Source organism: Phascolarctos cinereus, unplaced genomic scaffold (assembly GCF_003287225.1).
Source record: "Phascolarctos cinereus isolate Bilbo 61053 unplaced genomic scaffold, phaCin_HiC Scaffold_2;HRSCAF=192, whole genome shotgun sequence".
In the NCBI taxonomy this organism is placed as follows: domain Eukaryota; kingdom Metazoa; phylum Chordata; class Mammalia; order Diprotodontia; family Phascolarctidae; genus Phascolarctos; species Phascolarctos cinereus.
Genome location: NW_027555625.1, coordinates 170,162,222 through 170,234,310, shown reverse-complemented (window position 1 = coordinate 170,234,310; position 72,089 = coordinate 170,162,222). Strand labels below are relative to the sequence as shown.

The 72,089-nt window shown below is 37.9% G+C and overlaps 1 protein-coding gene across 1 annotated transcript; it reads left to right on the top strand.

Moving 5' to 3' along the window:
- Positions 1–28,775: 28,775 nt before the first annotated feature.
- Positions 28,776–54,856, top strand: LAMP5 (lysosomal associated membrane protein family member 5). The gene is made up of 7 exons (XM_020985848.2): positions 28,776–29,189; positions 29,663–29,788; positions 30,284–30,456; positions 31,040–31,171; positions 31,478–31,583; positions 34,077–34,265; positions 53,932–54,856. Exons 2-7 carry the CDS (start codon positions 29,725–29,727, stop codon positions 54,108–54,110), a joined length of 843 nt encoding a protein of 280 aa, XP_020841507.1. The 5' UTR covers positions 28,776–29,189; positions 29,663–29,724; the 3' UTR covers positions 54,111–54,856.
- Positions 54,857–72,089: the final 17,233 nt, after the last annotated feature.

Below are 72,089 nucleotides of genomic sequence, written 5' to 3'. Positions count from 1 at the left end.
CCCTTCTTCCCCTCTGCTGTTGTCTATAAGAGGCACAGTGATCAGGATCACACTCCACAAAGCTGCTTCTCACCTCAAATGTCTCAACTGCATTCAGGGCAGGCAGGCTTGGCTTTTAAAATGTTTCCAAGGGCATAGAAATCTTTGGCCATCCAATGGCCAGCTGCCTTTCTAATTCTATTGGGGGAAAATTCTTTTTTTTTTTTATTGTTGTTGTTCAGGTCTTGTCAAGGATACTGGAGGGGTTTGCCATTTCTTTCTTCACTTCATTTTACAAATGAGGAACTGAGGCAAACAGGGTTAAGTGACTTGCCCAGCTGCCTGCCCTAAATTCCTTTTACATTTCACAAAGAGTAAACAGGGGAGACACATCTTTCACTTTATTTTCATACATTAATGTAATAAATTGTTACTTCTGGGATAACCTTTATTTTTTGCGATCATATCAACTAAGCATGGAGGTGAAAACCAAATCCCCCTATCTCACTCCTCCAACTTATTACATATATAAAGTACTTTGCAACCCTAAAGTTCTAAATACATTTCAGTTATTGTTAGTATTTCCACTGAATGAACATGTCATTAAATATTAGTTTTGTCAAGACTGGGCATATTCCTTATTCCTCAGTCCCACTTTGAGACAATTCCTTTGCCACTATCTCTCAGCAACCTGTCTTTTGAGTTATATAATACTTATTTCAAATTCAGCAGTCATCTATTATTTTCCCAGGGAAGTTAGGTGGTACAGTGGCTAGACTGCTGGGCCTGGAGTCAGGAAGACTCATCTTCCTGAGTACAAATCTGGCCTCAGACACTTACTAGCTGTGTAACCCTAGGAAAGTCACTTAACTCTATTTGCCTCAGTTTTCTCATCTGTAAAATGAGCTGGAGAAGGAAATCAGTATCTTTGCTAAGAAACTCCAAATGGAGTCATGAAGAGTCAAACACTCCTGAAAAACAAATTATCGTCCCATTTATTTCCATGTTTTTTTTTTTCTATGTCCATGCTTTTCTAAGGAATTCAGTGTTTGATTCACTTCATTCCACTCTATTTTAATTCTGGTCAACATGGTTAAATACAATAAAATGCATGTTGCTGTCCCATCAAACATGTTCTTCCACCTCCTTGGTAATCATAAATTACAAAATCACAGAATTTATGGTAATTTGTAATGATGACACTGGCCACATTGTTACGGCAATCAAATGAGATGAGGCATATGCAGTGCCCTCTCTGGGCCACCTGCAAATTGCAAAGGACCTCAGAACAAAAACGCCCTCTACAAAATACCCAACAAGTGGTCATTTTTCAGAAGATTTCTAAAAATGGAATAATCTATAATCTCCATTTAGGGACAGATGCCTGTAATTATGAAAAAAAAAAGTTGCCTTTTTTAAAGCCTAAATTTGCTTTTTAAAAAATAGTTCTACTAGTAATTCTGCTGAGAGTATTCAGAACAAATATAATCAACATGTCCATATGCCAGCCTTTCAAATACTTCATAAAATCACAGAACTCGAGAAGTAAAAGTGATTTCAGCAGCCATCTAACAGAACTCATACACATAAGTAATTCCCACTATAATATACTTGACACATATTCTTGTCCATATTATGCTTAAATACTTCCAAGTTTTAGGAAGCCACCTCCTTTCTAGACAACCCATTCCACTTAGAGATAGCCCTGTTAGGAAGTTGTTGGGGTGGTTTTTTTTTCCTAACATCAAATCTAAATTTTTCTTCTTTGGTACTTCCACATACTGCTCCTACTTCTTTCCTCTGGTGCTAAAGGAGCAAGTGTATTTCCCCATCTACATGACAGCCCCATTCAAATGTTCTATTTTTCTTATAAAACCCTCCTAGTTCCTTTGAATAGTCCTACAATGGTATAAATTTGGCAATTTCCAATTTGCCTTCTTCTCCAGTTTATGAACATGTTTCTCAAAATGTAGTGCCCCCAACTCAACATAGTACTCCAAATATGGTATGGACAGACCAGAGCAAAATGGAACTATCAAATCCTTGGTCCTTGCCTCTCAAATTCTCATAATGCAGCCTAGGATCACAGCTTTCTTTGTGGTACAGCACATTGTTGACCTGTGTGGAGCTTTCTCTGCACTAAAGCCCTCCAGGCCTTTTTTTTCAGATGAACAATCTAGTCAGGTCTCCCTGACAGGGTATGGGACCTTAACCCCTAAAAGACCCTGGGCTTTCCCACATGGCCCAGTCCCTGGTGTTTGCCTGAGGTATCCAGCCCATCCCAGTATAATTCTTTATAATTCTTTTAACTTCCATGTGTCATTGTGTCCCTCAAAGTCCGCACCTGACCCACCCCAGGCTACTTGCTGCTCTTTAATCCCATCCAGATCTTCCTACAGTCTTTCTGAATAAAAATATCAATCTTATCTTAATCAAATGGACAGATTCTTAAAATCTGGCCCACTTGTATTGGCATCACAAATAGGGCAGACTCACTAGGAGTCTCACCCACCCAACTGGTGTCTTAATAAACTCCTTACTTGAACTGAAAGAAGGTTGAGTGGTTGAATTCTTTTGAGGCAGATCCCCGCCCTATCCCCTTGCATTTTGGGGTATTTAGCTCCCCTAGACTGCAAAATCTCCATCATTTTTAAGGTGATTTTTGAACCCAAGTTCAAGTTCAAATTAGCCCCATTTAAATTGATCTTATTAGAAATGTTTTATTAGCGTGTTCAAAGCCACAACTAGTAATGTTCATGCTAATGGCAATGATGCCTAGGGCAGAAGAAATAAGAAATTTGAAAAGAGTTGCAGAGGTTTGTCTGAGGGCAACCAGGAACATATCATTTGTTAATTCTACCTCGCCAACATCTCTCACATCCATCCCCTTCTCAAGGGTTTGCTGAGGAGCATGGCATGACAGTAGTTAAAAATAATTTTTCTTAGTCCATCCCAAGTAGCAGATAAGACTGAGGAAGACAACTGACAAGAAGCTAATAGAGTTCATGAGTTGGACTAGCTGGGTGTAGTTATACCTCTGACTCATAAAAGAGCTAAAATAGTCTTGAAGATGAGAGCTAAGAGAGCTGTGACCACTTTCTAGAAGAGTGAAAATATCCTTGTTTCTGATCCAGAGGACTTTGGTTCAAATCCCTCCTCAGACCTCAGTTTCATCAGCTGTAAAGTAAGAGACAGGGGAAGGTGTTGGACTAGATGACCTCAGAGTCATTTACAACTCTCCATCTATGAGCCCTTCAGGGAAGTGGCAAATTAGTGATGGCCATTCTTAGAAAAATCAACAGATGGCAGTAACTAAGCATACAATTAACAGACCATAATGGTTGCTCAGTAGATGTATATTTTCCTTGCATCAGCCACAGAGAAAAGAGCCTAGCAGTTGCCACCAATAATTCCCAGGTCAAAATAGAAAGTAGCAAGCAAATCAGTAAGGAAAGAAAAAATTAATAAAAGACAAAAATCTACCTAGTAAACAACATTACCAAACCAGTAGATGGCAATAGCAAGTGATAGCTTTAGAAGGAAGAGGAGGTTCAGCCAGGATGTAGGCCTAGGAGTTGCAGAGGTTACCCATGTTCATTATCTCTCCACTGAAGTTGTGAGACTGTAGAAGAGTTTGCCAGGTATTCCTATAGGTAGAGATTTTCCTTCTTAATATCTGACTATTCTCTTAGAGTTAAATTTGCTTTGAATTACGTCCTTTGGTTTTGGTCTGCTATAAGATCAAGGGTTTGTTAGTTATTCTGTGTGTGTGTGTGTGTGTGTGTGTGTGTGTGTATATATATATACATATATATATATATATACACATATATATATGTGTATATATATGTATATGTATATATATGTAGGTATGTATGCACACATACATATGCATACATATACATACATATATGTATATGTACATATGCTTATCTCTTGAATCCAGGGTAGTTTTCAACCCACATCAGTGGGGACAGTGGGCTATGTGATTAGCTCCACAAACCCAGTGAAGAGAGTGAAAGTAGAGCCAACTCTAACAAATTAAAGAGTCTTACAACCTCACTACTATTGCAAATTGAACTGAGCCTTGAAGTAAAATTAGGAGTTCCAAGCCACAGAGGTAAAGAGAGAAAGCATTCTAGTCAACAGGGACAGCCTGTGCAAAGGTAAAGACCCAGCAGTGTCCATGGCAACAAAAATTTACTTCTTTAATTATAAGAGGATTCATAAAGACAATACTTTAAAACTACTTAAGGGGCAGCTAGGTGGTGTGTGAATAGAGCTCTGGCCTTGGAGCCAGGATGACCTGCGTTCAAGTCCAGCCTCATACACTTAACACTTACTAGCTGTGTGACCCTGGGCAAGTCACTTAACCCTGATTGTCTCACCAAAAAGCAAAAAACAAAAACAAAAAACCAAACTACTTAAGTTTAGGGGGCAGCTAGATGGCACAATGTATAGAGCATTGGCCCTGGAGTCAGGAAGACCTGAGTTCAAATCTAGCCTCAGACACTTGACACTTACTAGCTCTGTGACCTTGGGTAAGTCACTTAACCCCATTGCCTACCAAAAAAAGGGGGAGGGGGAAACTACTTAAGTTTATAGTCAATGGAATAACATAGAGAAAAATGCAAAGTTTAAGACTATTATTCTTTCATTTATTCAACAACATTTAATTAAGCACCTACTGCAGTCCCCCACTCCCCCTTGGCCTTATGATATGCTATTCCCCATCTCTGGTTTACTCATTTCATCAGCTTTCTATTCTTCAATTCCTGAGCTGTAGAGCATTACTAGAGGTAGAAAAATAACACAAGAGTATTTGTACTTATAAGGCCTAGCATCAACTAGGCCTTGTTGTTAGTGAACTTCCCATAGCATTTACTCCACAACTTCTCTTCTGTTCTCCAGTTTCACCCCACTGTACCCTGCCTCCCCTTCCTCATTCATCCCCACTCAATTTTTTTCCCCAACTCACCAAGATGAAAATAATCTATCATAGGCTCCACCTCACCTCAACATCTCTCCATTGCCATTCTTCTCTCCCTCTAGTTTCTGGCCAGTCTCTGCTCTTGTCACACCATGATCATTTCCATTTCATGCTTTCATTGGTTTCACTTGGTGACTCCCCTTCAAGGACCCAACTTAAACTCTACCTCCTAAATGAAGTCCCCTTCAGCTATTACAAAGCTTATGGAATTCTTTCCATCCTTCTAGAGCATTTAAAGATGAAAAATGACCACATAGCTTAATTTTTAATTTGATACTACCTTTTATTACTTAGAGAGGCAACATGGCATAGTAAAATGAATATTGGGCTTGGAGAAAGTAAGCAGAAACCTGGGTTCATATCCCACCTTTGAAACTGGCTAGCCAGGTGACTCTGGGCAAATTCCTAAGCCTCAGTTTTTCATCTAGGCCTATGGATTAAAATACTTCCTATCATCTACGGTTATTGTGAGAAGGTACTTTACAATCTCTTTCTCTCTCTCTCTCTCTCTCTCTCTCTCTCTCTCTCTCTCTCTCTCTCTCTCTCTCTCTCTCTCTCTCTCTCTCTCTCTCTCTCTCTCTCATATATTTTTTCCATAGTACCCCAATTCACACTCCCTCACCCCCACCCCCAAATCACTTATTGGTTTTGCCTCTTCAACACTCTCTCAAACCATCCTCTTCTATTCACACCACAACAACCCTAGTTCAGACCATCATCACTTCTTGTATAACTACTTAGTAGCTTTCTAATTGGCTCTAAAGAATCCAGTCTCTCCCCTCTCCACTTAGTTGACAAATTGATATTCCTAAAGCCCAGGCCTCTCCCTCTCCTACTCCAAAAGCTTCATCGATTCCCCTAGTGCCTTGAGGGTAAAATACAAGCAGCTCTGCCATTTTAAGCCTTTCACAATCTGATTTCAATCTATTTTTTTTCCAGACTAATTTCATATCATTCACCGTCAGGTGGTTTGTTTGTTTGTTTGTTTGTTTGTTTGTTTTACTTCAGCCATACTAGCCTGCTATCTTTTCTCCAAATTGAACATTCTCTTTTGTACTTTTCTGTCTATGCAGAGTCTGTCCCCCCCCACCTGAAATTCTCTCCCTTTTCCCTCAGCCTTGAAATTCCTATTTCCCTTCACAGCTCAGCTCAAGTTCTACCAACTTTAAAAGGCCTTTCCAAATTCCTCTAGTGATTCTCCTTTACCATAGATTTTTTAAAATTTTATTTTATTTTTAATTTATGAAATAAAACAAGCATTTTTATAACATAGTAAAATTTTAAAAAGATGATTGCACATGAAGCTGCAAATCTATTAAATTGCTTATACCTTTTGAACCAGCAATACCACTCCTAGGTCTATTTCTAAAGATGATTAGGGAAAAAAGAAAAGAACCTATGTGTTCTAAAATGTTTATAGCAGCTCTCTTTGTGGGGGCAAAGAACTGGAAACTGCAGGGATGCCCATCAATTGGGGAATGGCTGAAGAAGTTGTGATATATGACTGATTTTAGAAAAACATGGAAAGACTCACATGAAATAATGAAAAGTGAAATGAGCAGAACCAAGAGAACATTGTATACAGCAATAAGAATATTGTTTCAAGAATAACTTTGAGCAAATAAGTAATTTTGACTGTTACAAATACCCAAAATAACTATAAAAGACATATGAAGAAAGACACTATCTGCATTTAGAGAAAGAACTGATAAATGAAAGTATATGTAGAATAATTTTACATATATATGTATGTGTGTATGCATGTATGTATATATATTTATATGTATGTGTGTGTATACACACACACACACACACATACACATGTACACATATATATACCTGTTTGTGTCTTATGGTAGCCATCTGTAGGGTGGAATAGCAGGTTGTATATAATACATTTACAGTTTCATGTGCAATTATCTTTTTTATTATACTGTTATAGAAATGCTTGTTTTATTCCATAAATTTAAAAAAAATTAAAATCTGTTATGTACAACTTGCTATTCCTTTTAGATATGTAATAAAGTTATCATGTAAATTTCTTTTTTTCCCTTTTTTTCTCTCCCCCCGCCCTAAAGATTTACCATCTATTTTAAAATTACTTTGTATTTACTTATCTGTGAACATAATGTATCTCTCACTACAATATTAGCTATGCAAGGTCAAGGATTATCTCACATTTTGTATTTGTATACCCAGATCCTAGTACAATGCATGGAATCTAGCAGGTGCTTAATAAATGTTTGTTGATTAAATGAAAATTATTTCACATTTTAAAATTAGTAGGCATTTATTAGGAACCTACTAAGTGCTAGGCACTATGTTAGATGTTAGTGATATAAATATAATGTGTGAAACAAATTTTAATTCACAAGGAGCTAACTCCACTCTCCATTTATACTATGGGTTCCTAGAAGTCAAGGTTCAGGTCACATGCTTCTATATGCCCCATAATGCGAAGACTGTGATAAATAAATAGCAAATCCCCTGGGGAGGGAGGGGAAATATGTGTGTGAATACATACATATATGTGTGTATATATACATACATAGATACATACATATATAGATATACATATATGTGATATATGTGTGTGGATATACACACACACGTTTTTTTTTTCTAATTCGTGCAGAGCATAATAGGAAATGCTTCTGGACAAATTCAGAGTAGGGAACATACTCTATCAGTGTCCATAGAGAGGTTGCCATTTAGTTGGAAAGTTAAGACATATATATTAATTCCTGCTAAACCACAATCATTCCAGAAAGATTGCATCCACACACACAAAAGTCTTTTCCCTTACTACAAAGACTGAACTCAATAATTTTAAGGCATCATATAGACATAACTTTCAGCTAAAACCTGAAGGTTAATTGCCAATATCTCAGTTTGCCTCCTCATCTTAAATATTGTCCCTGAAATATCTTTTAATATATAATTGTTCCTACATTGACTAGATTTCAATAAGAAAGTTCTAATTGAAACATTCCCTTTCTGGGATATTTATTCACTAATTATTCAGGAGAATAACCTAGACACCATTATACCAAAGCAGAGAATGTCAGAATAATAATAAAATAAAATACCCAGTAAGCTTTTCTTAATATTTTCATTTTGAGTTGCATGGGGTTATAAACATAGAAACTGACAATTTCAAAAGTCTGTATAGTCCTTAAAATAAGAAGCACCAAGTGTCATGGCATAGTAGATAAAACTCCAGCTTTGGGATCAGGAAAACTATTATTCAAATCCTTTAGTCTTCTATCTGATACGTACTGATTGTGTGAGCTTGGACAAGTCACTTGACTTCTTCCCCAGGCAACTATCTAAGACTATGTAACTTACAGAATATTTGCCAGTTGAGGATCTGTAGTAGCAGAGAAAGTTTCCTGACCAAGAGTTCTCTATATTGATGAAATATAGAGGAGACAGACAGAGATAGAGAAGAGAAGACAGAGACAGAGGCAAAGAAAGAAACAGAGACAAATGGAAAGAGAGAGAGAGAGAGAGAGACAGAGACAAAGACACAGACAGAGAGAGATAGAGGTGGGAAAGTAAGAGAGAGAGAGGGAGACAGAGAGAGACAAAGAGAAGAGAGAAGGAGAGAGGCAGGGGAGAGAAAGATACAATGGGATGGGAGAAAGGAAGAAGGAGAGACAAAGGCAGAGAAAAGAGGAGGAAGGAAGGGGGAAGGAGAGAGAAGGGGAGAGAGAAAGCGAGAGACAGAGACACAAAAACAGAGAGAGAGAGAGAATACATATACACATTTTAAAGACACACACACACACACATACACAAACACACACACACACAAATACAGAGCTAGGTCTTGATTATTATGAATATTTAATCCCCTGAAGTGGTCACGTTATTTGAATTTGTACTGCATATTTCCATTGGGTTGAAACCAATGACCATATTTTACATAATTATAACCACAAATAGTATGAATTTGAATATATATGACCACTTCACAGGATTCATTATTCACACTAAGGGGGCCCTTGCTGTATATGCCAAATACCATTGCTTCTGTCATACCAAAGAAAATCACTGATTGACAATAAGGAAGAACTCGGGTTGGGAGTGTTGGGATAGAAGGTAGCTCATTGTGATGTATGCCTAATATAAGACTCAGAAACAATTGTCCCTGCTTCTAGTCTCTTCTCCCCTCAATTCATCCTGCCCATTGTTGCTAGATTAGTCTTCCATGACATATATTGGTTTTTATCATGTCACCATCCTGCTTAAAAAAAAAAAATCTTCCATGACTCCCATCTACCTACCCCAAAAGCCTGGTATTCAAGGCTCTCCACCATTTGGTCCCATCTTGCCTTTCCAGTATTATCTGCTACAGTAATAGATAAGAATGCCTCCTATCCTATTGATTGAATTCTACATTTAAACTAACTAGAAACATTAATAAATGCTTATTTCTTAAAGTGTCCAGGTAGGAAATGGGAAAATAGTTTTCCCCAGGGTATAAACTAACATGAAAGGATAGCATTCAGAGAGGTAGAATTTCATTTGACTCTGTAATTATTAAGCAGGGAACGTTGGGCTACATTAGTCAAACTACAAGGAACATGGATTTGCTTGGCTGCCATCTTAGGTACACATCAAGGTGGGAGAAATTAGAGACTTTTAAACTGATTGCTAGTTTGTCAATGTCCTTTTGGGGTATGACGTGCTGGTCTCAAACTGAGAGGGTTGCCCTAATTTTTTAAGACCTATCTCTACATTCGTCTTTACTCTTTTCTGACTGGTTATGATGAATGAGTCTCTTCAGTTCTGAATTGTAGATAGAACATTGGTGGAGGAGCCAGTGAAGACAAAGGAGTTCCCAAGCCTTTTTCCATGCTCCACTAATATGAGAGGATCTCTGGCTCTACAGGATAAAGAGCTGGCTTGAATACGGGGCCCAGATAGTTAGTTTGGTTTGGTACATGTTTACTTTAGGCCAAGACACTGAAGTTTAAAAAAAAAAAAAAAGCTAGTAGTTTCATCACCTCCTAGACTCGACCAATGTAGACTACCTTCCATTTCCCAAACACTGAGCTTTTCTGCCTTCAAAACTTTACTCTGCCTGGAAGATTCCTTCTCTTCTTCCTTCCCCCACTTCATATTTAGCTATCAAAAAGATATGAGAGGGACAGCTTGGTAGTGCAGTGGACAGAGCACCGGCCCTGGAGCCAGGAGGACCTGAGTTCAATTCCAGCCTCAGTCATAGGACACTTACTAGCTGTGTGACCCTGGGCAAGTCACTTAACCCCATTGCCTAGCCAAAAAAAAAAAAAAGATTTTAGAAAGGCAATCCTTCAAGGCTAGGCACTGTGCTAAACACTGAAGGTACAAGCAAGCTGGACAAATACTAATAAAAGTAAGCCCTCAAGGATCTTATATTCTAATGGGAGAAGGCAACTAAAATAAAGGATAGATGGAAGGGGATCAGTGTCTAGGTGGCTCAGTGGAGTCAGGAACAGCTGAGTTTAAATCCAGTTTCAAACTGTTACTAGTTGTGTGGCTCTGAAGAAGTCACTTATCCACTATCTGTCTCCATTTCCTCAACTATAAGATGAAGATAATAATAGAACCTACCTCCCAGAGCTGTTGTGAGGATTAAATGCGATGTTTCTAAAGAACTTAGCACAGGACTTGTCAAATAGTAGCTGCTTAATAAATGTTTATTAAAAATTAAAAGGGGGTATATGGGAGATATGTACATGGGCAAATTATGGGAGCATGAAATAGTTTATGGATTTATGGATAAGGGAAGATTTTTATGACCAAACAAGAGATAGCATTATGAGATATAAAATAGACAATTTTGATTATATAATTTTTTTTAAAAAAAAGTTGCACACACACAAAAACAATGCAGATAACATTAGAAAGAAAGCAGAAAGCTGGGGGGGGAATTTTTTTACAGCAAGTGTCTCAGATAAAAACCATTATTTCTCAAACATATAGAGAACTGAGCCAAATATATAAAAATACAAAGTCATTCCCCAACTGATAAATGGTCAAAGGATATGAACAGACAGTTTTCTGGCAAAAAAAAATCAAAGCTATCTATAGTCATGTGAAAATATGCTCTAAATCATTATTGCTTAGAGAAATGAAAATTGAAACATTCTAAAATATCACCTCACACCTATAAGACTGGCTAATATGACAAAAAAGGAAAATGACAAATATTGGAGGGGATGTGGGAAAAATGGGACACTAATAACACTGTTGTTGGAGCTTTCCACTGATCCAGCCATTCTGTAGAGCAATTTGAAACTATGCCCAAGGGGCTACAAAACTGGCCATACCTTTTGACCCAGCAATACCACTACTAGGTCTATATCCCAAAGAGATTTTTTTTTAAAAGGTAAAAGGACCTATTTGTACAAAAATATTTATAGCAGGTCTTTTTGTGGTGGCAAAAAAAAATTGGAAATTGAGGGGATGTTCATCATTTGGAGAATGACTAAACAAGTTGTGGTATATAAATGTGATGGGATATTGTGCTATAAGAAATGATAAGCAGGATAATTTCAGAAAAACCTAGAAAGACTTATGTGAACTGATGCAAAATGAAATAAACAAAACCAGGAGAACATTGTACATAGTAACAGCAATATTGTACGATAATCAACTGTGAATGATTTAGTTATTCTTACTAATACAATTCCAATTCCAAAGGAATCATGATGGAAAATTCTATCCACTTCCAGAGAAAGAACTGATAAAGTCTGAATAGAGATCAAAAGCATACTATTTTCGCCTTTTTCATGTTTTTTTTGGGGGGGGTTCCATATTTCTTTTGCAACATGACTAACATGGAAATGTTTTGCATAGTTGTACATGTACACATGTATAACATATATCAACTTGCTTACCATCTCAGGAAAGGAGTAGTATAGAGAGGGAGAGGAATTAGAACTCAAAAATTTTTTTTAAAGAATGTTAAAAAAAAAAAGAAAGAAAGAAAGAAAAAAAAGGGGGCAGCTAGGTAGCACAGTGGATAGAGCACTGGCCCTGAAGTCAGGAAGACCTGAGTTCAAATCTAGCCTCAGACCAAACACTTGACACTTAACTAGCTGTGTGACCCTGGGCAAGTCACTTCACCCCAATTGCCTAAAAAAAAAGAGAGAGAAAAGAAAAAAGAAAAAGAAAAAAAAGAAAGAAGAATGTTAAGAATTGTTTTTACATGCAATTGGGAAAAATATAAATTATAAAAAAGAAGAAGAGAGAGGAAAGTGGAGATACCTAATGTTGATGGCCTTTTAAAGGAAGTTAGCCATAAAGGGCAGAAGAGTTCTAGGATGAGGTAGCAGGGATAGAAGGATCAGGTGAGAGTTTTTGGAGAATGGGGGAAACATGGGCATATTTGTAGGCAGTAGAGGAGGAGTCAGTAAACAGGGAGAAATTGAAAATAAGCAATGAAGTGGGCAAATGACAGAAAGGGCAATCTATGGGAGAAACCAGGATAGAATGGAGTCACTTGAGCAGGTAGAGGGGTTAACCTCAGTAAGTAGCCTTAGTAAAGAGTTGTCATGTGAGACTGGAGTGAAGGAGGAGATAGTGAAAGAAGGTGCCTGAGTGCTATAAAATGAGGAAGAGACACTGTTGTTTATTTTGTATTTGCATATCTAGCACCTAGCACAATGTTTGACACATAGTAAGCTCTTAATACATACTTTTTCATTTGTACATTCATTCATTCCATCTCTCAAATCTGTGCTTTTGAACTGGCTGCTCCCCATGCCTGGAACATATTCATTTCTCATCTCTGTTGCTTAGAATCCCTAGTTTCTTTCAAGACTAAACTGAAAGGTCACCTTGAAGTCTTTCCTGATTCTCATAGCTGCTAGTGCCTTCCTCCCCAAAACTGCCATGCACCTATATTATACATACACATATGTATGTATGTGTGTATGTATGTATATATAGATGAATGAAAGCTCCTTGAGGGCAAAAGATGTTTCATTTTTGTCTTTCCCTAGGGCACAGCTCCTGGCACATAGTAGGTGCTTACTATCATTGAATTAATTGATTGATTAAAACAACTAAAAGAAGACCTGTAGTATATTGGGTAGATACTTTCTGAAAGACTTATGGGAGGCCATGAAAAAGAGACACAGAAGATGAGAGAGTATGGATGAGCTACCGTCAGAGAACACCCACATTTGTGAGATGGATCATGTTGTTAATGTTTGTGATACAGAATGGTATAAAAACCAACCTTCATAGTTCAATGAACTCAAAAAGGACAGAAGAGCTCACATCTGGGTTATAAACAATTTCTGCTTATTAGTTATCCCTCATCACACCTAACCCAGACCATTAAAGTGATTTCTAAGTATTTTTCCTGTTTTCCCCGTACTATTTCTAATCCATTGTCTACATCAGTGGTGCCAAATTCAAAGAGAAACAGATCCCTGTGGGCAGCATATTGACCTATAGAACCACAAATTAACATTATCTATGTTGTATTGTATTTTTATCTATTTTTGTTAAACTTCCCCCAATTACATTTCAATCTTGTTTGGCTAAACTGAGAGTTTCATGACTGAGATTTTGGCACCTCTGCTCTGCACTAATGCCTGAAGAGTCTTCCCAGTGTACCACTACAATCATGCTACTCTTCTATTCAAAATCTTCAGTGGCTCCCCATTGCCTAAAAGACAAAATATCAACTCCTGATTCTGGCATTCAAGGTACTCCACAATCTGTTTCAGAAGCATGCATCTAGCCTTCCCTGCCCTAAGGCCCCTTCCAACTCTGAGGTTCTGTGTTCCAACCAAGTTTAACTATTCCCATTCTGTCTGTTCTGCCTCTGTCTTTATTCATGCTGTGTCTTTGTCTGGAATCTGCGAATCTCACCGTCTCTATGTGTTGATATTGCTGTTTTCCATCAAAGGATAACTCATGTTATCTCCTCCACCTCCAGTGGTACCTCCTATATAAAGCCTTCCCTGAGACCACCTCAACCTTAGATGAAAGTGCTTTCCCTTTCCTCAAATTCCTCATAGCATTTTCTCTGTTAACTTGGTCCTTCTCACACTTTCCCTTCCAGCATCTCAATGTATATACCTGTTTGTCTGCCCCATTCTGCTATAAGCTCCCTGAGAGCAAGGCCAGAATCTTTTTTGTACCTCAGCACCAGTGCCTTGCATGTAGTTGGCACTTGATAGGCATTTATTGATTTGAATTAAATTGGATACAAGAAGAAACAGATTCTGAGGAGTCTGCAGACGTACCTGTGTTGAACCTAGATCTAGTGAACCTCTCATGGCAAAAGCTGCGTCTAGTCTAGGGCCAATCCTGGAAGCTAGCTATGCATCCGAGTAAACAACCACAGGTAGGCCATCCCAATTCAAATGGACATTCCCCAATATGGTTCAGGGGACCAAAGAAGTATCCCAAAACTATCCAGTGTGGGGCAGGAGTGTCCATGATTTGATAGCAGCTCTTAGCTGTGATCTGGCCTAGAAATGGTTTTATTAACTTAAAGCTACTTAGCTTACATGGCTTCCATGATAGCCTGACAATGGAGATAGAGTAGACTAGCGATCCTCCATGGTAGGAAAAGGACTGGACCAGAAGTCAAGAAACCTTTATTCTTATCTTTGACCTATCACTAACTAGGTATGTGATCTAAGGTGAGTCAGTTATACTCTCTGAGCCTCAGTTTCCTTATTTGTAAGGGAGTTGGACAATAAATTATCTATAAGACGCTTTTGAGCTCTCACAGTCAATGATTCTTAGTCAGCCTGACAACAGCCTATAAACATTTCTATTCAGCTTTAGCTTTATCTACATTTCGTACAGACATACTTCTTCTCTCTGTTCCACCTTCCTAAGTTATTGATTGATTTCTTTTGGTACCGTGGCACACGGATGAGGGCTTATTTTCACAAGCCAAGTTGACCACACTGACTGTCAGCAGAAGTGCTCAACTTAAATGTGTTATCCATATCACAATTTTTTTTTAGAAAGTTAAAAGCTCTTCACTGTTCCACAACACTCTACACTCTCTCCTATCTCTTCACCTCAGTTCTTCGATACTTCTTGCTAGCACTATCTTTGTTTCTCTGCCTTTCCAAATACTAACTATCCTTCAAAGCCTAGAACAAGTACCATGATGTATACCAAAGATTGTGATAACTCAGTTTATCATTGCATCATAAGAGCTCACAATTTGTGAGTTTTAGAAGTGACTTTACCATTTACAAACCATTTTCTTTATGATAACCCTGGAAAGTGGTAGATAGTGTGACTATTATTGTCTCTATTTTACAGAGAAGAAAACTGGATCTCAGAAAGGTTGAAGGGATTTACAACAAGTAGCGGTCAGGACTAGAGCCCAAGTCTTCCAAATCCATATTCAGGGTTCTTTCCACCATAGTATAATGGAAAGAACAATGTATTTGAAATCAGAAGACTGATGTGGTTTTGCTACTTACTGCCTATGGCTTTGGGTAACTTCCTCTCTCTGTGTCTCAGTTTCCTCATCTGTAAAATGATGAGATTGGACTAGATAATTTCTATATCTCTTCAAGTTTTCCTAAATACTTTCACCATGCCAACTGTCTCATACTGTTATATAATCATTCTGTGTGGAAATGGGTGCCACCTTACAGACCCAATTAGACTCTGAGCTCCCTAAAGTCAAGGACCAGATTTAATACTTCTTTTATTGTTCCTTTTGCTCCTACAATATAATGTTGAATACAAAGTGCATACTAAAAATATATTCAATTGAATGACATTATCAGTATATGCAAAGCATTATGCTACATGTTAGAAATATAAAGACATAAGCAAAACATTTTCTGCCTTCACCTAGGAAAATTCCATATCACTGGTAGAAATTTTGCATAATCTTGGTCAAAAGTTTTGAACTTTCATAGAGCACCGGCCCTGAAGTCAGGAGGACCTGAGTTCAAATCTGAAAGACCAAACACTTGACACTTACTAGCTGTGTGACCCTGGGCAAGTCACTTAACCCCAATTGCCTAAAAAAAAAAGTATTGAACTTTCAATATAAGCTGGCACTAGTGTCTGCTGAAAATAATTGGATGTCCTAAGAATCAAACCTAGTATACATCAGTACCCTTGAGATCTGTTTTTATGAAGGTTTCCATCAGGTTCTATTCCAAATTTCATTTTCATTCAAGAGATAGGGTTAACAGTAGTTATGTTGCTACTTACCTCAGACTATTTGGCTGTGAGAATTATGTCCCTCATGAATTTCTTTTCATACAGTTTTGCTCTTTAATCACAATGGATAATTAAATTCCAAATGCCCAGCTTCCAAATTATGTTAGGCTGTACCTCCTATGGAAAAAAGATAAGCCTTCTTAAGTAATAGTGTTATCTGAAAGTCACATTCATTGGTACTAAACTTTGTAAGAAGATGAGATCATAAAATAGTAATCCAAAGCACAAGGATATAGGATTATCTGGGGCAAAAGTATGGAACATATACACATCATCTCTTTAATCCACTCCCAGTAGACATAACCCCATTAAACTGCCCTGCACCTTTTGTGAAATGGGAAAACCAAAGCAACAATGATACCAATGTAATAACAGAATTAAAGTTATGGCATTCTCCTTAGCATGTGGTATTGGGTACAATGCATAAATCCACTGCATTAATAGATAATTAGTAAAGGGGCTTATGGTTCCATTTTAAAGGCATGGAAGGCTGTTGTAAAACAGCCCTCAATAACACAACTCTCTATACCTTTATAATATAACCTCAAACTCATCATATCTAATGATATGACTCACAAACTTCCTTCCCTCCCCCCATCCTATTACCCCCATATCCGGTGTCTGAAACAACAATACCATAACAACAATGGTTGTTTGGACCATTCCTAAGAAAGTGATGGGAATGAATTTTGGGGTATAGATCCTACCTGTTTCCCTTCTGTTTACTAGTTCTGAAATTTGCATCAGAGATTTCGCTGACACCAGAGCTGCTGGGTAGCCTGGTTGGCAAAGACTGCCAAAGATAAGTTGAAAGAGGGCTGTAACTTGTACCTGGGGCAAATTCAATTGGTCTAGTCAAGGTGGAGGTGGAGAGGCAAGCTTGGGGAAAATGCTAAGGTATGTGATGCTTCAGAAGAAAGCTACGTTTTAGCAAACACCAGAAGGAATCTCAGAGGATACATCTGAAGATTTTAGGACCAAAGAATCGTAGATTTTTGGGATGGAAAGAGCTTTAGACATCAACCACTTCATCTACAGGAGGAAAGTAAGGCTGAGAGATTAAGTAACTTGTTCAAAGGTCATACAAATTCCAAAGATTTGAATCTATGCTGACTCAGATTCAGAGATCTTTCTGTTGCCTCCCTACAGAGAAGGAATCTCTGGTCACAGGAAAAAGGGAAGGCAGAGAAGGTGAGTGACCGAGAGAGTTAAGTCTATGTTTATTGTTGGGAGGGGGTGGCCACCCACTATTGACATAGCCAGTGGCAAGCCACATTCTACTTGCCTTGGCTAGTGTTGGGGCAGGACAGCTGCATCAGGAAAAAGTCCTAGTCATCCCTACTAACTCCTTCTCAAGGTTACAGGATCAAACTCTCCAAATAGCTTGAGGGGAATGTGTGTGGGAGTACATTAGCACATCCGTGGAATTGAGTGGGCACCAGGTGGTATGGCAGATCCAAAGTTATGCGTGAAATGGAACTTTATGGGGTGACAGCTTTCAAAACCTGGGTTGTTCCTCTTACCTGCATGAATTCACTACACAGTGTGGTTGGGAAATGCATAAACAAGCCCAGTGGAAGACCTTGTTATTGTGCCAGATGTGTGAGCTAGTTTTGTCCAAGGCAATACTGATTTTTTCCCTGCACTTCCCATCTCTATAAAACAAGAGGGAAATGGGGTCACATACCCCTTCGGTTTTGATCTAGACTGCTAAGGATTCTAGGACCCATGTAATTAAAACATGGGGAAGAGAAAGGTGGTCCCTGAAAGTGGGAGGGGAACTGAGGCCCTAGGGAAGTTTTTTTTGTTTGTTTCCTTTTGTTTTGTTTTGTTTAGTGGAGAAAAGAAAAAAGAGAACAGATAGTTCAATGACTTGCTCGAGGCCACACTGCTAATACTTATGAGATATAGGCCTCCCTTTCCTCAGTTTCCTGTAAACTGAAGGAAAAATTTGCTCTCCACAACTTATGAGGAAATATTTTGTGAACTTCAAAGTGTTCTGTAAATATGAGACACTATAAGAGACCGGGAAGAAATTAAGGAGAGAGCAAAAAACAGTAACTGTGACCAATATGTAAAAACAATAATAGATGAAGCTGCCCTGCCTCCTCCCAGGTTCTCTGCGCCCCTCCACCATTCATTCTCCCAGCCCACTCGCAGCCTCTCCCTCCAGACAGAACCAGCTCAACTCCCACAGCCTGCAGTTCCTTTCCAGCCTCCCGGCCCCTCCTCACCTCTGCCCTCCAAAAGGGAAACTGCAAGCTCCTCTCTTACTCCTTTCTTCTTCCCCTTCCCCCTCCCCCCTTCCCCACTCCGGCTAAGACCCTGCTTTCCTGGTGGGTCACTTGTATGTTTACTGCTTTGTAGTTTTGATCTTGGGCTGATTACCCCTTGGCTTTGGTGTGCGTGACCTCTAACAGCCACCAGGCCTAGCCTTTAACGTCAAGGCTGATGAGACCCAGAGTAATTTTTTTGTGTGCGTGTGTAATGTGCCAAAACCAGCCACAGCCTAGTTTTATCTCTTTGTTTAAGCTAATTGCCTGGCATTTCCGCCACCTACTCTGTATCAAAGCATCCTAACCCTTCACCTTAGGTCCCCAAGCCCCTGCTCCAAACCCCCTCCGCAGATCGGTCCAGTTCCGAGCTAGCCCGATCAGGCAGCCCTCTGCGTTTCAGCTAGCTAGGGTGGGAGTTACACTCCGAAACGAAGCCGCTTTGTCTGCGGTGAGGGGCGTCTGGCCTCTTGCAGCGGCAATCATGATCCCGAGAAGTCCGCTTTGTGGGATCTCTTCGAGTTAATACTTAGAACATGGCTCTGGAAAATATCATGGCACCCCAACGCGAGCTGTACTGGCCGCTCCTGCCTTCCTACGGCGGAAGGACACTGGAGTTGACAGCAGCTTCTTGCTTAACTGCTCTGGAACAGGACAGGACAGAAAAGCTGGCTAGGGGAAGGGGTCTATCATCCATTCCTGTTTAGAAGCATCTGTGGCAGAGATTAAAAGCAAAGAAGAAAAAACCTCAAAACTTTGTGCGTTGCACCTAACTGGCTTGCGTGTGACTAGACGAACAAAAGGTGGAGGAGTGAAAGTCTGTTGTCCTTTCCTATTAGGTGTATGTACCCCATTCCCATCCCCCATCCCAGCCCTAAATAAAAAGGTCCCAAAAGCTCCATCCCTCTCAAGACTGCAGTGCAGTGGTAGCTCTGGGCTCCTCCAGGGCTCTCTTCCTCCTCTTTCCCCGCTGGCCTAGGCTCTCCCGGGCCATTCCCGCTTACCTGCAGCTTGTGGGCGGTTCCAGCCCATCAAGCAGGGAAATGAGACAATCCATCAGTGTCAGGAAGCTTGCTGGGTTGAACAGGCCCCCGCGGTCTGCCCCGGACCGCCCGATTGGGTCCAAGTGTGAGATTCATTCAAAAGAGGCTAGCTAGCGGTACTTATCCATCTGTGAACCTCAAAAAAATTAATCTGGGAGCGGACACATGCTCACATTGCAGGGGTAATTAAGTACCCAGGACAGATGAGGAAGATTAGAGGGGGGAGGTGAGGGAATTCACCAATAAGAGGGTCATGAGAAAAAGGATTTTCTGGCTGTAATCTGAGCTATTGGGGAGTTCTGGAACCAGGGCCTCCAGAATTTTGGCTGCGTTTCTTCCCAGGGCTCTTGCATTTGGAAAGACACCTTTTGTTTTTTGTTTTGTTTGCTACTTCTGAGGAAGTTCCTGTCAGTCTGATGGAGTCGGGAAGCTCAGATGATAGGAACAGCTTTCTAGATTCCTTTCCATCTGCTAATGGCATAGTCAAAATACTACAAGCAGGCTGTCTCTACAACAATTGAAAATGAACAGGATTGAAAAGATCTCATAATTCAGAGAATCAAGGTTTTGCAACCTTTGGGGAAGTGAGGAGGAAGGAGAAGAGAATAACTGGATATGGGGGGAGGATGACTGGTTAGTCTTTCTGAAACTCTCCTCTCCCCATCTTCAGCCTTCCATACACTCTGGATTATAGGCCCTTGGGATGTGTCTCAAGGCTAAGTAAGGCAGAGAGTCTTCTCTGACAGGCTTGGGGCTCCAGAGTAGTTTGAACCTTAAGCAGAGTCTGGAAAAGGTAAATTATTGGGTCCAGTAACATGAATAAAGCTTTAGAATTGGCTGGAGTTAACATTTGTGCACTCAGCTGATGAGAAAGCAATACTAATGCTATGCCCACTACTCTCTTCTGTTCTTGGCTTGGTTCTCCTCTGGCTGTTTTTGCTAGGGGATTATCACCCCATCAGCTGGAAGGAAAAATGCCGGGCCAAATCTCAGAAACATTTTTACTAAAGCGGCAGTGGGATGGAAACTGCTGGAGAAATTATCTCACCTGGGACTTCCTCCAGTCCAGGAGCAGATTTAAGGCTCAAAGAAAATATAGTGAGTAAGAATATTACTTTTATAGAGCTTTGTAATTTACAAAGAACTTTTGTATTAATCTCACTTAATCTTCACTGTATTATGTTTGTGTGGTGGGAGAGGGTCTTCCCGTGGCTTTTTTTTTAAGTGATAAGGAAACAGGCCAAGAGAGGTTAAATTATTGGTACAAGGTTGTATCTGCAGCTGGGATTTGGACCTAAATTTGATTGCCTTCTAGATCAATGCTGTGTCCACTAGCTCATGTTAACTGTCAGCAAGTGGCCCAGTCTATTTTGTGTCACCCACCTCCTATCCCACACCTTTCATCCTCTTAAACACCACTACATTCCAAACCCTCTGTCTGAGCCACAAAGCCTACTTACTTGGATGGTGACAAAAGGTATTTTTTTGTGCAGTTTCTATCCTTCCACCTCAATCCCCCCCCCCCACTCCTAATTCCTATTAAAACTTCACCTCCTACGGTGCAGGGTCCAAGAAAATAGTTTTCCACAGACCAGGGATTTTACCCACAAGAAGTCACACTCCAAAGCTGCAACCAGAATGTTCCCCACACATCTTTCTGTATCTTCCCACTGAAAGAGGGGAAATTTGAATTTAAGTTAAACCTGAACCCAATTAAGACTGAATAGAATAAATGTAGATTAACTCGCTAATTCTTCACTACTTCCTGCTACTCCCTATACTAGGCAGTCTGTACTGTCTGGGGTTTTCTTCTGCTATGGATTCCCCACTGTGGCAGACTAGGTTTTCTCAGCTGTCAATAGATCCTGTCCCATTTGTCTCTTCTTGGGCTCAGTGGAAAATGCCTAATAGACAAATTGTTAAGCCAAATCCTAAGGGAGACGCAGAAATAGTATGGTCCCTTAGTTACATTCCTGTTTCCTGGAGAGGGCAAAAAAAAGGATAGAGGGAAGAAAAAGAGAGGGGAGAAAGTCATAGAGGAGAAAAAGAGAGGTAGAAATACAGAAACACAGACACACAGAGATAGATCACAAAGACAGAGACTAAGAAGCTCAGTTCAACACTATATCTGAAGGCCATACATGTAAACAAAGGACAATTTCACCCACAGCCAGACTTTTCTGGTATTTCTTTTCACTCACCGAGGACCTCTGAAGGAAGTTTTGGTGGGGTGGAGGGAAGGGGGCAGGTCAAGAGAAGACATTGGAGTGAGTTGCATCCATGTTCACCTCCCTGATCTCAATCCCGTTTCCAGTTCTGGTACTCCCAGCCGGCTTCTCCTTCTCTTTTCCAACTTAAGTCTCTTGCTATTATGTTTTCCCATGCTCCATAGCACCATTCTATCCTGAGCCTCAATTTGGCTCTTTCAAATATTTCCATTCTCTCATCCAGCTTTGATTTCTACAAATCAGAAAGGTGGTTGTCTTCTGTAAGCTCAAAGAACATTTCTTAGTACAAATGGACTCTGGATCTGCCAGGAGATTGTACTGGTGGAAGTCTCACATCCTCATCCCCATTTCTTTCTATTTTGCAGTCAAAATCTTACTGGTACTTCGGTTACTTTCCTTTGGTTATGTTGCTTTGCCACACTCGTGAGCTATTCATTCATCTGTTTTGTTTTAAAAAATGATATTTCTGATACTCTCCCTTTCCCCCCTTCCCAAACACAATCCTTCTCACTCCACCCCCATCACTATCTCTCCATCCTTTCTGGTTTGACAAAGGGGGACTTGAAAGGAGGAGGGGAAGTCAAGGAGGAGGGGAGATATGAGGGGAAGGATAGAGAAAATAATTTCCAATTCAATGCTTCTAGCTTAAACATCTACCTTTAATTTCTTGTTTCCTTCCCAAGCTTTAAAAATGAAGGTTCCTGGAGTCCTCATTGCTAAACTTGTAGGCAATTAATATTTTGATTTTCAAGCCCTAATTGCTCTTGACACTAAAAAAAATGAAAAAGACAGAAGGCTCTGGACTTTAGTGAATTTAATTCTAGTGTTACAAGCAGACTCACAGAGCTAGAAGCAAATTTAGAGATAGTCAGATGATAAAAGGTACACAGAAAATTGCTAGCAAAGACCATATATACAAAAACTCATTCTCAAAATCCCCAGTCCCTCACTGGATCAACTACTCTTTGTTGATTTGTTAATATTTGGCTCATTCTAAAATAGCTTTTCTTCTGTCAAGCATCTAATGTTGAGTATCTGAAGATCAACTCATGAACATCTTTATATCTTTACTTGGGCAGAAGCCCTTGAGTCTTAGCCGAGAACTTATATTAGCCTCCCTGCTAAATTTGCTAGAGCAAGTGAGGAAACATAACTCACTGTTTCAAAGGACTTGATTCAAAATAAAACTAATATGAATTCTTGTGAGCAAAAAATTGCGTGCAAAAAATCTCCCCAGGGAAATAAATATTAATTTGGTTTCTGTTGGTAAGAAATGGTTAGAGAAATGGGATTAGAAGTCCCAAAAGGTTGGATTAGATCATGTCAAAAGTCCCTTTCTAACTTGGCATTCATGAAATTTGCAATCTGTTATTTTTCTAGCACTGAGAATCTAGACCACCATGTCTCAATTTGAACTAGGAGATGCCTGATAAGAGGAATGAAAATAAATATGAAATATTATCCCAGTCCCTTATTTTCTTTTCTCAATGTTTTCTACATTGTGGTGAATAATAAAAATGGTTATTTCTAAGCGGTTCTTTAGATAAAATGCTCTTAACAAACAACTGGAAATGAGACCAAGGAAGGATTTACTTATTTCTCTTTGATCAAAGGGCCCTCAGCAAAGCAAAGAATATGAGAGCTAGCTAACAGTGGTCTTGAACTTATGGGTTATTGGAGCCGTTTTTTAAAAAATGCAACTCTATTTAATTAACTTGCTATAAAACTGGACATTCCTGTCAAGATGCCAGAGAATTTGGGTTATTAGATATCAGACTGCTCTTCACTGTTCTCTTCTTCATATGTAACTTCAGAGGTCAGGTTCTGAAAATGATTTTACCCACATGGTAGCTGTTCAAGCTTGTATCAAAGAAGTAAACACCAATACATCCATGCATTCATCTTCATGGGCTTTGTGCATATCCTGAGAGATGCCTTTACCATGTTTCAGGCTTAAAAATTGAAATATTGCAAACTTTTAAGGGGAGGGGGAGTTAATAAAAACCTTTTCCTACAAGAAACTTCCGTATTCATTATTCTCAGCCCTTTGTGAAACTCCTCCATAGTGGTAAAATTTTAGAAAGGAGGACCCCTTGAACCTAAGGACTTCATTTTCCAAATGACGAAACTAAGATCTGTAAAAGCTGTGACATGCCTAAGGTGATACTGCTATAGTAACTAATGACTGAAGACTAGAATCAAGGCTCCCTAACTCCCCCATTCAATGTCTATTCCATGACACCAGCTTTCCTTTAATCACTATCATATTTATTGGAATTATTCTAAGAGAATTAGATTAATATTATTCAAAGAGAGAAATGCTCTGGGGGTCAATAAAGTTGTATGTTTTCCTTTTTCAAAATTTTCAAATCTAGAAATTACCTAAGAAACGTAGGTAAGCCTGAAAACTTCTTTAGTTGTCCATCTTTCAACTTTAAAAAAAGAAGTAAACTACAATCCAAAACATTAAAAGCTTAAAAAAATAACCTAAGTTGGCAAGACAATGTATGACCACTATTGCCACATAAGAGATTTTAAGTAAAAAAACCCAAAAAACCAAGCAAACCTTTTTTCTCTCATAAAGCCTTGAAGTTGCAAAGCAATTTCAAGTAGCTAACATGTCTAACTTGCCTGTTGTTCATTTTTTGTGCTGCAGATTATGAAGGCTTAAAGAAATCCAATCAAGGATATGTTGGTAGAATCCATCTTGCAGGAAGATTTTTCTGACACTTCAAGATTTCACTTATCACCAAGAAAGCTAAGGAGATTGTGGCCTATTATTGAGATTTGTTTTCCTATCCTTCATAGTGTCCAAAATGAATTTTGTTACTATTTGATTCATGATACAAAGACCATGAAACTAATTAGAGCTGGTAACATTTTGCTCACAGAATCACATATTTCATAATACATCCTTTGATGCAGACTATCTATCAAGAATGATAATCCAGCCTCACAACTTCCAGTTATACAAGAATATTTGCCACATTAAAATTATCATTTGCTTCCCACTCAATCTATAGATACTATATGAAAGCCCTTGTGCTAAATGAATTCATAAGATGAAATCTCTTCAGCATTTATCATGAGCGTACACTCTGCCAGCAAGAGCAATCCAACATATAATTTTAATGGTTTGCTTCTTCCTCTTATTAGGGCCATTCAAGAAAAAGCACTTGTTTTATTAAAGTAGACACTGGAGAAACAAATTAAAAAGAAGACTGTAGGATATTTGAGGTGTTACTACATGATACACAATACATAAATAAAAACTAAGAATTTCATTCAATTATCATATTTTCAAACACCTAAACTTTGGCATTGTGCAAATAAAACATCCAGATAGTTGACAGAATGTTTAAACTTTCATATAGATGTTCAGAGACAGCCTCAGATACTAAGTTTTAAAAATACATTTAAAAATAGTCCTGTTATAACCGGCATGATTATTAAAAATCTGCTTTATTACATAATAGGAGGTGACTATTGTTGCCCAGTCATAATGTGTGGGGGAAATAACACACCAGCTAGACACTTTTAAAAGTGTGACCCTTAAAGTGAGTGGAATTGTTTAAATAAAATGAAAATCAAAGTGAGTCTACCATATCTGAGGTCAAACATGCCCTGTTTTTTAATTGAAGACCCAAAACCAATTTTTCCTCATATTTTGTTCCTATTTTCAATTTTCTTTATTTCTTGATTCACTCAGCAAAAGATAGTATCTTAATCCCTCCAAAATAATTGAAGTATTGTGTAACAAAAATTTTACAAGAAAGCACAGTACCATATTTTGATATAATTTTCCAGTTATCAGAAGTCTAAATAGCAGGTACAATGTTAACTTTGTCATTCAGAAGTGTTAATATTTCTGCACATATACCTACATATAGGGAAACTCATCTAAAATTTGAAATAATTGATTCTTATTTTGAATTGAATTGCAGTTGAATATGAACTGCAAATAGCAATTTTCTTAAAAAAAATGAGCCAAGTAGGGATTGCAAGGCTCATAAAGTACTTGTATATTGGATTTAATTATCTCTTCATTGCAGATTAAATTAGCATGCCTCAGGCATTAAAGGAAGGGTAGATTCCTAAAACTTTTTTTTTAACTAAATTCAATCCTTTACCCAACCATAGTTTGTGTTGTTCCTTGCATCTAGGAGGTCTTTCTATATCACGGACATCATTCCATATCCATTACTTTCTTCAAATTTCTGCTTAAAACCACCTTCTTTGGGAAATATTCACTGACTAATTTAGCCGTTATCTGATTATTCGTTTATATTCCCTCAACCTTTCATACATGATTGATACTACACTACCATATGCTTTCTCATATATCACATTCTAATATTTTCCTACTTATAATCAGTCAGTCAACAAACATTTATTAAGTGCTTACTATGTTCCAAGAAATGTGTTAGACACTAGGGATACAAGGAAATGTTGAAAATAGTCCTTGACCTCTAAGACCTCACATTCTAATGGAGGTGACAACACATAAATATCCAAGTATAGAAAGACAGATAGATCCATGCATACATGCATGCAAGCATATAGACATGTATATATATATATATATATATATATATATATATATATATATACACACACACACACATATACATATATATGTATATGTGTATACACACACACACACACACACACACACACGTATATACACACCAAGGGGAGATACCTCAGAGGGGAAGGCACTAGCAATTGCTATATAGGGGCAGGGCCAGAAAAAAGCTTCCTTCAGAGCATGAGATTTGAGCTGAGTTTAAAAAAAGTCAGGGAAAGTAAGAGGAAGAGATGAGGAGGGAGAGTATTTTAGGCATGGGGGTTGGTCAGTATAAAGGGAGTTTTGAATACAAGGAACAGTAAGTAGGCCTTTGTAAGTGGCTCTTAAAGTATATGAAGGAGAGTAAGATGTAAGAAGACTAGAAATGTGTGAATGGTCAATGTATAGAGCTTTAAATGCCAAAGAGAGGATTTCATATTTGATTTTGAAGATGATATCATATGTTTCTTTTTTTCTACAACAACAACAAAAATAAATTACCTGATGGAAGGAGCCTTGTTTTATACTTCTGTATCCCATCTCTGTCTCTCACCCCACTGGCAAAAGGACAGGGTAGAGCTAAATAAGTTTCTGGGGGGTGGAAATAAATGCATTCAAAGAGAGCTTTAGAAGAATGTAAGGAAATCCCATCCAAAATAAGACCTGGCTATGTTGTATTTCCCAGTATACTTTTAAAAAAATTAATTACTGAAGGTAATGTATTACTTCTTACTGTTCTCATGAAAATGTTCCTGGTGTTGTCCATATGCATGTACCTCCCCCACCTAAGTAAGGGTAAAATCACGCTTAAATAAGTTTACTTTTTTTAAAGTGCATTAACATGACTTATTGCAGGCTATTATGATATGCTATCTCCTTAATCATTATAACAAATGTCAAAAATGATTTCAGGGTAATTTGTTAGTTTCTAACTGATGTGAGTAAATGTTGATGGCCATCTTATAGAGATCATAGTATCTAGAGTCTCTAAAGCATATAGACTCAATAAATGGATTTTAGAGATCAGCTACTCTAACCCCTTATTTTATAGATAAAAAACTAAAACTCAAAGAAATTAAATGATTTGTTCAAAATCACAAAATAAATAGCAAAGCCAGCTCCTCTGACTTCTACTGTTCCAGAAAAATAACTAACTGAAGGAGAATAAAATTAATTAATTACAGAATAAAATAAATTAATTACAGAAAGTATTAATGAGCTGTCGTCAAGAATAAGTACAAAGATCTAAATAATTTTATTCTGAGTCTGATTTTCTCAAAAAAGAGGAATTAAAAGTGTTTTATTACCTCTTTCAAGTCATTACTGAACATAAGTAACTGGTATATGAAGGACTTTTGAGATATTTAAAATGATATTAAATAGTAGAAAAATATGCATACATATGCATAAATAGATATGTGTGTATTTGAATGAGGTAGTATTATTTTAAATGCTGTTATAAAATTTAAGTTAGTTATAATTAGTAATATGGTGTCTATTTGCAAATGGAAAGCACTGTGCAATTTGTGCAGGATTTAGGAATACAATTATGAACAAAACAGCAATGAACACATTTCAGAATTCTCTCTTTTTGTTGAATGGAGATGCTTTATTTTACCTGGGTAATAATTTCCTAGAATGGTCTTTTCTTCTTCTTAAAATATTAGTCAATAATAACTATTGCTGCATCATATAATAAAATGAAAGTTATTCCTGTAAAGCAATTCTTTTTTAGTTATTCTAACACTAAATTCATAGGTTAATTAATTGTGGGATACTAAATGACATTATGGAAAATAATAGTTCCTGGAGATTTTGAATAGAAGACAAGCCCTATTAAGTTTTAATTTTAAGCTTTAGAGATAACATATCCCAAGGGGAACTTATTTTCTTTTGAAAGTAAATTACCTTTTGTCATCTAAAACATTTATAATAGTCCTTTGGTGATCGAGATATATTTTATATTCCTGAAAGATGTGTATTATGATGGCTAGCTCCTGATGCAGCTCAGGAAAATGTGTATATACCTTCATAAAGTTTACAATATTGACCTCTGCATAGGAAGTGCATCCTATTTATTTTCCTCATTTGCCTTTGACTTCAACTTGATATTTTTGCATGATATGTTGCTTAGGTACCTTTTTAAAAAAACATATCCTAAGAAGAGAGCTGGCTAACTCAGATACCTGTTTCTTGTTGGTCTTGAATCCTTGACAGAATGATGTTTCAACATTAATATATAAACATCACTTGTTCAAAATTGAGGTGGCATAAGAGCATCCCCAGAACTTATTAGAGACCTTAACTTTCTGTTCATACAATGGGAAGTTTAACCTTCTTTAAGCAAAGTGCTTCAGAGCCTGCCTGCTACATATGGGGGGGGGGACATGAATGCAACATTGAACCTATCAGCTCATTCAGAGCACAGACACTGAAGAAGCCATCTCCCAAATCCTGAAAATAGTTGCCATAGCATTTTCTTCTCTATTCTCTCTCCCTCCTCCCACCCTTACCCCAGAATAATTCAGGGCTACAGTTTCCCTCAACAGCAAGGGACGTTTCAAGATTTCAATACAGTGAATCAGTAATATAATATTTAAGCTATGTAAAAATTGGGGGATTTCCTATAGACGCTGGAGGAGATCGGGATACTATTAAGTTCTTTGAGATATACTCATTCTTTCATATGCAATTGCAGCACATGTGATAGAAGGGTAGAAGAAAAAAATATAAGAATTATACTTAACACTGAAAATGTACGTTTGCCTACAGCGCAAGACAACCTAGATCCACCTCTAGAAAAACAAGACAAGAACCTAGTATTACAACTGGATTCCTTTCAGCACTGGCTACTGTGGACAGCTCTCAACCTTGCTTGCCTCCCCCTCTGCAGTGAGTAGAGTTCCTCGTTAGCTTGCGTCTGTGCTGCACCACAAAACAAGTACTTGATGTTGTGCTCTCTCTCTCTCTCTCTCTCTCTCTCTCTCTCTCTCTCTCTCTCTCTCTCTCTCTCTCTCCTTCTCCCTCCCTTCCTCCCTCCCTCTCCCTCCTCCCTCCCTCTCTCCTCTCTCTCTCTCTCTCCCTCTCTCCTCTCCTCTCTCTCTCTCCCTCCTCCCTCTCTCTCTCTCTCCCTCCCTCCCTCTCTCTCTCTCTCTCTCTCCTCTCCTCTCTCTCTCTCTCCCTCTCCCTCTCCCTCTCTCTCTCTCTCTCCCTCCCTTCCTCCCTCTCCCTCTCTCTCTCTCTCTCTCTCTCTCTCTCTCTCCCTCTCTCTCTCTCTCTCTCTCTCTCTCCTCTCTCTCTCCTTCCCCTCCCTGTCTTTTTCTTTCCCCACCTCCCTTCTCTCTCTTTTCCCTCCTCCTCTGGAGGAATCTGTCGGGGATTTCCCCACCAGACAGCAGAACATCTGGATCCAGTCACCAGAAGAAGCATGGACCACAGGAGGAGAACTGCTTCGGGAATCTTGCGTCTTCAAGTCCTGTTCTTGCTTTTCCGTGAGTAAGGTTCTGGCATCTAGCTGTTGGGTTGAACTTCTTAAAAAGAATAGCACTGGCACCTTCTAGTCCACCAGCTACCTTCCAATTCAAATGTACTCGTTTTGTTTTGTATGTGCTTTCATCTCTAACAGGGATTCACACATGGCTTATGGTATTTGCAGACAGAACTCAGGGAGAGGAGTTTGAGACTTGCATGGATTGGAGCTTTTGAAAGAAAGACATACTTTAGAAAACAGGGGCTTGTTAGGGCTCTAGGCTTATAAGGATTTTAAAGACATGTTATATTTGAATCGATCCGTGTCTTTTCATAGGGTTGTGGTGCTCATTGTTGAATTGCACGTCCAGGGCATTGCAAAATCGGCAACTTTTGAGACTGACTGTAACCTAACATACCAGCTGAACACTGACTGCATCTTTACCATTGTGCCTAACTGTGACTCAGAGGCATTGGATTGTTTAGCACAGAACCGATGTTATATTTTTGTTTCACAGATACAATTTCTCAGATCATGGCAGAACAAGAAGTTGAAAATCTCTCAGGTCTTTCCACTAACCCTGAAAAAGATATATTTGTGGTGCGGGAAAATGGGACAACGTGTCTAATGGCAGAATTTGCAGCAAAATTTATTGTACCTTATGATGTGTGGGCCAGCAATTATGTCGATGTAAGGAACCGTTTCAACCCAGCTTGCTCTCAAGTCTTAGCTAACAGAGGGATCTGAAGTCCCTTTAATACAGGGTGCTGACTGAAGCTTGGAATGAATGCAGACAAAGGGCCCCCACCTTACAGGCCCCATGAAGACTTTAGCTGTTCCTCTTGAATGCTGCATGGTGTTCACTTTGGAAATGCGAACTGATCCTCTAGCATCTTCCCCTTGCTCTCTACCCGCTCCATTGCACCTTGCTCCCCTAAAGTACTCAACCACTGCCCATTCCGCATGGCCCTGGGATTGGGAGAGGGTTTGAAAGCTAAGCTGCGAAAACAGAGCCCAAATGTCTTTCTGAGAGTTTTGTCTGGATACATTTTCATTTCCATTTCCTCCACCCCCAATCTACTGCCACCTTCGCCTTAGAGGTTCCGCGGGGGTGCGCCTTTGAATTCATTCCCAGGTCCTATGAAGGCCGCAAGGCTTTGGCGCCGAACCCTTTCCATTCCCCTGAATGCGCTTCTCCTGGGCCCAGCTGCTGGGTGTGGGGCTGAGTCCCCGCCAGCTTCTAAGCCACGGTTCCATGTGTTTTTGCCTCCAGCTGATCACGGAACAAGCTGATATTCCACTTTCCCGGGGGGCTGAAATGAAGGGCCGATGTGGGCACAATGAATCCGAGTTGCAAGTTTTCTGGGTCGACAATGCTTATGCCCTCAAAATGCTCTTCGTGAAGGTAACTCCAAGGCCCGGATGCGGCACAGAGAGAGATGTTTCAAGCGGGATTCAATTGCCCGTGGGTGGCTCAATTGACCCCCTTCAAGCATACCAAGTGGGCAGTGAAATATGTAGATGCATATCAATGCATTTACTCTGTATAATATTCATACTGTGTATTTAGGAGGTGGTAAATGGTGCAAGCATTAAAAGAAAGCTAAGGTCAGAAAAACCGCTAGGCCAGTAGTCGGGTTCGCAATCTAATGAGCAAAATGGCCACTTTCTGCTCTAAGGCTTTCTCCTGACTGCCCTTTTACCCTTCCAGGAAGGCCACAACACTTCTAAGGGCCTGGAAGCTTCCTGGAGGCTGAGCAAAGTTCAGTTTGTTTATGATTCCTCAGAGAGAACATACTTTAAAGATGCTGTCAATCGTAAGTAAGGATGAGGGAGTTTGAGGTTTGGGTTGGGTCTGGGGAGATAGGTCCTTTGCGTCCCCAAGAGGGAGGGAGTGAAAGATGGCATGTCCCTCATTCTGGTTCTCAAATTCACTTCCTAAAACTCTCCAGAATCGGCCTATGGCGAGTCTCTCTGTTCGAAATCTTTTTTGCTTGGCGAGCAGAGCCCAGGCTATGTTGTTCCTTTTATGGCTCAGGCTCCAGCCTACTGAGGCAGAAGACAGCAGGAACCAAGCTGCCTCCTGCATCCTCTGGGAAGCCCGGTGAGGCTGCCCCAGTGCCCAAGAGGCTTGTGATCACCAGATGTTCCCACTGCAGGGCAGAGACAAATCATCCAGAATCCATCTGGCCACCTTGGCCCAGGGTCCACCCCAGCCTCTAGACTCCCTCAGCACTGCAGAAAAAGGCCCGAAGCAAGTTTCCCTTTCCCACGCGCCTAAGTGGCTGATGTAGGCAGTTTCCATCAATCTGAGAGGCTTTGCTCCTCTCTCCTTTTGTATCCATTTGAACACATTCTGCAGTGGGGGATGAGAAGGTTGGGAAAAAGTGGTTCTTTTTTCTTTTTCTCTCTCATCTCTCTCTTCCTGTCTGTTTCTGTCTCTGTCTCTTTTCTTTCTCTCTTTTCTTTTCTTTTCTCTGTTTCTCTCTCTCTCTCTCTCTCTCTCTCTCTCTCTCTCTCTCTCTCTCTCTCTCTCTCTCTCTCTCTCTCTTCCCTTTACTCTGATTTTTCTCCCTTGAAACTGCAGTATAATGGTGCTGCAGTTTCCCCTCATTTTCAGAAAGCCTAGCAAATTCTTCTGTTTTCCTCCTCACATTTTTCTGGGAATCTTTCCTTTCTACACCATATTCGCCCTTGGGTCTTAATTACCTAAATGCATTCTAAAGTGAAGGACTATTCAGTGCCACTCTTTGCTAAATTAGCCCCTTCAGACCCACCCCCAATCCATCTATCCACCAGTTTATATTAAAAGAAAAAGCTTCATCTTCTCATAAGACCTCCATGAAAATGCACCTGAATTTCCAACTGCCTGATCCAAATCTTATGGTACAGTCAAGGAAATCATCTGTTTTTGTTACATTGTGCTTAATGTTTTCAAATATTGAAGATTTTTTTTTTTTCAATTTTATCCCTTAGTTCTGGTGGTAGGGAGGGAAGGTGTATACTTTGCATTTCTGATACAATGCTTTGACAGAGAAGAATTTTAAATGATCAATTATATACCACCCCCCCATCTACAAAGTGCATTTTCCTTTGGTAAAAAAAAAAAAACATGCTGGAAGACCTCTTTACCCTTATCATAGAAGGAGGAAAATGTTGGAAAAAATAAGAATGTAAAAGGAAAAAAAATTTGATTTGTAAGCCATTCTAGGCCCCAGCCTCACTACTTACTAGCTATGTAATCTTGGATCACAATCTCTCTGAGCTTCAGTTTCTTCCAGAAAAAAAAAGTGGATTGACAATGTTGGTACTATATTCCTCACAGGATTGTCATGAAAATCACATGAAAGAATGTGTCCAAGTGCTTTGCAAAATGCCTTGTGTGTATTACCTATTATTTTACATTCATCCAGAGTAATTCAGACCATGCATTTCTTCAGGAAAAATTTTATGATCCTGCAGGGGAAGACTTGAACAAAAGCATTTATTTGTATTTGTATTTTTGGTATCATTTTTATCACTAGAGAGAAATTTGGATTTCAAAATAATTTTCTCCAACTAAAACACAAATGACTAAATTCGAAAGCTGGAGAAATCAGAAGCCTCACCCCCAAGAAAAGTTGCTGATCTTATTTCTTTGTTTGTTGGTCTTGGGAGAAAAGCAAAGTTGGAATTAAATATTTAATACAGAGTCCACATTTCAAACTATTCAGCAATGGTCAGTTATTCCCCCTCCATTGTCTTGTTTCATATATTAAAGATTAGAAATGGAGGCTCTATTGGAGTGAGTGGATAGCATGATAGTGGAGAAGTGGATAGTGTGATAGACCTGGAGTCAGGAAGTTGTTGAATTGCTTCTTACTTACTTACTTACACCCATTTGGTGTTTTCTTGGCAAAGATACTGGAGTGGTTTGCCATTTCCTTCTCTAGCTCATTTTACAAAGGAGAAACTGAGGTAAACAGGAATAAGTGACTTGCTCAGGGTCACAAAGCTAGGAAGTGTCTGAAGCCAGATTTGAACTCATGAATATGAGTCTTCCTGGTTTCAAGCCCAATGCTTTTTCCACTATACCACCTATCTGCCCAGAGTCAGGGAGACGAGTTCAAATCCAGTCTCAGACACCAGTTGTGTGATTAGTCACTTAGCTTCTGCCTGCCTCAGTTTCTTCATCTATAAAATGGGAATAATAAAAATCTGCCTCCCAGGGTTGTTGTGATGATAAAGTGATTTTTTTAAAAAGTACTACAGAAATGCTAGTTATTATTACCATAGGATTAATTTTATTATTGTCTGTGCCACCTCTGTAGCTGGGAAGCATACAGCCAATTCTCATCGCCTATCTGCCTTAGTCACTCCAGCTGGGAAATCCTATGAGTGCCAAGCTCAACAGACCATCTCTCTCACCTCCAGTGATCATCAGAAAACCGTTGCTATGCTCCTGTCATCAGTCCACATCCAGCCCTTTGATATTATCTCTGACTTTGTTTTCAGTGAAGGTAAGGGAGGGGGAGAAGCTGATTTCTGAATAATTTATAAAAAGTGAGTGCTGTACTCTCAGGTGTCTTACAAAGTGGTGACTTTTTCTTAAAGGATATCTCAAAGCTCCAGTTAAATCTCCAGGTGTGCTGAAATGGTGTGGTTTTCACTGGTGGCACTCTATTGGATTTGAAAAAGAAAAATCAACAAATTGGAATTTATACTAACTCAATTTTAATTGGTGGGGCTTTGCAAAAACCCCGATAGGGAAACAGGCAAGAAATATTCATTAGGAGATAGACTGAACTATTATCTAAAGCCCTCCTTCAGCACTTCCTTGTGGTATGGAGTAAATAACTTTTAAAGGCTGTGTTAGAGAGGTTATTAACAGCTCTTAAGAAAGTGGAAAAAGTAGAAAAATTTGACTTCACCAATGATCTCTTGTTGTGTGTTGTCTGAATAATAGCCTAGTTAGGTCAAGAGAAGCTCATCAGCAAAAGACACTAGATGATGACCTTGTTTGGCCACAGCAACTTTTGAAGACCACCGATTGAGGTCTAGGTGCATTGGTGAGTCAATAAATTATCATTTCAAGACCTTGTAGAACCTCAGTCTCTTCATTATACATGTTAATTATCAATGAACTATATAAAGTTGGTTCATAGAGACTTCCAAGTTGATGGAATGTCAAACAAACTCTTATTGTAGAAAGGGATGTATTGAGCAGAAAGGGTAATCCCTTTATTTTATAGGTGAGGAAACTGGAAGTCCAGGGACTTGGCCATGGTTACATAAGTAATAAGCAGCAGAGCTTGGGATTCCAACCCAGATCCACTGATTCTGTTTCCAATGCTTATTCCATTCCACAGATCTACATTTATCTGGTGTCATTGGGGAAGATTCTATTACAGAATCACATAGGGTCACAGAGTGGTAGTGTTACAAGGGGCCTTAGAGATTATCTAATTTAACCCCTTGATTTCCAGGTGAGGAAACCGAGGATACTCAGGGAGGATAAATGACTTATGGCCACATAGCTAATTAGTGGAAGAACTAGGAACCAGATCTCCTAATTCACAGTCCATTGCTTTCTGTGACATCTACTTTGCATTCTAAAAAACCGTCATTTGCTACATCCAGGTTTGGAGTTGTATCCTGCTAGAGGAGGTCACCATATAAATGATGTCTGGATAAGTGAGTTGTTACTGTACTTCTAGGATTTGTAAGTTTGTAGAACATCTAACTTACCTTAAACCTGAGCACATTATATTCAGGAGTAAACTACCCACCCAGTTAATATACATTAAAACTTCTAGCATAATAATTAGAAAGTCATCCTCTAAGTCATACTTTGGTTTTCTGAAGTTATATATATACTTCAATTGAGAAAGCAGGTAACTCTAGGGAGTCGTTTTACTCACACTGAATCATTCACCAGATCAAAACAACTAATATCAGGACCTAGTTTGTCCTGCTATTTCTTCCTATTATTCTAACATCTACCCACATAGTCTGTCTTAAGAGATCATTTCATTTTATTTGGCAAAACCAGAAAAGAAACCCAACAGAAAAATAAAAATTTTCCATTTCTTTTTTTCCTCCTGCAGTATTAACTACTGCCATTTTACTAACTCTAGCATGTGTGTGCACATTTCTGTGTATGTGTATGATTTCTGTGGTTCAATAACCAAAATATAACATCATAAGAATGTTCCAATGCAACTTGCTTCCATTATGGATTCATTGTCCTCAAAAATTCAAAGTTCATTAGATCTGAATGAAAACTCTTAGGTTCCATCTGATGCAATTTAATTCATTAACTTGTGAATTGAGAAAGTATTGGATTTAGAATCTGGACCTGTATTCAAATCCTGACTTTCCTATTAATTCCTTGGGTAATCTTGGGCAAGTCATTTAAACTCTCTTGATTTTAGTTTCCCCAAATGCAAAATGAGGGAATTAAGCTAGATAATCTCAAATGTCCTTTTAAGCTCTAAATCTATGATCCCATGAACTAGTAATGGTCAATAAAATGTATTCATATGTACTTTAGCAAAACTGAGAGTAGCTTCAATTTAGGGTAATCACTATTCACCAATCATCTTAAAGCACCAGGTTTGACTAGATGTGAAAACAGCTTAAAATGTACCCAATGATACCATATATATCTACGTGTGTATATATATGTGTGTGTGTGTGTGTGTGTATACACATATATATTTATACATATATGTGTGTATATGTGTGCATATATATATATGTGTGTATATGTGTGTGTATACTATCTATAGGTATGAGTTGGGCTTAGCTGGATTTTTAAGAAATCTCTTGAGATTTACTCTTTTACAATTAATTCATAACCTTGATACACTACGAGGACTTTATACCATTGCCGCTATGTTGAAATAGGGCAAATGCCTCTTAAAGACTGCTTTGTACTTTAATGACATTAGAATAATTTTGACTAGGATAGAATATATAGTAAGAAATCAACATATGTGCTTCATTATTCTAAAATTAAAGCTTGACTAAGGAGGGGGAAGATGTGTGGTTGAATCCTAACACAATCTTCCTTGCCATATAAACTTGGGGAAATCACAACTTTAGTTCTCTCATCTCTAGAATGAGGAAAATAATAAATGTCCTACCTTACAGGATTGTCATGAGGCTCAAATGAGTCAATGTGTGTGAAAGAACTTTAGAAATCAATAAACAATATGCAGAAAATATCATTAGTGTTATTATTAGTAGCAATAGTAGTAGTACAACCACCCATACATATTGACCTTAATTTTTTGTTTTTAATTACTCATGAAATAACCGTGTCTACAGGCTTTTAATAGATATCATCATGTCTTGGTAGTATATAGCATGATTCAGACTGGTATAAATAACAGGTTATATTGTAATTGTCAGCTACTGCACCTTTTAATTTCTTCCAGTTCTTCACAACACTGGGAATACAAACTCCAGAACAGATCGGTACAGCAGAATAGAAGTCCCAGAGATCAAGGGGGTTGGGTTAAGGAATCTAGGTTACATGTAGGACCCCCAGCTAACATTAACCTTTGGGGCACACTATCTTTCATTTCCCCTATCCTGGAAGGTGTTTCTGTTTTACATCATCAGCCTTTCCCTTCATTTATGCCAAAACCCTTCCAAATCTCCAGACAATCTAGTCCCATGGAGAAATACCAGCAGTGGTGTCTAATCTCATGATATCTTATGGTATGGAAGACTATTTACTTGCAGAAGCAATCACCCAGCCAAAAACAAATAAGCAAGCAAACATGAAATGAGGATAAAGCTCAAAGCTGCTTCTTTGATAGGAAAGTGAACTGCCAGATAAAGCCTAAAGGACAAAAGAGTTTATCCCTCCAGTTCAAAGGAAGGACAGTCTTTTGTCTTGTGAAACCAAACTGAAACTGGTAGAGAGGGTGCCAAGCAACTCAATGAGCTTGAGAGTGCAAAAAGATGGCTATTTTTTACCAATTCCCTGACTAAAGATGTAAGTCAACCCAATTCACCTTGATTTAAGAAAAATAGGAGAGAGAATGTGCTGTAGGGAAAAGAGCTTTGTCTCTGGAGTAAGACAACCTAGGTTTGAGGCCAAGTTCTGCTATTTATAGCTGTGTGACCTCTGTACTTGACCACTATGAGACTCACAGAATCACAGAATTTAAGAGTTGGAAGGAACCACAGCAGTCATCTAGTTTAACCCATATATGAAAGGAATACTCCAGATTATATATCCCAAAAGTGGTCTTCTAGCTTCTGCCTGAATACCTCCAAGGAGGAGGAACCCACTAGCTAGCAAAGCAGCCTATGCCACTTTTAGAGAGCTGTAATTGTGAAGAAGTTTTTTGTGACATGACTAAATTTGCATCTGTATCTTGTACCCCTTGTTCCTGTTTCCAGCAAATGCAACTGTCACGGTTTTTTTGTTTGTTTGTTTTGTTTTCATCTGAGTATGTAGCTCATCTGAGCTAGGTAATTTGGATTTATCAAAGTGAGTTAGGTACTGTTGTACCATATCTCTTTCCATATCTCAGGCATCAACTCCATGTCAGTCATTTTTGTTTTGCCATTTCCAGAACAAAGGTAATTTTCATTGGCAAATAGAAGCAAAATTAGATTTGAGTATCTCTGCCTTTTCTTTGTTGTCACTTATCATTTCATCCACCCCAATCAAAGGTTAAGTCTCTTATTTATCCTCTTTTTCTCCCCATTCCACCCACATTTTGTTGCCTTTATCTTCTTGTACCAGCCTCAGGTGATCTTTAGGTCTCCTGGCATTCTTTTTATAGGACTATATGATGCTCTTATATTCCCCCTCAGTTGCCTGGCCTTGTTACCATCTTCTGAACATTTCTTTTAAAAATCTATATTAGTGGATGAGATTCCGGTGCATCCACATGGGTCTCTTCAAACAAATACCTTCTTTCATCATTGGAATAGTTTTTCTTTGTATGTTCAGAATTTCACTTGTAAGCATTTCCCATCCTTCCTAGGATGACTTCTATTGCATGATTTTTAGTCTATGGGATCAGATGTTTTTCTTTAAACCCTCCCAAAGTCTAGACTACATGTCAGAATATTCTAGGATTTTCTCTCCTCTATCACAAACTGTAGGAGGGACTGGTCATTTCCTTTCAGGGTTTCCATCATTTTCACTTTAGCAGTTGGTTCTCTTAGTGAGACAGATACAGAATAGAATTCCCCCTTGGGATACCTCTGTCTTTTGAAGGATGAAATGAGCACAAAGGCAAGCCATGAAATTATTAACTGCTTTGCTTATGCAGAAATAGAGCTCCAGCAGATGTCTGGATAATTGAAGTCCCCCATCGTTACCATGTCATACCTCTGTGCCAGACTTCTGATCTGCTTCACAAACCCCTCATCTATTTTCTTATTCTGTTCAGGTCTGTACTGTATTCCAATCAGAAAAATCATCTCTGGTACTCCTTCTACAGACCTTCACTCAAATACTCTCCATCATGCTTCCCTACCCCATTTCCTGTATACCTTCTTAATATGCTGTGCTAACCCTCTCCCCACTTTTACCTCTCCTTTTCCTTTTAAAATAACTACACTCATTTAAAACCATGGTTCAGTCATTAGTTACATCTCCACAAATCACAGTGATACCTATAAGCTAAAATTTGACCCTTTGTGTTAAGTTCTGTAGTTCTTCTTTGTTGCTTAAACTCTGAACATTTCTGTATAGTTATTTGGTGACATTTAACTACTAGCTCCTTTTTGGGGGTTTTGTCTCATTTCTAATTATCTCAGCTGTTATTCTCTTTCTTATTTGTAACCATTTCTGTGGCATATAAATGGTAGGCTGTATATAAGCACTCTTTTTCTTCCTCCATTCTTTTTAATTTAAAGATTTTTCAACCAGATTTGCAGAACAGCCTGCAAACAGATTCATATCAGCCTTTGTTTGGTGCACTCCATCTCTTGCCAGGAATTTGTTAGCATTCTATTCTAAGCCATAGTTCAGAAATACAGATCCTATCCTCAAATACCACCTTCTAAGTCACCTGTTCACTACCCAAATCAATTTTTGTCTTATTCATCTCTTGCCTTCAGTGGGCTGCAGTCAGAAAAATATCATTGCCCTTGGTTTGTGGAGATGAAAGTTGGTGTTAAATAGCCTTTTCTGATTTTAATCAGCTGCTTGTCTTTCTTTCTTCACTCTATTTGATGTGAACATTCAAGCTATGCTGTACTGTAATTATATTAATGTGGCAGAGATGAAGAAAGCACGTGTGCCACTAGAGATATTCAGGGGCAGTTTCACCAGAAACTGACTTAAACCAGAAACATAAGTATCCTTTTTGGTAAAACAGTGTTTCACCAGATGCAGATTTAGAAGTTTAAGGATTGGGATAGTGTTAAAGCTGGAGTAAGTCACACCATTTTCTCTTTGTCCCTAAAGTTTTTAAACAGACGAAATCAGGTAGCTGGGTGACATGGTGGACAGAATGCTTGGCCTGGAATCAGGAAAATCTGAATTCAAATCTGGCCTCAGTTACTTCCTACCTGTGTGACCCTGGGCAAGTCACCTAATTTCTCTTTGCCTCAGTTTCTACAACTGTAGAAAGGGGATAATAATAGCAGTAAAGTTGTTCTTAAAATCAAATGAGATAATATTTATAAAGCACTTAGCACCGTGCCTGGCACAGAGTACTAGGTGCTATATAAATGCTATCGATTATTATTATTATTATTTATTATTTTAAAAAGAATATCAAAAGAAGAAATTAAATTACTAATCACAGAATCCCTAGATTAGTAGAGAATTAATAAATTATATATTCCACTTAATGCTTGAACAAGAATCCCTTTTTTTATCATCCCCGGTAAGTAGTCATTCATCAATCAATAAACATTAGTTAAGTACCTACTGTATGCTAGAAACTATGCTCATCATCCTGGGAAAAGTCATTTATCACTTAGTCATTCAACAAATAATTCTTGAGTGCAAATAAATTTAAGACTATACTCTTCTTAGCACTTGACCCTGCAGGGTGGATACAAAAATAAGTAAGATCCTAGTCTGTACTATCAAAAGACTTGCTGAAGAAGAGAGGATAAGTACATAAATAACTCATTATTATGTAAGATTTACAATGTGGGAAGGGTATATGTATGGACATACTTGGCGAGAGGGAGGAAAAAGAATGGTTGATTTGTGTTGTTTTTGGTTTGGGGTGATTTGGGTGATTTATATTTTGGTGATATATTCATGATTTGGAAATTATTATTACTTTAGATAGTAGCTGTCAGAGTCACCTCTTTCTCCCCCACTATCTTTCTGTATCCATACTTAGCCATTGTAGCACTAGATGCTTCTCCAAAGTGCAGGTCTAGGTCCATAGCCTAGGCATGGCTAAGTTAGCAATGTTGAAACTTGTTTATTTCAATATGTAAGTGGATCTAGAATTCCATCAATGTACTACCACCGAAGGTATAGATTACAAACCCATCCACATCTCCTCATCCTATAAATTCTTTTTCATATCCTTCCATAAACACCAAAGAAAACCTATCCAAAATACTAGAGTTCTTCCTTTTTACACTTTTTTTTTGTTTTTTAACATTCTCTGGGTACCAGGAATAACCATCTATTATCCCTTATTTTTTTAATCCCTTATTTCTGATGGACAATCAGGCTGCCAACTTTTCCCAAGGATTCGTTTCTTAGATGATTTCTTTTATGCATATATCATCACTGATAATATGCTTGAAGCTCTTTGTGACCACCATATTATCTCTCCTTTGACCTTTGAGTTGACTGCAATTTTAATTCATGGAAAATTGTGATATCCCAGGATTCACAGTCATAAAACATTGCTGACAAAATTTTGGTGTTAGAAAAGATAGCCTTTTGTGTCAGAGAGCAGCTTGCAATTACTGCACAAAGCCAGTTTGCCCTTTTCTTCCTATTGAATTCTTGGCCAAGATTATTGTCTATCGGTAGTGCCTGGTCAAAATATATTGTATTAGTGGACCAACTCATTGGGTTACCAACAAGCTGCATGTTTTAGACTGGAACAAAAGGCAGTCTTCATTGTTTTGGCTTTTTCTGGTGTGGATTATTAGTCCATTTTTTTTTTTAAGGTTTGAATCTCATTGAGAAGACCCTGTAGGATCTTGGGGTTTGATGTCATAAGCACAGTGTCATATGTGATATGGAGGATATAATCTTAGAAGGAATCCTTGTTCCATTTGCATTCATATTCAATAACCTCAATGGCAGTGACAAACATGTTTAATTAACATATATCTCCTTGTTAAGGTTATGTTTGTGGTTGTATCTTTCAAGGAATCATATCTTTTATGAATGAATAAATAGGACAGTCATTGTTGGAAGACCGCCTTTAAAATGGCATTTTGTTCTAACAAGTCAAATATGCCTTCTTATTTTTATTGTTTAAATACCCCCCCCACCCCAATACAAAGAGATATTGCATTTGTCACAACTTTTGGTCAATCATGTAATTGTAAAGATCTGGTTTCAGTAGAAAGTCTGCCTCCCTTTTCATATTTTTGGTGAGGATTCACTCAATATGTGTGTAGATCATTCTCATAAAAGAATATACAAATGAAGAAGTAGGACTATGGATCATTAGTTATTGCCTCCTTGATTGCTTTTGGGAGAATCATAGATTCAGAGTTAGAAAGGGTCCCCAAGGTCATCAAATTCAACCCCCTCATTTTACAGATGAGGAAATTGAGCCCTAGGGGGGTTAAATGATTTGCCTGAGGTCACACAGGAAGTGCTAGGGGTGAGTTTAAACCCAGGTCCTCTGACTTCAGAGCCAGGGAACATTCTACTATACCATACTATGTCTGATTCTCCCCCCCTCCCCCCGAATTCATTATTTTTATCCTATGCCATTTTAGTTATCTTGAAAACTGGTCTCTTGATGCTTTCAAAATTTCTGTACCTACATCAGGGATTTCTGGGTATGCGTGGTCTGTTCCAGCATCTTCTCCCAGCTCATTTTTCTTACCTTCTCCTGTCCTCATGTAGCACATTTGCCCTTGAGGTTAGGTATATGCTCCTTGAGGACAGGAACCTTTCAGATTTGTCATTGTATCCACAATGCCTAACATATGGAAGAAGAATTGAATAATATTTGTTGAATTGGAATCGAAATGTAGCAGTTCCATTGTCACCAATGATGAATGTAGCCTGTTACAGAAATGCTCAAGGATTTGTTCAATTGATGAATTGTTTATTGTCTTGTTCTGAGTGTGTCTAGCTTCATCTGTAAATGAATCTTGGAGTGATTGCACTTGGTTGGGTCTCCAGCCAAGTTTTTTGCTGACTCATTTCCTCCTCTAGGATTCTGTAAGGTGAAACTGCTTGAACTTCTACTATTCTTCTCTGTAATGTTTTACAAATGTTTATATCATAAAAATAGTGATATCCTCAACTACGAAGTTTCATTTTTAGGTAATGAGATCAATTGTCTGCTAACTGAGCCAGTTTCTATAAACTTTTGGGCACATCATGATAACTGATTCCTGTTACATACATCTGTAGTACAGGATGATACTAGAATCTGTGTTGATGTCTTTTCCTTTATTTGTTTCCTATTTTTTACTATCAATATTTTATTTGAACATATTAGATTGGAGCTATTTTAATTGCCCATAGTATTTTCTCATTTTTATTCTTCCATTTTGATGTTTATTTTGACTTTTGTGTTAATGGCTCAATGGTCTGATGTGACATGGATGAATTTTAAATGATTCCTACTTTAGAAACTAGTCATTTCCTGTCTATTATATCATCAGTTACATTTTTGTGTTCCTGTTCAGTGCTTGATATATCCATGACTTCTACCTTTTTGAAGAAAGAATTTATGATATGTAGGTTATCAGCCTTCTGAATATACTATATGGCTTTAGCCTTTTCCATACCTTACTTTTTTTTTTCTTATTTAACTTTACTATTTTAATAATCATATTGAGATATTTGTGCCTATTAGATATTTGTGTAATTATTCTCTTGTCAAAAGGAAATGCATTACAGTCCAGAGAGCCTTTTCTGGCCTGGGGGAGTTAATGTGCATCCTACTAAATATAATAACTATTTATATATTGGGGAGACTGCAGATTATGGTGTCACAATAATAATGAGCATTTATATAGTGCTTTAAGGTTTGTAAAATGTTTTACAAATATTATCTCATTTTATCCTCACAACAACTCTGGGAAGTTATCATACCCATTTAACATATGATGAAACTGAGGCAGATAGAAGTGAAATAAATTATCTAGGGTCACACAACCTTGTAAAGATCTAAAGCTGGATTTGAACTCATGTTTTCCTAACTCCAAGTCTAGAGCTCTATCTATGCCTAAATTGCTAGCTATGACCACTTTCCCTCAGTATCAGGATTTTTGATATTTTTTTCTCCTTTAAAAAGACATTTTCCCTCAGCCTTCTCTAGAATTTAGGCTAATATTCATATTCAGAATCCAAAGCGATAATTGGAAGCCCCTTGATGAAAAGTCCTTTGCCATCTCACTTAAGAAGCCATCCCAAAGCCTCTCTTAGCAATGGCCAAACAATTCAACAATAAAGAGAACTCCCTTGGAATACTCAAACCCTTAATTTTTAACCTTATTTTTTTTTAAGATTCACTCAGAATAGGTTTTTAAAAAAATGTACTGTGTATATGGGTGGGATGACAACAGATAAAATTTTTTAAAGTTTTTAATTCTTAAAATTGAAAATGAAAAGAATTATATCCTCTAAAAGCCAAAATAAATAGTCCTTCCACCTGTGACTAGTGGTGCTTCTCATATAACATCCATCATAAGCAATTGTTCTCTCCTTCTAGAGCAACCATGTTGTCTGTCATGTGATGGCTTCTCTTATAGAACTGTGGTATTCAGTGCACCAAAAGTGAAGGAACAGGGTATTCCATTGGCAGCAGATGCCAATGTCAACTCACCTTTGGGTTCTAATTTCATGCCTGAACTAGTAAGTACTATTTTTCTAGGTTAATTAGGAATATTCTCAAATGAAAGGAAGCTTGACCAAGTTCTCCTTCCCATTTTACATTCTAAAGTTAGTGGCGTGTGCTATTCTAAATGAATGTTTTTTTGTGGTCAATCTTTCTCTACACTAGGAAAGGAAAAAGAAAGACCAAACAAAAAAGCTTACATATCCAAATAAGATGTAGAAGGATATTAATTTCAAACAACTGAGGCCACAGAATGGCTGGAGACAGAGGTAGTAAAAACAAAAATGGCTACTTAGCTTTCCCTTTTTATACAGGAAAGGTCACATTTCTGACATATGTCACTAACATTTCATCAATTTTCCTCACTTACCAAGAGTTTAAAGGCAGTGATTGGTGGGGAAACACGATGTTATCTGTTACTTCCTTTTCATGATTTTGTTTTGGGATCTCTAAGTGCCATAACAGATTAAATGGGATAGGAATCCAAAAGACTAGAAGGCTTATTTTCCTGTTCCAGTGTCTCTTAACATAGGAAATTTTGTTACCTGTGAGTTTAAGTGCTTTGGGGCTATATGGGCCCAAGCAGACCCTGTGATTTAAATTACAGGGAGAACTCCTTAGTTTGCTTTAGGGATGTAAGGCAAAAATTACAGAAAGAAAGCAATATAGGTGGAGGGTGAGACAGAGGGAGGGAGGGAGTGGGGAAGAAAGAGAGAGAGTGAGACAGAGACAGAGACAAAGAGAGACAGAGACACAGAGAGAGAGAGAAAGAGAGAGAGAGAGAGGGAATGAGAGAATAGTAAATAATTGTATGGCTACAAGTATCCCAAGGGAGTTCTCTATTGTTAAATTATTTGGCTATTTCCAAGAGAGGCTGTGGGTGGCTTTTTATCAATGGGCTTCCACTTTGGATTCTAAATATGAACATTAGTAAATTCTAGAGAATGCTGGGGAGAAAGGTTTTTGTAAAGGAGAAAAAATATCAAGAATCCTAATACTGAAGGAAAGTGGTCACAGCTAGACTATATAGGCATGCATAAATGTGTGAATGTATACATTTTCTAGCAAGTAATGTCAATTAATTTATATTCACAAAGGAAGATTAGCATTAGTAGTTACAAAAATCCTATATAACAAACATTCCCTTATCTATAATAGGGGAAGAACCCCAGGAGCTGCAAACCAGGCCTTCTGTAATAAATTGCAACAGAGATAGTTTAGCTGGCACTGTCACAGTTCCCAACCCACCAGGATTTCTTCTACAGCATCATATTCATGAAATGATTTGGCAGTCAACAAAAACAACTGTGAATTACAAATGATTTGAATCCAGCAGCCATTTTTTTTAATGTCTCCTCACCCTCACTGCTGCCAATTTCTTTCCATTAACTCCCTAGCACTCTACATGTCAATGGATTACTGGGAAAAAATGAAAAGGAGATTAAAAAAAAAAAGCTATACCAGTGTTTGGATTTAATAGTATATTACTAAAGTACATTTTATACCTTTTGTATCATTTGCCTTATGTTTTTTTAAATGTAGAAAATAGGTTGAATACCATGTGACTATGCCATTTTCTACTTAGCAAACTACACTTTTTGTACCGATGTCTAAAGATTTTTCGGACCTGAAAAATCCAATATGATAGGGAAGCTTTTTGTTTCTAGATTCCTACTTCAATAGGCAGCATCACTGGTCTGAGATCATATAATTGTCCTATATTCTATCTTACTTTGATAGTATCTGTTCTACCATTCTGGGACATTGAAGGTTTTGTTTACAATTTTTCCAAGGTTTCTATTTGAATTTTAAAAAGAAAAACAAAACAAACATGATGGAAGTAACAGAAAATGTGATACTTTCAAATTGTCTAAATTTTCAGTGACCAGCTCAAGTCTGACCTCCTGCAGGAAGACATTCCCCAACTTCCCCAACTTCTCTCTGCCAGGATTGTTGTGAGGACAAAATGGGTTAATATTTCTAAGATGCTTTGCAAACCTTAAAGCACTATATAAATACTAGCTATATGATTATTATTACCCCATATTGATGCTTGTCTGTTTTCTCACTCTCATAAAACTTAGAGTTGCCACCATATTTGATTAATTTGGGCAAATCATCCTTTGTTGGCCTAGTCTCCACATCTGTAAAACAAAGGATCATTTTAGGGCAGCTAGGTGGTGCAGTGGAGAGAGCACTGGCCCTGGAGTCAGGAGAATCTGAGTTCAAATCTGGTCTCAGATACTTGACACTTACTAGCTGTGTGACCCTGGGCAAGTCATTTAACCTCATTGCCCAGCAAAAAACAAAACAAATGAACAAAAAGAAGGGGGAGGGTGTTGGATTCTATGATCAAAGGTTCCTTCCCGTTCTAAATCTATGATTTTATTGATGGTATTACTGTCTAGAGTTTGTTTTTCACATAAACTTTGTTTTTCCAGGAAGATTGCTCATGTTCAGCCATCCTAGTGTGTGTACTACATAGACGTACACTCTCATGTCCTATAATCTATAATTCAGAATGAAGCAATGTTCTGGTCAGGCTAAAGTGTACCAAGGAACAGAGCAAGAATTGAGGCTGCTTATAAATCTGAGGGGCAGCTAGGTGGCTCAGTGGATCAAGTGCTGGGCCTGGAGATAGGAAGACTCTTCTTCCTGAGTTCAAATCTGACCTTAGACACTTACTAGCTGTGTGACCCTGGGAAAGTCATTTATACCTGTTTGTCTCATTCTGCTCATCTGTAAAATGAGCTGCAGAAGGAAATGGCAAACCTCTCCAGTATCCTTGCCAAGAAAACATCAATGGGGTCACGAATGGTCGGACATGACTGAAAACACAACAACAGTAAGTCTGAGAGTCAAAGGTAGAGCCCACCTGGGAGTTTTTTATTCTAGTCAATAAATATTTTGAGTGTCTACTATGCTAAGCACTGGGGATGTAAAAAAGAAAAAGATAGTCCTTGCCTTTAAAGAAGCTTACATTACAGTCTAATGGGAGACGACACATAAAAGGAATATGAAAAGCTGGAGGCTAGTGGGGCACACCAGGGAGTATGAGGCATGCTTTTCCTAAGAGTAAAAACCAATCAGAGCAGGTGGTGGAAAAAGGAGAGATAGTTACTTGAAAAGTTCAGATTCCCGAACTTTATAAAGGGAGGCTTTGGGAAGAATTTAGTGCTGTCCCTTCCAGCCCTTTAATCAGTGGGGAGAGGAGGCTGAGCAAGGTGAGGTGTTAAGTATCTAAAACAGCATGGTGTTGAGATTTCAGGTGATGGGGTAAGGTGGGAAGTCTCAAGGCAAGTAGAGCAGTTGGTGGAAAATCAGTGCCTAGTAGGGGCTTAATAAGGGCTTGTTAACTTGAACAGTTCAATTCTTTATGGTGGCCATAAAAACCATGATTAAATAATTAATCCTTTTAATTTCTCTGAACCTGAGCCAACAAGAGCTAGGAGGGGTCTATCTCAGCTATCATTATAACAAGAATCTTGGCCTTTCTGTAGGCTTTTGTATCTGGGAGTTCTAGTTCCTCTGTTAGATCTCAGCTAGCTGGGCCAGGCCAGCTTGACTAAAAGGATCACAGATAGGATCACACTCTTAGTAGTGGAAGAGGCCTTAAAGGTGATCTAATCCAACTGTCTTGTTTTTGTGGTTTGTTTTTTCTTGTTTGTTTTATTGATACCATTTGATTTTACGTCCCATTCATTTCTAATTCAATTTCTCCCTACCACTCTACCTAGGGAAGTTTTCCTTTTGCAGAGATTGAAAAAAAAGAGAGAGAAAAAGCAGGTCAGCTAAACCAAACAACACACTTGAAAAATCTGGGCAGCATATACATAGTTGCTAACTATAGCTAGCTCGTAACACAGTGCCTGGCACGTAGTAGGCACTCTTTTTGTATCCCCAGCTCATAACACAGTGCCTGGCTCATAGTAGGCATTTAATATTTTGAATTGAATTAATAAATGCTTATAGATGACTGAAATATATTCTGCAATAAGGAAGGTACATTTCCTCAACTTTTTGCTTTATTATTCCTTCTATTTACCTTCTTATAATTATTGTGTATATTGTTTTCATCATTCTGCTTATTTTGGTGTACATCAGTTCATCTTCAAAAATCTTCCCACACTTCTGTGTATTCTTCATCTTCATCATTTCTTCTGGCATGATAACATTCTATTATATTCATGTGCTTGTTTAGTTATTCCCTGATCAGTGGGCTCCTATTTGTACTTTACTTCTCTTTCTTTGCCACCAGCAAAGATTTTGCAATGAATAGTTCAATCCTTTTTTTACAGATTAGTCAGTGGAGGCCCGGAAAAGTTCAGGGACTTCTTCAAGGTCCCAGAGGCAGCAAAAGGCAGAGCTGAGATTTAAACCTAAATATCTCCAGACTGCTAAATGTGGAGTTTTAGAGATACTTAGGTTTAAATTACAGCCCTCTATTGGCCTCCATTGACTAGTCAGTTTCTCTTGATAGAGGCACATGTTCCAGGCAAAAGTGTATCCTAAAGGCAAATCCAAGTCCTTTTAAATCTTTGAACTTGGTTCCTCTCCTTGGCTCTCCCACTTGGGACAAAGGTTTTCAGGGCAGGGATCTAGATACACAATGAGTGCTCATAAGTAAATATTGAGTTGATTTGGAAAATTGATCTTTTGTGGTGACTTATCTAACGTCATTGCTTTTTAATACCATTCAGAAGTTTGACTCTTAGATTGAACTTGTTCCTTAAAACAGGCCATCAGTTACTCCTATGCAATAATTATGTTCCATTAATTGCCAGTTTTAGTGATAAGATTAAAGGCTCAATGAGAATTCTCCAGGGCAGCCTAAAAGAATGAATCTTTAGGGGCCTTGTAACCCTAATCTAGTTACCCCAAATAAACTATTTGATAATGAGTCTTTTCTGAGTTTACCTCCACCCACAATTCGGTGAATGAAAGTATTATCAAGCAATTGAGAAGGGATAAGAAAACCTCAGGACAAGGTGGAGCCAAGATGGCAGAGTAAAAGCAGTGACTTGCTTGAGCTCTCCCCCAAACTCCTCCAAATACCTGTAAAAAATAGCTCTAAACAAATTCTAGAGCAGCAGAACCCACAAAAAGACAGAGTGAAAAAAATTTCCAGCCCAAGACAACCTGGATGGTTGATTGGAAAGGTCTATTGCACTGGACTGGAAGGGGAGCACAGTTCAGCATGGGCAGCATAAGCAAAGACCAGGCCTCAACGAACCTGGAGCAGTCCTCAGAGGATTAAATCAAGGGGAGCTGTGGTGGTTCCAGACTTCTCAACCCATAAACACCAAAGACAACTTAGAAGGTCAGTGGGAAAGTTCTGTTGGACCATGGTGAGAGAGAAGCATGGTCCAGCCCTGGCCCTACTACAGCCCCAGGGTAGTGGTCATAGAGGCTCTCAGCCCACAAATGGTGGGGGGTGAGTGGCTGATCAGGGGGGACTGCAGGGATTTCTTAGCTGGCACTAAGGCAGGATTCTCTTGGTTTTTCTATGCTTGGATTTGGGTTGCAGTCCTGGTGGTGGTCCTGAGGCAAGGAGGAGTGCTGGCATGATGGAGCTTGTGGTGGTGAAAAGAGAATCCTCCTCACAGTTCTAAGGAAGAAAAGAGTGCTTGTGGTCACTCATAGACCACAGCCCAGGCCAGGAAAGTAGGAAACACCTCACCCTTGATTGTACAACCTTGGAAGAACTGAAAATTTACAGGTCCCTAGAAGTATCTCTAAAAACAGCTGCATAAAACCTCCAAAGCTTGGGAGAGTACATTCTCCTCTCTAGAAGTAGACCCCTACCTTAACAAAGAGTTTAAAACTCAAGTAATTGGCTGGGACCTGAGCAAACAGTGCAAAAAAAGTCACACCATAGAATCTTTCTTTGGTGACAAAGAAGATCAAAACATACAACCAGAAGAAGACAACAAAGTCAAAGCTCCTACATCCAAAGCCTCCAAGAAAAATATGAATCAGTCCCAGGCCATGGAAAAGCTCACAAAGGATTTTGAAAAGCAAGTAAGAGAAGTAGCAGAAAAACTGGGAAGACAAAGGAGAGTGATAAAGAAAATCATGAAAAACAAGTCAACAGCTTGCTAAAGGAGACCCCCCAAAATACTGAAGAAAATAACATCTTAAAAAATAGCCTAACTCAAATGGCAAAAGAGGCCCAAAAAGCCAATGAGGAGAAAAATGCCTTAAAAAGCAGAATTGGCAAATTAGAAAAGGAAATTCAAAAGCTCACTGAAGAAAATACTTCCTTAAAAATTAGAATGGAGGAAATGGAAGCTAATGACTTCACAAGAAATCACAAAACCAAAAGAATGAAAAAATAGAAAACAATGTGAAATATCTCATTGGAAAAACAACTGACCTGGAAAATAGATCCAGGAGAGAGAATTTAAAAATTATTTGACTATCTGAAAGCCATGATAAAAAAAAAAAGCCTAGCCACCATCTTTCAAGAAATTATCAAGGAAAATTGCCCTGATATTCTAGAACTAGAGGGTAAAAGAGAAATTGAAATAATCCACCAATCACCTCCTGAAAGGGATCCCCAAAGGAAAACTCCTAGGAATATTATAGCCAAATTACAGAGTTCCCAGGTAAAGGAGAAAATATTGCAAGCAGCCAGAAAGAAACAATTCAAATATTGTGGAAACACAATCAGGATAGCACAAGATTTAGCAGCTTCTATGTTAAGGGACTGGAAGGCTTGGAACATAATATTCTGGAGGTTGAAGGAGATAGGATTACAACCTACCCAACAAAACTGAGTATAGTCCTTCAGGGGGAAAATGGAAATTTAATGAAATAGAGGACTTCCAAGCACTCTTGATGAGAAGACCAGAGCTGATTAGAAAATCTGACTTTCACCTATGACTTTCAAATACAAGACTCAAGAGAAGCATAAAAAGGTAAACAAGAAAGGGAAATAATAAGGGACTTAATAAAATTAAACTGTTTACTTTCCTACATGGGAAGATGATATTTATAACTCATGAGACTTTTGTCAGTATTAGGGTAGTTGGAGGGAAAAATTATATGGATAGATAGATAGATAGATAGATAGATAGATAGATAGATAGATAGATAGATAGAGGGCACAGGGTGAGTTGAAGATGAAAGGGTGATATCTAAAAAATAAAATTAAGGGGTGAAGGAGGATTATACTGGGAGAAGGAGAAAGGTAGAGGTAGAATAGGGTAAATTATCTCACATAAAACAGACAAGAAAAAGTTTTTACAGTGGAGGGGAAGTGGGGGAAGGTGAGAGGGAATGAATGAATCTTATTCTCATTGGATTTGGCTTAAGGGGGGAATAACCTACCCATTCAATTGGGCATGGAAATCTGTCTTACCCTACAGGAAGATGGGGGAGAGTGGATAAGAGAGGAGGAATGATAGAAGGGAGGGCAGATTGGGGGAGGGGGTAATTAGAAGGAAACACTTCTGAAGAGGGACAGGGTTGAAAGAAAGAATAGAATAAACAGGGGGGAGGGGATAGGATGAAGGTATATATAGTTAGTTTTTAACAACATGACTACTATGGAAGTGTTTTGCATGACTACATAGGTATACCTGTATCCAGTTACTTGTCTTTTCAATGAGGGTGGGTGGGGAGGGAGGAAGGGAGAACATTTGGAACCCAAAGTTTTAAAAACAAATGTTAAAAATTGTTTTCACATGCAATTGCAAAATAAGATATATAGGCAATGGGGTATAGAAATCTATCCTGCCCTACAGGAAAATAGAAGGGGAAGGGAAGAGAAGGCGGGGTAATAGAAGGGAGGGCAGATTAGGTGAAGGGGTATTCAGAAGGCATGCTGTCTTGGGGTTCAGGAAGAGATGAGATGGGGAGAAAATTTGGAACTCAAAATCTTGTGGAATTGAATATTGAAAACTAAAAATAAATAAGTTAATAAATGTTTAATCTAAAAAAGCAAGAAAAATAAAGTGAGAAAAGATATGCTTCAATGTGCAAAAAAAAAAAAACCAGGACAAGTAAAATCACTTCAACTTTAGGATAGTAAGAACATAACTGACAACATAAATGACAGGGATCAAATTTTTATCACAATAAAACACTTTAAAAGAAAAAAAAGCAGGTAGTCATCCTCCAAGTGTTTTGCCACCATGATGCCAAGCAAGGAGCCAAGGTAGCAGAAGTATTAAAAGAGAGGTAGATTTGGAGTCAGATGACCTAGATTTTAATCCGAGCCTTGCCACTTAACTATCTGTGTGACCTTGGGCTTCACCTTACTGAGGTATAGTTTCCTCATTTGTAAAATGATAGAGTTGGACCAGATAGCCTCCAAGGCTCTGAGGCTATGATCCTATCTGGAAATGGAAACATTGTGATGGTTAACACAGTGTTGTGCTTTGGGTGTTGGGTAGGTACAGCTGGAAACTTGAGATTTTATAGGGAACACAATCCAATTAAAAATAAAAGTCACCATGAAGGTATACAGTAGGAAATCTCCAAATCTTGTTTAGTAAGATAGTGAAGAACAGGTGTGAAATAAAGCATATACTATCATACATGAGGTGTCAGTGTTTTTGTTTGTTTGTTTGTTTGCTTGCTTGTTTGTTTGTTTGTTTTCCAAGAGAGGGTAATATTGAGGCTGTAGTATTGGGGAAAATGTTTTGGACCATATGATTTTTAAGATTCCTTCCAGCCCCAAATCCTCTATCTGAAGGCAATTGGACTTTGTTTCATTGAGTCACCTATGAAGGCTAATATTCTAAACTCTGCAGTTGTTGCATTAACTTTATGGTCTCTTTAATAAGCTTCCATTAAGTCTTAGCACAATATGTTAATTTGAACATATCATGATGTCTAGTAAATTCAATTAATGATTTCTCCCCTAGCACCAAAGGACTGGAAGCAGTGTGTAGGCTGTGGACTGAGCATTGGCTTGGGGGTCAGAAGACTTGGGCTCAAATCTTGCCTTTGCCATTTAGTGCTTGACCTGTGTGACCTTGGTCAAGTCACTCTACCCCAACCCCCTTGCTGTTCTGGGCCTTGGTTTTTTATTGGTAAAATGAAAACGTTGGATTTGATGACCTGTACAATCTCCCAGTTCTGCATTGATGATCCTTTTGCTTGACTTGTGCTTCGGAATTGCCATGCATTTCAGTGTAGGCATTTGAAGTATGTCACTGATATTCTGTTATCTTTTCCTTTTCAGAGCACAAGTGTCCTGTTGATGAGAGGGAGCAACTGGAAGAAACTTTGCCTCTGATTTTGGGGCTGATCTTGGGCCTGGTCATTGTGATAACACTCACAATTTACCACATACATCACAAACTGACGGCCAATCAGGTGCAGATTCCAAGGGACAGATCTCAGTACAAACACATGGGATAGGGGGAGATAGCTAGCCACACTCTAGCCACTGCAAACCTTTATCAGGTAGTGAAAGCTCAAACACCTACAATGCTCTCCTCCCTCATTCCCCCTAGGACACACCAATAGAATGCCGCATACCAGCCAACACAATTTGGAGGCTCAGCACATGTTCATGCTTAATCCCAGTGGGTGAAAATTCTTCTCACAGATTCTAAGGGTGCATATCAGCCCTTTCATCTGTCCTCTCTCCATGCAGGAAATTTCCTGGGGAAGTCAGCCAATGTTCATGTTTTTCTGGCATTGCTTTGATTTACCTGGGCTAGCACAGGGGAGTCAAGGAATAACATATCAAACTGAGAGGAGAGTTTAGCCTTACGGATTAAAGACAAGAATTTTTTTTTTAACCCTTCATGAAAGGAAGCCCTTTTTAAGCATGGATAAATGAGAGAACTCATTCTTTTGGACATTTTTGGATTACTCTGCAAAGTTGTTGATAGGCAAAATATATAGCACCCCATGCTACTGCAAGTAAACTTGAAAGCGATACATGCTTTTGGCTGGGCATTCTGCATGTACAATGATTGTCATTGAAGTGTTACATTGCTACTCGCAACTGATGATTTCACAGCAAAAGGAAATGTTAAATTTACTATGCAGACTATTTCAGGCATTAAAAAAACATAACAGGTATAAATATCAGAACTTCATATAAATTCATGTAAGTTTGTTTTTAAAATATGGATTAAAATACACAGTATATAGCATTTGACTTCATTTCTTGGGGAAAAAAAATAAACAAAACTAGTAAACCTCTATGGCATTATGAAATAATCACAGAGATGAAAAGGAATTGTTGCTATTTGTTAAATTCTTCAGGAGAGTTGATGGGATGAGGGAAAGGGGAGATAGTTTTCATTTTGGTAGTGGAGAGGCAGGAAGGCAGAAAGTCTAGGAAGGTAGTTGAGGCTAGAGATATTAAAAAACCTTGATTAATTCTGGTAAAAATAGTTAATTTTAATAATTGAACCCATAAGTCCATAATATAACATTCCTTCCATTAGTATACATTAACATACGTAAATGACTATAGGTCTTAGGTTCAGCATATTTAGATGAAAACAAATTTTAAGGAAACTGATTATATCTTTGAACTAGTCTGAAACCCAAGGTGTTTTCTAGGCTTTCATTTTCATTTGATCCTGGAGATTGAAGAAAGAAACAGAATCACAGAATCTGAGTTGGCAGATATTGGCTCAACCCAATCCTTAACAAGAATTCCTTCTAACATCTATTTGATGCATGGTCATCCAGCCTTCCCTGGAGACAATGAGTGAAGGTGAACACTTCTGAAAGCAGGCTGCTTCACTCTTAGATAATGCTAATTGTTAGGAAATAATTTCCTTATATTAAGCCTATATTTTCCTCTTTGCAGCTCTCATCTTTTGATCCTACTTATGCCTTTCAGGGACAAGTAAAATACAACTAATCCTTCTTCCACATGACTGCCCTCCAGCACTTGAAGAAAACTACCATATCTTTCCCAAATTGTTTCTTTTCCAAGTCAAAATCCCTGGTTGCTTTAATGGATCCTCAAGGGCTCCTCAACATTCTGGTTTCCTTCTTCCTTGGAGACTGTAGGGGATGAAAAATTCCTAGAAGTTTAAGCTTATGCTACCCATTATTTCTTTTGCTCTTAAGATACATAACAGAATCCTAAATCTGGTTTCTGATTCACAATTTCCAAGAAATGTTAAGCTTTAATTACAGTCTCTAGTGTAAGCCTTCTGTCCCTTCTCTAATCCTTTCTTCCTGTCTCTCAGGGAAGAGTCTCCTGCTTTGCTTTTAATCTTTGTCTTCCCAGAGCCCCATCAGTAAGGTTTAGCTGTTTCCAATTCTACTGATGCTCTACAGACAGGTGAAGAATTCAACTAGGGCATAATCTCCTCTCACCTTTTAATACCTAGGGACATGAACATTAAGAAAGTAGAAATCCAAACACTTTCTCCTTTTTCTTGTCCCTTCTACTGTCCCCAGGCTGTGGGCCTCTACTCTGTGCCCTCAGAATATAAGCAAAAGCAGGAAAGTGGGCAGTTTGGAGGAAATACTTGTTCCCCCACTCAAATATTTATAGATGAAATAGGAAAATATGAAAATGATGAGTAAATTAACACACCGGAGATAGAAGATCAGACTTTGGACAGCTTTTGAGGTTGTCCTTTTAATTGAATTCACCAATGACAAGAGCTCATCCCCAAATGTTCATTATCTGGTCTAGCCTTAAAGGTGAGAAGTTACAGGAATTTCAAAATTTCTATTAGCAGCCAGTATATTGAATTACTGATTCCCAAAAGATTTTGCTACATCTATTTTCCTTCAATATCTATTTTGTGCCAATAAGAAAAAACTTTCCTATTTCTCTTCTAAAAGTAACATTTTAAATTTCAAAAAAGCTGCAGCAAGCCTTTGAGTCATGATTACTCATTCCTTGTCTGCTCTATTGGTCAAGACTACCATTCTGGGTCTTGTCATCCCATTCTTCTGTTCTTTTTTTTTTTTTATTCTTTCGTGTTCTACTTCCCCCTCTTCCTATTCTCTTCAGCAGGAATTCTTAACCTGAGATATATGAACTTGCTTTTAAGAAAATTTGATAAGTATGTATTTTATTTTCAGCATTTAAAAAATTAGTTGCCAAAGGGGTCCATAGGCTTCACTGGGCTTCTAAAAGGGGATCCACAAAAGAAAAACAAAACAAACTCAAGAACCTCTCCATAGAGATGGACAAATATCCATCTCTAAGTCTGATCACTTTATTGCTGAATTCCCTTTCAGTGACAACACCATTTGAATCAACCCATTAGTCATGAGCTTGTATCTTCCAAAACCTCAATACTTCTTGTCAAATTCCCAGAATTATAGAATTTGACAGTTGGAACGGACCTCAGAACCATCTGGTTCAACTCCTATGTAAAAGAATATTTAGTGTAACATACCTGACAAGTGGTTACCAGCCTCTGCTTAAAGACCTCCAAGGATGGGGAATCCACAACCACTTGATAGAATCCATTCCACTTTTTGATCCTGCAAATTGTTAGGAAGGTTTCCCTCATACCAAGCCCAAATTGACCTCTTTGCACTTCCAGCCATTGCTTCTAGTGCTACCTTCTGGGGTTGAAAACAACAATCTAATTATTTCTTCTACATGAAGTCTCCAACACTGTGTTTAAATTTGGGTGGAATCCTAACCCTCCCAAACCTTAAAGTCCTCATTTAAAAGGTTAACTCATGGTCCAGAATGGAGCCATAAGAATTTCAGACATGGGTGAATCCTTAGAGACATTTTTATCAACTTCCATATTATATATCAGGGAGGTGTATTTATTTTCCCAAGGACACCAAGGCAAATAATTGCAAACTGTGAAAATAAACCAAGTCTCTAGATTTTGATTGCAGGATTCTTTTTCACTCCTCCACTAGTCATAAGATCGCAGATTTAAGAGCCATGAGGTCCTCAAAGACGATGGCAGAATAGCAAAACAAAACAAAACAACAACAACAACAGGTCTTACAAAATCTCATAAAGATTTTTAGCATGGGCAAAATGACAGACTGTATCTCTGTCACATATGATGATGAGTCTGGTTAAGTTGGAGAGGTTCAACTTCAGATTGTGTTCAGTGTGACCCACAGAAACTACAGAAGACTATCTATTAAGGCAGACAGGGGTTGCCATCAGCAAGCAGGAAGGCCATGCCCATAACAGCCAAATCACATATCTTTGAAGCATTGAAGTAAGTGCAGCCTCTAAAATATTCCAATGTCTCTGACATTTTGGGAAGGAATTCTGCAAGGGAACTTATCAATGTGGGTTTAAGTCTTGTAGCTACATGACCCCATTTCTCCAAGTTATCAAAATGGGGGTAAATTTTCCTTCAATGATCTGTAAAACCTTTAAAGCCTATTACATATTTTATTATATTATATATTTTACTATTTATCATCCACTTTGCAAAAAATATTTCTTACACATAACTTGATATCTTTTAGGCCTAACCTCATTCTGCTTAGCCTCCTGTACTTTGACTTTATGGACAATATAATAAGTTAAAAGATGTAGCACGAGGGCCTTCAGCTAAGAATTTTATTGATGATAAAGGTTAGTTATTTGAGTGGGCCACCGAGGGGCATGTATGGGAATCTGGAATTGGACTTTCCAGAATGTTCAGAAATAATATAGTTTCTCACCCATCTAAGTTGGTTTGGGTATGGGCTCTAACTTTTACATTTAGCCCAAAGATTCTAAAGTCCAAATTTATTCTTTCATGAAAAAAGATTTTCCTTATGACATAAATACATATAAATTAAATAAAGAATGATGAAGAAGTGAGGGGTAGCTGATGCTGGGAACAAATATAAGAATTGTAGTATAGTCATTCAGTCATGTGCAGCTGGATTAGAACTCAAGTCTTCCAGAGTCCAGGCCTTACACTATCTAATCTTCTGCACCACCTAGCTTCTCCTAAATATAAGAACATTATGTGTCATTAGATGAATCCTAATAGAACTGGAAATTTTGGTTAATTTGGTTTGGGATCAGATTAAAGCTACCCAGGTTGTGGCTCTACTCTCAATTGTTTTTGCTTACTACCTTTTTAAAATGTATGTTTCTTTTCTTTTTTGGAACTGACATGTGACTTTATCAGTGTAGGAAGTTCTTAATGAGGAACTTTTTCTATGATATCATTTGACACCTTCTCTGCAACTTAGTCTTACAAAGTTGCCCAAAGCACAGAGAGGTTGACTTCCTTCCCTAGGGTTACTCAGCGAGTATGTTTCAAAGGAGGGAATTGAACTAATTTTTCTGACCTGTTGCCTTTTCACTCATTTCCTACATATACCACATCAGAATTCAAAATCTGAAATCTCAAATACTGGATTGTATCTTTGCAGACATATTAACCTTGAGAAAGTCACCAGGGCTGACCCTATCCCAGATTTTCTGTATGTTCACTGAAGATCAGATTACTTCTTTGTAGATTGCTTAGACTTCCTCTTTGCATTTTTCTTTGCTTTAGATTTTTATGACTTAAGACTCTCATATTAGGAGAGATGACAAGATGCTTTGAGAAAGACTACAATTTCTTTTTTGTTCATTTTACTTCGTTTCCTTTGCCATTTTGCCATTGCTTCTCCAATTAGAAACAACCAGGAGCATCTGTCCAGATGTTTCCATTCTCTAGCTCAGAGGGGAAAAAGAAAATGAACAGAGAAACTGCAGATGCTCAATTACCTCTTTAACTGTCATTTTTATTCTTTACTATGTCCCTAAACACCAGCGCCTGCAGGCATGAAAGTATCCTTATTGCCTGCTCTACTTAATGCATGGAGAACACCTGCCAGATGACATAAACCAGGTTTGGGGGACAAGTTTGTTTTTTGAATTCTGACTATGTTACTATGCAGAAGTTTTCCACAAGTAAGTACTTGCAGGACAAAAGGGACTCATGATGTGAGGAATGAGTTTTCCTTTCACAGCGTATCCCAGGGAGTTCCACTGCCTGCTCCATACCACAACCTTTCTCCTGCTGCTGCTTTTGATTTTTCTTTGATCTCATTTGAAGTTATTCCACAAACATTTATTAAGCATTCCTTAATTCCTTAAGGACCTACTATATGCAAGGCACAATGCTAGGTGCTAAAGATAAAAAGACAAAATGAAATGCCCCTGAAGTACAAACATTCTGTTGGGAAAGGGGGTCAAATGTGCCCATAAGTATAAAACACAAAGGGAATACAAAATAACCATAGTGAGTGGACCTGGGGAGAATATTACCAACTGGAAGAATCAAAACAGGCCTTGTATAGGTTCTTAGGCTAGATCTTGAGGGAAGTTGGGTGTTCCAAGAGGCTGAGGGGAGGAGGGAAAACATGCTAGGTAAAGTGACTGACAAGTGACTGACTGGAGGGTGAGGAAGAGTGCAAAGTCATAGATGCAAGTCATCAAGATCAAACATTTATTAGGAATTTAACTCTGTGCCAGGCACAATGCTAAATACTGAAAATACAAAGAAAGACCTTTAAAAAGCAGACATTCTAATGGATGACAGCATGTCATTGGCAAGTAGGTCAATTTGGAAGGCATAGAAACCAGCTTCCAAGGTGATTGGCAAAGAAACTTACCTGATGGGAGAGGAATGTCATAGTTATATTTTATCCCAGCAAGATCTTTGGCAAGAAGATCTCTTATGATAGATATGATGGAGTGATATGGGATGAGTGATAAGACAGATATATTCTGAGCTGTTTGAAGGATAGACCCAAACAACATTTCTAATATCTATCTATATGTTAACCCAGAGAGAAATCCCCAGTCAAGTTACACAGGATGCGGTCCTTGGCCTTACTCTTTTTGACATTTTTATCAATGAAAATGAAAGTGTATTGTATCAAATTTATAGATGACATGAAGCTGGCATTGATAATAGATGGTAGAATTGGGATCCAAATGAGATCTCTCTTAGCTAAAACATTGTTCCAAATCTAGTAGGATAGATCTTAATAGGCATAAATATAAGGCTTTAAAATAGGGATTAAAAAAACCCCACCTGATAAAGCACAGAATGAAGGATGCATAAAATGTCACGCTTACTCAAACATCTGTCTGTCCACTCTTGCAGACCCAAAAAAGCCTGTTATAGCACCACTTACCCCACTGGCAAGACCCTAGGGGCCTCATAACAGCAGTTTGCAAACCCACTCACATGCTGCAGCAGATCCCAGGAGCACTCTTCAACTACTCTCCAGGTCCTTTCTAAGTGTCACTTGTCCTATTAGAATATAAGATCCTTGAGGGCAGTCACTGTCTTGCTCATAGTTGTGGCTCCAGCACTTGGGACAGTGCCTGGCACATAGTAAGCACTTCAAAATTATCTATCTGTCTATCTATCTATCTATCTATCTATCTATCTATCTATCTATTACATATCTGTCCATTTATATTTAGTCCAGGCTACTACATTTTACAGAGATACATTGATAAGTTGAGCTTGTATGGAGGAAGTTAGTCAGAATGAGAGAATTTGAACCCACGTCAGGTGAGTATTGGTTAAAGGAAACGGGAATATTTAGGCTGGGTATGGGAAGACTTAGTGCAGATATAGTTGCTAAATATTTGAAGAGCTATCACATGCAAAATATTTCACTTGTTTTGCTTGGTCCTAGAGGTCAGAATTAGGAGCAAAAGGTATGTATGGTATAGAGGCAATTTTTGTTATACATAAGGACATTCTAGCCAATAATTAAAGATGTTCAAAATTGGAATGTGCTGCCTCCTGAGGTATAAGTTTCCCTTAATTACAAGTCTTCAAGTAGAGGTTCTATAACTACTTGTCCAAAAAGCTAGAGAGAAGATTCTCATTCAAGTATGACTTGGACAATATGACCTCTGATGTCCCTTCCTATTCTGATATTCTTTGAATGAAAGTGAATGGAACAATGGGACCTAAATGCAAGCCTGGCAGAGCAGTGGTCCAAAGAAAAAAGCAATTGGGAGGCTCTTGGAGGTGTGTTAACTGCTGAATGATATCTTCCAAACTGGTCACTCTGTACAGTTAAAATATCACTCTGAATTCTAAATCTTTTTTCATGAGGCAAAAAAGATTCCCCCCACCCTTTTTTTCCAAAATTCAATAAGCCTTTACTAAGTATCTACTATGTGAGAACACTGTGTTGAGTGCTGGGGGGGAAATACAAGGCCTCATGGAGTTTATAGTCTATTCCAGAGGTAAGGCACTTAGGCAACTATAATGCACAACATACCATGAAAAATTGTATTAAAGAGATACCAACGAAAATCATATTAGAGGTATATGAGGTCCAATGGAAAAGTTATAACTTGTAGGAGACAATAAGAAGGGAAAACTTCAAGGAAGAGATATTTGGTGAGAGGTTGAAGACACTCTAGGCAAAGAGTGTGGTATTACAAAGACACAAAGGCAATTTAAGTGAGGAGGGTTTTTCATGAACAAAGAGTAGTCCAATTTGGTTGTAACAGAGCTTGTGGAAGTAAGGAACATAAGGTGGGAAAGATAAGGTGGTCCCATTTTATGAAGGGCCTTGAATGCCAGGCAAAGGAGACAACTTTAACTAGTAGGAAACAGGTAACCACTGAACATATTTGAACAGAAGAGTGATGACCAGATCAATACAGAAGATTGGTTTGACAGAGGGTTTGGAGTGGGGAGATAGTAGAGATTGGAAAATTAGCTAGGAGGCTATTTATATGATGGTAGTAGTAGAGGTCTTAGGATGCTGGCAATGGGAAGGGAGAGGAAGAGACAAATGTGAGATATTTCAGAGGTGAAATCTATTGGACTTAGTGACTATATATGAGAGACAAAAGAGAAGGAAGAGTCCAAGAACAAAGTTTTGAACATGGGAGACTGGTATGAATTGTTTAGGGTAAAAGATGTTTGGTTTCTTATATGTTGAGTTTGATGGGTCTGTCAATAGATGAGATATCTGGTAGGCAGGTTGGGATTTGAGATCTGGAGGATTCAGAGTAGGGATACTTCCGAGAAGAAAGAAGGTGAGTGATAACACTGACAAATGTTAAGGACTGAGGGAGATAGAGGTGAAGGAAGTTACATGGCTTCAGCCTCCTAGGTGAAGTAGGAATTATTTAATCTGTGAGAATGGGAATGGGGTTATGGGTGAGGGTTTGAGGATTTAAGCAGTAACTGTGGGGAATGAAATAGAAGATCAGTAAGAGAAGAGCCGAACAATCCTTAAGCAGTAGTGAAGCCCAGAAACTAAGTGCCATAAATTGTAAAAGGATAAAATTACCCTGGTGCAGAAATGATATTCTTTATCTTTATTCACACCACAACTATTGTGCTGATAAAAAAAAAAGTCAATAGATGTGAAATGCATTCTATAAGCTGAAGCTAAAGCAAATGACTCTTCACTATTACCTTTTATCCTATGTCACAAAAACTGTCCTAGAACAAACAAAAGCAACCCAAAGTTTTCCATGAAAGCATTGGGTGAAATTCTAATATAGTGGGTCACAACGAAGGTGATTTCTTTTCATATAGACTAACTCAACAAACATAAATGGTTGGGATGTAAGCTCTTTGAGGATAACTCAAGGTATTTTCCTTCTGCCATTATATCCCTAGAACTTAGCATTATTTCTTGGCATATAAGAAATGTTTTAGTTGATTATTTTGAGTGACTCCCATCAGCCAAACTGGTCTATCTGGGGAGACCCAGCCTGAATAGGAAGCACTGAACCCCAAGGAATTCCAGCTTTTCTAGTTTCTTGTCCCAATCACCACTGGCTTTAGGAAGCAGAACTTTATTCTTTCAAGGTGGGTTCTGTGAGAGGCTGAGATTTAGCACCGTTTGAGATATCGGTCAAATGACCATCTCTAGTTAGCTGTTGGCACATCATTCCTCTTCATCAATCACTACTTGCCCACCATGTAAGGAAGACCTCTTAGAACCTTGACCCCACCCCCTTAAATCTATCACCTTTCACTTTCTTGTAGATTTTTTTTTTCAATTCAACAAACATTTGTTGAGTGGTTGTTATATGTAAGGCATTACTCTTCCTCCTGCTAGGGAAACAAAGACAAAAAGCCCTCATGGAGCTTACATTCTACTGAAACGACATGACCTTATAATATTTTTTTTTGCTTTTTTTGTGAAGCAATCAGGGTTAAGTGACTTGCCCAGGGTCACACAGCTTATAAGTGTAAAGTGTCTGAGGCTGGATTTGAACTCAGGTCCTCCTGACTCCAAGGCAAGAGCTCTATCCACTGCACCACCTAGCTGCCCCTATGACCTTATTATATTTAACACACATGCGTTCTGGCATCCAACATGACTTCTGTTCTTTATTTCAACTTCTTTTTGGGGGGGATCACTGACTCAGAAATAATGTATTCAATTATCAAAATAGCAGTCTCTCATTCACTTTTAGATTTCCTTCCCTTTTTATTGTTACATATTATTTAAGTCAATGATTTGTACCCAACATTATAAAGAGTTTTGAGTATCCCTTCTTCCTTGGCTTTATGACATCCAGCCTCCCTAACTTCTAACAGAACTCCCCAAATCCATGTGGTTTATGATTATTTTATTCCAAACTGAAGTAAAATTGATTCTATTCCAATTATGTTGTGATAGCATTGAAGATAAAGGAACACACCAAAGCAACAAGAATTGATATTTCTCTTAGGTCATTGAACATTCTTGGCCTACTTCCTGCTCCCATCATTTTCCATCAGCCACAGGGATGTCTGGGGTGTGTGCCTAATGTGCCGGCACACCTGGAGAGGCATTCCCTTTAGCTCTTCAGTGAAGGAAAAGAGATGAAGCAATAGGAATATTTCTCTAGGGAGAGCTGGCTCACCTAATCCACATTTTATGAGCCTGGTATTTATGGGAATTTAGCTTACATATCACTGGAATTAAGATAACTGACTAGTAAATGGGCCATTATTCTAGGGCCTTTGACCCATTTGAGAATTAATAACATGGAATCAAATCTTGTTTTTTTGATACCTACTGGATGAAAGGCATTGAGCTAAGTGCTATTCTAGTTTGAAGACAAATCCAGAATCCTCAAAATGTTTTCTTCTTGTTTATACACAATCATCAGGCTGTGTCTATAGGACACACTCAAACAAGCACATTGCATCACACTTCTTTTGTGAAGGAAACATCCTAGTAAGCTCTCTGGGTCCTCAAATTGACCAGTTAGAGGCGGTTGAGCTAACTGACTATCTGAACTAATTCAGCTGGAACATTTACTTACGTTAACTTGGGAGTCCAATTCATCAGAGAAATGTTCACAGGTATTTTTGGCATAGCTTAGTGGAAAGAAAATTTCATTAAGAGGAAAAAGTTCTAGTCCTCACTTTCTAGCTCTGTAACTTTGTGTGAATTTACCTCCTGAAATTAAATTTTTTTGCCTGTAAAATGAAGATGACACCATAATAATATCAGTAATAGTTGACATGTATATCTATATACATTGCTGAAGTTTGCACATTGTCTTATGTACACTATCTTATTTGATTTTTTACCAAAAAATCCATAAGGTATGTAACAACAACAACAATAATAATGCCAGCTAATGTTTATGTATCATCTTAAGGTTTACAAAATGTTTTACATATATTGTCTCATTTAGTCTTCATAACAAGTATGTCCTTGAGAGCAGGGAGTGCTTTTTGTCTTTCTTTGTATCTTCAGTGCTTGATACAGTGCCTAGCACACTTAATCACTTAATCAATGTTTATGGACTGAAGGAGGTAGCTGCTATTATTGTCCCCATTTTATCTATTAGGAAACTGAAGGCTAAGTGACTTGTCCAATGTTGCACATCTAATAATTCGAATTCAGGTTTTCCTGACTCTAAGTCCAGAGCTTTAACCACTACACCAAGTTGTTTCTCATTATGGGCACGTTTATGCCCATATTTCAGGAAATTGAAAGTTAAAAAGATTAGGTGACTTGCCCTTGGCCACAGAATTAGTAAACACAAAAGTTGGAATTCCATCCTAGGTCTCATCTACAAGTTTGGAATTCTTTTGGATGCATCATAATGCATCCTTTACCTGTCAAAAGGGAAGGGGGTGGGCCAGATGATCTCTAGACTTAAATTTTAAGAACTGATTCTTAAGATATAGTCACAATGTAACACAGTTTTTACTATATAAACCTTAAATATGGAGCAGCATAACACTATGTTCTATAACTTTAGAGAATGGTTTTGTGACTCTTGCCAGTGAAGTGTCTATGCGTGGGTTTGTATAATACACCCCTACAGGTAAGAGGGATTGGTACTTCTATCTTTGAACCAGGCTTTACAAAGTGCTTGTGTTTTAGTCCTCTTCCAGAATAATAAATCATTTTGTCTTTGAATCAGAGGATCATAGATTGAGCTAGAAGGGATCTTAGAGCTCCTTCATTTTACAGAAGAGGAAACTGAGCCTCAGAGAGGTTTATTTACTTGTTCACGGTGAGACAGTGAGTAAATACAAGAGGCATCTTCTTAAATCTCACACTTTAACACATATATACCATATATTTGATTTAAAAAACCCCCATAGTTTCTAGAGAGTTTTACCTTTTGTAATTGATTAGGTTTATAGAATTTTTTTCATAAAAGAAACACGACAGATGTAGACATGTAATAGCTCAAACCAGCTAATTTACTTGTCTATGATGATTTTTCTAATGTGTTCCCTTGAGAAAATTCTCCTTACTCATGAGTCCATAGTAGTTTGAATAAGATAGAGACCATCTGAATCTCTGTTTTAGACCAAAATATCACATATTCCTTTTTCTAGCTGACGTGGTAGCTGGTGGTAGCATGTATTCTTTCATTAGTTACCCATTAATGTTCACTTTCCTCTGCAAGATCATGAAGGGATATTACCTCTCCATTCAAGAAATCCTCCAATTTAGGAAATTAGTGCAGGCTCCCAAAACCATAATGGGGAAAATGCAAACATTTATTTTTATTTGCAAATGCAGTTTTCCGCCAATACTAGGTGTTCATAAAACCTCTTAAGCTACAATAATGTTCAGTAACCTCAATGAATAGTTTTTACACTGTTGAAAATGTTTTGAATTCAAAATTTACTATCTTATGCAAAGTTTATTAGCTGTTATTCTGGTTATTAAAAAGATTTTTTAAACATCTATATATTCCTGTTTTAATTAAAATAATTTTTCATTTGAAACTCCAGGCCTGTAATTTTCTAGTATTTATGCTTTGGATTTTAAAATCTCACATACTTATTACATAAATATGTGTTTATTTGCATAAACACATGCTTTTTGCTGATTTTTATAAAATGAGATTTTAATCCTATTTACCACAGAGAATCTCCTTCTGCTTGCAAAAACAAAAAAATACCTCAGGGAAATCCAAACAACAGCAGGTAATCAATTTATTACTATATCCATTTTATGAATAAAGACACTGAGTCTGAGAGGGGATAAGTCACCAGACCAAGACCACATTATTAGTAATTTCCAGAGCCAGGATTCTAACCTAGGACTTTCCACTATCTCTAAGATTAGTTTTACTTTCCCTTACACTATCCTGGTTTTTCATAGATACTTATCAGAGTTCTGGGAATTTTGGGGTTTTTTTTGTTTGGTTTGGGAATTGGTTTTTCAAATATGTCATCAGAAAGCTAACAACCTAAACAATTAATTCTAAGAAATAACCCTAATGGAAACATGGAAACCAAAAGGGCATTGCTTTCCATTACTAGAAATAATTTATCTGGGTACCATCAGTTTAGAAAAAAAAACCAGGATATGTGATAGTAGTAACACACACACACACACACACACACACACACACACACACACACACACACACAAGGAATTTAAAGGAATATTCATACTTCAGGAAAAGGTTGAACTACAAAATTTCTAAGGCCCCATCTAAGATTCTAAGATACTCTACTAATCAACAGATTAATTACAAGTTAAAATAAGTAAAATAGCTGCTAATTGCTTACATGCAATATGCCTGGGCTCAGAATGCCAAGGTGGCATATTAATGATCAATTTTTTGATCTTTAATAAAACAGACAAATCCTCACCTTGTGTGGGTCCTTCACTCTCAGAGTTAAGTTATCAGGTATCCTATGCATTGCCTGGCATGGGGAGGTTCACTGAAATAAGGAAGTTCTCCATCTGTCATTTCTATGACCATAATTCCAAGTGGCCAGATATCTACCTTTTTTATAGAATTCATAGGTCAACAGTGAGGGACAAATGGTCGTTCTGAAGTACATATTTTGCCTAAGCAAATCAAGTGATTCATAAATGATTTTACTTAACAATAACCTAAGAGGGAAATTTTTGAAAGTATATATCCCTAGACAGAGGTTTCATTTAAGATATCAATTTATTGAAAAGAAAATATCAGATGTTTCATGGGGGTTTCTGATTGGCCTCATAAGGAAGTAGAGCTCATCAATAATATTTTATAAAAATAATTTTATATCTATATATCTATATCTATCTATATATCTATATCTATATCTGTCTACCTATCTATCTATCTATCTATCTATCTATCTATCTATCTATCTATATTTGACCATTCTAAAGTCTGTTGCTTTCATTAGAACCCTTTTTCTCCCCCTGCAGCTGCCTGATTGGTCCAGGCAGTAAGTCTTCAAAAAATAAAAAGAGGGTTGTCAAAATAACAACATACTTAAAACTCTCTACTTAAAAAAAACAATTAAAATATTTTATGTAAATATGAAATAATAGGATACTCATACTTCCATTACTATTAGTAGACTGAAAGTAAATTTAAAATAGTATTACATTCTAAAGAATACATTTCTGACATTTAATCATTTGTTTAAACATCAGGTTTAGATGGATAATGGTCAAATGATATAAAAAGATAATTTTTGAAAGAGGATATACAAAATTGTAAATTATTTCTTGGGGAATCTTAGTCTTACCGTCAAAGAGATGTACATTAAAAACAACTTTGAAGTATCACCTCATAATCACCAGTTTAGCAAAAATAATTAAGAACAACAAAATTCAATGCAGGTAGGGTTGTGGAGTACTAGGTACACTCAATCATTATGGATGGAATTACAAAGTTGCAGAATCATTTTGGAGAGAAATATGGCAGTACATATTACCCATTAAAAAAGTAGTCATAGCCTTTGAACTCATAATTCCATTGTTAGGAATAGAACCTGAAAATATCATCAAAAAACAAAATTAAGAAGAACTATCTATTGGAGGATTTTCACATCAGCATTCTGTGTAATTATTAAGATTGAGGAACAACTTTAATGCTGAGCAACAGGGGAATTGTAGTCCATTAATGTTAATAGGAGAGGCAACACGGCATGTTATAGTGGATAGAGAACTTCCTTCAGAGTAAGGAAATTCTGGGGATCATCTCTTACATATGCTAGCTTTGTGACTTTGGGCAATTCACTTAATGTCTCAGTATAATGGATAGAGAACTTCCTTCAGGGTAAGGAAATCCTGGGGATCATCTCTTACATATGCTAGCTTTGTGACTTTGGGCAATTCACTTAATGTCTCAGTGCCCCAGGGAACGGTCCAAAAGTACACAGCACTCACAGGTCTATGTTAGCACAGAGGGTTTCTTTATTGGAAGTCTCCTGTACCAATCAAAGCAAAGGAATAGGCCATTCTTCCACTGCTCCCTGCCAAGTTACAAAGAAAATTTGCTTGGTCATATTGTTAAAAATTAAGTTTTCAAGACAACTCATTAATAATAAAAAAGGAAGTTAAAAAAAAACAGAAGTCCAGCTGTTTTGGCAAAACTTTCTCTTTTAGGAACCTTTGGGTTCTATATTGTTTTTTAAAACCAGAATGTACAGCACTTGGCTTTATAAATCCAGTTTCAGGGTACAGGGAGAAGAATAGGCAGATGATGTCCAATGATTTCTGGTTAAAGAACAGGAAGTCTGAACAATGGGAATGAAATAACCACAGTATCAATTTCCAGTTACTGCTACATCTTATCTGCTGGATGTATTCCTATCATAACCCATACAATGACCTGCATTTACAATTTATACCTCAGGGCCAAGATGAAAAAAAAAACTAAACTGAATAAATCATCCAAGGTTACACAAGCTAGGATGTACACACACATTCTCGGGTTTCATTCCATTAGTTTGCTCAGTTCAGTGATTCTTGCTACCATATCTACATTTTGTCTATAGCTATACAATGAAGCTGATTGCCCCCTACTCCCCATCACACAAATATATTGGATCTTACACATTACAATGGTCAATAATTGATTCAGAGTAGACTCCTTGGGAAACTGGACACCTCTTGAAACAAAACTTAAAAACTGTGATAGAAAACTTTTATCCTTTGAGAATAGATTCAAGTTTTAGAAAATAGCTAAACATGACTCAGATTTAATTATGACAGTAGGATCACACATTTAAACGTATTAAGGATTTTAGAGGTTGATGCTCTGTCTCCCCTCATACCTCCTTCCCCTCCATTTTGAAGATGAGGAAATTGAAGTACAGAGGGGTTAAAGGTTAAATCAATTACCTAAGTCATAAAGCAGATAAGTAAATGTTTGAGGAAGGATTTGAATTCAGTTCCCCCTGATACAATTCTAGTGCTCTGTCAATTATGCTATATTGCCTTTCTAAATAAAATAAATGATATGACTGGGCAGTAATGCCATTTTTTAATTATTTAGAAGAAAAAAAAATAAGAGATGTGATTGTAATGAAACCAGTGAGAATAAGTTTTCTTTTATGTCTCTAAAGACATCATCATACATGTGTGTATCTATAGATAGATAGATAGATATAGATAAAGGTATATTAATACACACATATATTTACACATATAATGTACACAAACATACATACATACATGTAAGTATACATACATTTTTATATATGCATTGTGCACATGCCTATGTGCGTATATGTATAAATTTGTGGAACTCTTACAATCTTCCTGGCCTTATTACATGTACAAATGCTTTCATATATTTCATGGTTGCAGAAAGGATCAATTTTTTTTCCTTACCTATTTTCCATAAGGTAGTCTAGATATGACCTCTGGTGCCATCCAGTAGGGAGTGCTAATCAGTGATATCCTCTTTGGGACTTCTTTGGAAATTTGGGCACAGAAAAAAAATCAGATAACTTTAGCTGGAAAAAGAATAGATGCAACAACATGACCCCAAAGACCATGTTTTCTGCCATTCCATATTGATACCAATGGAGCAAGATACAAAATTAAAAATCAAATGACTTGTCATTTTCTGTACTTTAGCAAATAATATTTTCATCTGGCTTATAATGCCTAGCACAGTGCTAAGTGTTCAATAGATAATCTGATTTTCTTTTAAAATGGTGTCTTTAACCCCATTGCCTAGCCAAATATTAAAAAAAAAACGGTGTCTTCAAGGCATTTATAAAATGCCTATATACATATATATATATATATATATATATATATACATATAATGCTGATTTTCTTTTAAAATGTTCTCAACTATACAATTATGTATATAATGAGAAAACAAAAACAAGATTATTGGATGCCCTAAATACAATTAGGTACTCATCATCTAATAATATCTTTACATATAAGTCAGTTAATAAGTATTTATTAAGTTCCTACTGTGTGTCTGGCATGTGCTAATGGCTGGGGATACAAAGAAAGGCCAAAGATAGTCCTTGCTCTCCACAGAGCTCACAGTCTAATGGGGAATGAGTGGAATATCCTCCCTACTAATAATCATTCTATTTTTAAAAAATATATTTATTTAGTATTTTATTTACCCCCAGTTACATGTAAGAACAATTTTAACATTTGTTTTTAAAACTTTGAGCTCCAAATTCTCTCCCTTCCTCCCTCTCCACCCTACCCACATTGAGAAGGCAGGCAGTTTGATATAGGTTACATATGTGTAGTTATGCAAAACATATCCATAATAGTCATGTTGCAAAAGAAAACAGACCAAAAAAAAAACCTCAAAAAAAGAGAAAGTTTTTTTTTTAAAGTATGCTTCAGTCTGCATTCAGACCCTATCAGTTCTTTCCCTGGGGATGGATAGCATTTTGCATCATAAGTCTTTCAGAGCTGTCTTGGATCTTTGAATTGTAAGAAGAGTTAAGCTATTCACAAATGATCATCTTACAATATTAACGTTGCTGTACACAGTACATTTCACTTTGCATCAGTCCATGCAAGTCTTTCCAGGTTTTTCTGAGAGTATCCTGCTCAGCATTTCTTTTAGTACAATAGTATTCCATCATAATCACATAATACAACTTGTTCAACCATTCCCCAGTTGATGGATATGCCCTCAATTTCTAATTCTTTACCTCCAGAAAAGAGCTGCTATATATATTTTTGTACATATAGGTCCTTTTTCTTATATATACATATATATATATATATATATATATATAT

Bases quoted from the DNA above. Each gene is read 5' to 3' on its own strand.
- LAMP5 (XM_020985848.2), top strand. From the start codon at position 29,725: ATGGACCACAGGAGGAGAACTGCTTCGGGAATCTTGCGTCTTCAAGTC. The intron at 31,172-31,477 runs GTAACTCCAAGG...TTACCCTTCCAG, and splicing joins TCAAAATGCTCTTCGTGAAG to GAAGGCCACAACACTTCTAA. The intron at 31,584-34,076 runs GTAAGTAAGGAT...CCACCTCTGTAG, and splicing joins CTTTAAAGATGCTGTCAATC to CTGGGAAGCATACAGCCAAT.